This window comes from Lynx rufus, unplaced genomic scaffold (assembly GCF_022079265.1).
Source record: "Lynx rufus isolate CCGP_SWC_20201006 ecotype Redwood Valley unplaced genomic scaffold, mLynRuf1.p SCAF_3, whole genome shotgun sequence".
In the NCBI taxonomy this organism is placed as follows: Eukaryota; Metazoa; Chordata; class Mammalia; order Carnivora; family Felidae; genus Lynx; species Lynx rufus.
The window spans coordinates 4,812,430-4,884,095 of record NW_025814845.1 but is presented as its reverse complement, the minus strand read 5'-3'; the positions used below and the strand labels follow the sequence as shown (position 1 = coordinate 4,884,095).

The following is a 71,666-nucleotide window of genomic DNA, read 5'->3' as shown; positions in this document are numbered from 1 at the left end:
ATACTGTTTACAGCTTCCTTACTTGTAACTTCTTGGAGTGGTTTTCATACTGTCTGTTCTTTCCTTCCTTCCCAGTGATCTCTCTCCCTCTCCCTCTTCCTCCCTCCCTCTGTCTGTCCCTCTCCCTACCTCCTTCCCTCTCTCTCTCTCTCTCTCTGTCTCTGTCCCTCTTCCCCTCTCTCTCTCACCAAAACAATACCATTTTTCCACTGTTCAATCCCTGCAGAGAGCACCGATTTTATTTATCTTTAAAACAATAACAACAGTGAAATTACCCAGAACCATAAAAAAACGTTAAGAACTGAAATCTTGAAGTGTGGAGGCTCCGTGAAATTATCCTGATTTGATGGATTCCGGACTTGGGCACTGCCTTCCTCCGTCATGGGAATCAAATGTTATCTTTTCGTTTTGAAAGAAGGGATTATGTTGGTGTTTGGTGACGTCTATGGGTTGTTTCCTTTCTGTGAAGACAGAACGTTCGTTTTTGCAGTCACAGAGGAAATTAAGGAATGTGTACTCAACGTTGCAGCTCAGGGTATGTATTAATATTCCTAGTTTCTTTTCTGCCCTGACTGCCCAGTGGAGCAGAAAATAAACAAATCTTGTTGGTTGGTATACTGCAAGATGATAATATTGACCAAACAAACAAAATGGAATGACCCGTCCAACTTTCCACATGACCCAGCGAGTAGAGTTGACCCACATGTCTTACTTTTTTTTTTTTTTTCCAAATCACCCACTTTGGAATTCACCTGGGTTTGACTCTCCTCTCTTACACCTGCTGAATCTATAAACGTAAGCGTGTTGCCTTATACCTCTGAGCCTCACTTTCTGAACATGTAAAATGGAGCTAATCCTAGTACTCCCTAGGGTACCGGACCGAACAAGACACTATATACTTTAGTATGATACCTTGCGATACAAGCCTTACGTGATCCCTTACGAGCCCCTGATACATGTCATTCCTTTTAATTTCTCAGAGCTACTGCTAAAGTTTACCGTATGGGGGGCAGATTTGCAGCTCCTGAGCCACAGCATGGGTCCCTGACCTCGGACAAGTACAAAGAGCTCCTCAAGATCGTGTAAATGGTAGGCATCGGGCATAAAGTGCTGGCTCGCAATCAGGGCTAATTTTGCCTCCAGGGGACCTTTGGCAATGTGTGGCGATGGGGGGCAGTCACCACGGGGGAATTACACAATTGGCATCCAGTGGGCAGGAGGTAGGGATCCGCTGAACATCGTACAATGCACAAAACAGCCCGTACCGGAGAGGGTTCTGTGGACTAAAATGTTAACAGTGCCAAGATTGAGCAACCCTGGGTTAAATCTTTGTATTCTGACACCAAATCAAGAGTTATTTTCAATTCACCTTACGTGTCCCAGAGTACCTCAAAGCACCTTGTAAAACGAAAGCACTATTTTTGTTATTTGAAAGGCAGTGTAATATAATAGAAAACTTTAAGGCTTGACATATCTGGGTCTATTCTCAGCTCTCTACCACTTATTAACATTTAATCGGAGTGACCTCAGGCAAAAATTAACTCCTCTGAGCCCTGGTGTCTCTGTTTGTGAAATGTAACAGGATGTTCAAAAATGGGAAATAATATAAGTCCACGGCTGAGAGTGGTACCAGTCCACAGAAGGGGTGCCTTCGTGGCAACCATGACAAAATTATCCTTATCATTGACCTACCATTTATGGACGAGAGTACAGATACGTGGGATAAGTTTCATTTTTGTCAGCAAATATTTGAGCACCTACTATGTGATAAGCACCAGAGGTGCAAAAATGAACCAAATGGGAAGTTTCCTGCCATGGTGGCATTTACATTACAGATGAGGGGAAATGGAGGAGACGGAAGGATAACGGAAGAAATCTAAGATAATTCTAGATGGTGGTCAGGGAGGTTTTCTGGGAGGAGGAGAGATCAGAAGGGTGAGGAGACACAAGACTGAAGGGGAAGGAAGGGCACCCTACGGGGCAGGAATAACAAATGCAAATGCATCAGCCAAGTGGCCTTTGGGGTAAGAAAGTAAGGATGTGGGGGCATGAAGGAGCCAGAGGAAGACAGTAGAACGGGGGTCTCTTCACCCTGTAGAGGACCATGGGGAGGAGTGTAAGAGCGACAATGAATTATCGCTTAGCCCCCAGTAATGCCCCCTTGTAGGTTTCTACCTCCAAGAATGAACTGTGAGGTTCACCCCAGAATCCTGCCTTGAACAGAAACCATCAACTGACTTGAGTTCTAATGCCAACTCTCTAGTGTGGGGCTGTGTTACAAAGAAACATAACGTTCTGAGTTCCTGTATGTCTGGTGGAGAGTGAGAGCCAAGAGGGACCTGCTTTCCATGCGACTGAGGTAAAAAGAAGTCAGGATGCGATACAGTGAAGATTGAAATGTGCCTCTCCTGACCCCAGCAAAGTTTGGGGAACTGATCACTGGCAGAAGTAGACTGAGAAACTAAGCTGGTGTGGTCCTCGTTTGTCCTCAGCTTGGGGTTTGGCCAAGGCAAAAGCGGGGGCCTGAAACGCATTCAGAAAGATTTGGGGGAAGCCGATGGCATGGTTCTCCAGCCACCAGAAGAAACGCTCCACATGGCCACACTCCGCACGGGCAGGGGTGGAGGGAGAAGCCTAGACAGTTGGCCCCAAGGAGCCAGTGACAGTGTCCAGAAGTTCCCCATTGACATGAGAAAGGGATGGAACATCGCCGAGAGCCCGGATGGTGCCCCAGATGCTGGGGGTCATTCCCTGAAAGAGTCTGCGGTGTGAGAGGATGCTTGTCCCGCAGTGGAAAAGCCAGGGTCTGGAACTCCAATCGTGAGGTTCACATTGCTGACCCCTGGGCAGTCCTCAGATCCATCCAGTGCTTGGATCTATGAGCCCCTCCTCCTGTGCCCTGACACCATCTTGGTGAAAAATAGGGGTCTGGGACAATAATCGGAAAGACTGTTTCACACTGAAAACACGACACTAAGGAAATGTGTTCTTCCAAAAAGATCACTTCAACTATTGGATAGGACTTTGTTTTCCAGATTGGACTGAATTTAGACTCTCCTCCGCTACCCAGTGGACTAGAAAGACTAAATAAGAAATAGAAATAGCAAAGTAATTTTTTTGCATATTTTAGTGTACTATGAATACGTGTGACCCCACAGCAGATAAAAATAAGTAGTTGAGCTGATATCCAACTAGAAGCTTCCCAAATTTGAGTGGAGCACGAAAGCAAATTGTTTTTCTAAACAAAAGGAGAAAATCAAGTCAACATCAGATACAAAAAGAGACTATCCTTTTGCAAGAGGACCACCTTCTCGATGTACCTTGGGGAGGTTTAATCTTGCCCTTTGCACCCATCTTTTCCTTTTCTTTGTCTTTGAGGCTGATGCCCCCGGTGGGTTTCAGTGTATGTGGAAAATCAAATATATTACTTGCATTTTCTTTAATGTTCAAAAGTAATTACACTTATAAATATATTAAGTGAAATTTCTCTAAACATTTAAACTTACCCAACTAATAGGTCAAAATGTAAACTGTACTAATCCTCTTGCACACTTATTTTTTTAATTTTTTATTAAAAAAATTTTTTTAACATTTATTTATGAGAGAGAGAGAGACAGAAAGACAGACAGAGCATGAGCAGGGGAAGGGCCGAGAGAGAGGGAGACAAAGAATCTGAAGCAGGCTCCAGGTTCTGAGCTGTCAGCACAGAGCCCGACGCGGGGCTTGAACCCATGAACCGCGAGATCATGACCTGAGCCGAAGTCTGACACAACCGACTGAGCCACCCAGGCGCCCCTGCTCTTACACATTTAAAAGTTAATTACAAACCTTAGTCAAATTCCTGTCTCAATAAAAGTCTAAGCCTAATGTGTCACACTCCCTTAAGTGCTTCAAATACCATAAAATAGGCATGATATTCACAAAAATTATCACAACCACTGTAAAATGTATTCATATTTATATTCTTCCTTTGCGGAAATTAGTGATTCTGTAGATTTGGCTAATTCCTTCCTTATTTATGTACTTTAATATATATCTAATGCATCTTTCCAAGCTAACAGTTGCCTACCACACAAAAAGATTACACCAGACCTGCTGAGACTGCTGAGTTATCCCGGAATTGATGATTGATCAGGGATACAGTTCAGACTTTCAAAGTGACTCCAACCCAAGCAGCTGTTTCTTTGCCTAGGTTCCTTCCAGAATCATGATTGACTTCTTGTGTCAATAAGAATGTCTCCAGATGCGTCCTTTCCTCCAACTTGATGTGTCTGTACTCTTCCTTCATGACATCTGACATACGGGATATGTTAGAGGCTGAATTGGATCCTTCTCCAAATTCATAAGTGCAAGTTCTAACCCCCAACTACCTCACCACATAACTGTATTTGGAGATAGGATCTTTAAAGAGACAATGAAGTTAAAGCGAGGTCATTAAGGTGGACCCTAATCCAAATGACTGGTGTTCTTATAAGAGGAGGAAACTGATCTCGATGGGGCTCAGGGCAGGCTGCCCCAAAATATCTCAGAGTGGCATATTGACTATTTTGAATCAAAGTCACTTGAGAAATAACCAGTGTAAGAAGGACACTATCGCTCTCCACTCTGTCCTCATAAAAGCAAGAATAAATCTGCCATGTAAAAGGTACCTTCCCTGCACCAGGAGGTAGAGAGACATCCTTATCACTGCAAACAGGGAATTCAGGACCCAGATGCTGTGTAAATAAACTCAGCTTAGTCTCTTCTCTAATGAGTACTAATTAGTACCCAAGCCCAAGTGTCTTTGTCTTATCAGTTCTACAAATTTATTGCTTCTTTGTCTAAAAGATATAAAAACTGCCTGTTTTGGTCACTTCCTTGAGTCTTCTATTTTTATGACCTCCAGTAAGTATGAATTAAATTTGTTTTTAATCCTGTTAATCTGTCTCATCAATTTAATTATTACACCAGCCAAAAAAAGAACCAAAAAAGGTAAGGGGAAATTTTCCTCTCCCTGTTGGTCTCCGAGGAGTCTTGGTTCTCTTTAGCTCACGAACTACCTAGGACTGGGGCACCTGGGTGGCTCAGTCGGTTGAGCAATCAACTTCAGCTCAGGTCATGATCTCGCGGTTTAGGAGTTCGGGGCCCGCATCAGGCTCGCTGCTGGCAGCCTATCAGTGCGTAGCCCACTTCAGATCCTCTGTCCCCTTCTCTCTGCCCCTCCACTTCTCGTGCTCTCTCAAAAAGAAATAAACATTTAGGAAAAAAAAAAAGATGAAGAAGACGAGGAAGAAGAAGGAGAAGAAGAACTCCCTAGGACTGCAGAATGAGATGTAGCTTCTCAGTGTCCTTGCTAGTTCTTTCCACATGAGTTCCCGGGCACAGGAAGCCACCACTACTGGACCACTCTGGGGACAGAAGGGAAATAAACGATTTCTAGTCTGGGTCGCAAAGTTCGCAATTATACCTCTATTTTAGCTTTAGGATTAATAAGATCATTTATTTCTAGTTCAATATGCCTAACTTAGATTTTAACCTGCCACCCCAACTGAAATTGTGTCTCTTTTTATTTTTATTTTCTTGTTATGTTTCAGGGACCACCGTTTGTAATCACTCCATTGACTTTAAAGAATTCAAAGCACCTAGTGAATTTCCTCTATCCATCCTTTCTGAACTGTCAGTAGAGATACAAAGTAATTCAGCCTTTTATACAGATGTTATGAACACCATTGACACAGTATTCTGTATTGGGTCTCATACAGTGGTATTTCACCCAAGTCTATGGCTTAATTTTCTTTTTTTTTATTAAAAAATGTTTAATGTTTATTCATTTTTGATGGGGGGAGGGGCAAAGAGAGAAGGAGACACAGAGCAGGCTCCAGGCTCTGAGTGGTCAGCACAGAGCCCGACGTGGGGCTCAAACCCACAAGCCATGAGATCATGACCTGAGCCGAAGTCAGATGCTTAACCGACTGAGCCATCCAGGTGCCCCTGGCCTAATTTTCTAAGGATGCAATTTACAGGCTGAATGAACTTTATCCACTCTCTTCCCTCTCTGAACCTCACTTAACTCATCTATAATGTATTTTTTTTTAACGAGAAAAAAAAAAAGAAAGAAAGAAAGAAAAGAGAAGAAAAGGCCAGATATCAAGTTCTGTGATTTGGGCATGAATTAAGTCTGGAAGCAAATCTGCTTCATTAACTAAAAGATCTTGACAGAGCGAACGTGGAGCTGAGACACCCCCAGTCCTCTAAAACCAAACACGAATGTCACTCAGCCATTCTTTCCCCATCTGAACCTGAAGATTAAAAGGCTTAAACCGTGTGAAGGCGCTTTATAAACTTAAACCATGTGTAAATTGCCTGCATTTTTATTACGAATTACCAATCATTGAGTTATTTCAGGCATTAAGGTGTTAAGGTGCTCACCTAAGTATCAGCAGCAGGGTCCTCACAAAGTCTGCCTATCCTGGATTTCCAATTCAGCGCTCTATCCGCCACCCGATTATGCGGCAGTTCAAATAGGAAAATGAATTCCATGGATGAACAGCAATCATTCACCCATGGGCCAGGCTCTCATCTCTCCCTGCACACCTGTCAGCAAGACACCCAACCAGAAAGGCCCCACTCACCTGAGATAAAGGCCAGTCCACTAAGGACTGTGACGGCAGGTGCTCTGCCTTTAAGTCGTGCAGCACAGAGCTGCATTAAGGTTGGAAGGCACGCAGACCTTCCTGGCCTATTTTATTCATGCCAGTTCCCAGGGATGACACTCCAGACTCTGCATCAGAGGCACACCTTTGTTTCCATTCCAGTGTCGCCAAAGAAAGAAAGCTCGTGATACGGCGGTTTAATTAGGGCATGCAAATCACTATGCTCCCGTGTCCTCCGGTGCGTTCCAGGTCTTGCCTTATTTACAAGAGGGAAACACAGCTCGGCAAAGGGGGAGCATGAAAACAAACAAAGCAAGCAGCCTGCATTCCACGCGGTGTGGTGGAGGGCGGTGAGGGACGAAGGGCCCCCGGCCTTGCTGCGACGGGTGCCCTCACATGACATCATTCAACCTGTTTGGCTTGTGAGATGTCCCCTCGGCCTGGCTGAAAAACAAAGAGCATGCACTGTGAACAATGCATGCCTTTAAATCTATTTTTAACGAACACATGTTAAAGTATACTCTTCCACGTAGAGTTTCATGAGCCCTGACATAGGCCAGTATAGACACCACCGCCATCAGGATACACAACAGCTCCGTTAACGCACAGCGTCCGCTTTGTATGCAAACCCTTTGTATCCCAATACTCCGCCTACCCTGTAACCCTGATGACCACCGTCCATTCTTTCTCCCTATAGCTTCACCTTTTACTCAATGTCATATAAATGGAAATCTGGCTTTGTCCATTTGCATACTATAATAATGTATTTTATATTCGACCCTGTTGTTGAGTGTACCGGAAAGTTGTTCTTGTTTGTGGCCCCGGGACATTCTATTGTATGGATAGAGCAGTGTGTGCATATACGGTCATCAGTTGAAGGACATTTGGGTCGTTTCCAGGTGTTGGTGATAACCAGTGAAACGTCTATAAACGTCTCCACACTTGTTTCTGTGCGACCTAAGTTTTTACGTCCTTGGGTAAATACTTGGGGGTAGAGTTTCTGCATCGCGGGATGAGTGTGTGTTTAACCTTGTAAGAAATTGCCCAACTGTTTTCCAAAGTGACTGTGCCATTTTGCATCCCCATCCGCAATGGAGCCGAGTACTAGTCTACAACCTTACCAACGCTTCATACTGTCAGGTCTGATTATCGTTGTTGTTGTTTGCTACAGCAATGCTGGTGAGTGCATAGTGGCATCCTTTACTGGTTGTAATCTGCAGTCTCCTTATGACTAATGATATTGTGCATCTTTTCACGCACTGACTTACCATCATATATTTCCTTCAGTGAAATGGATGTTCAAACTTTTTGCCCAACTGTAAATGAGTTGTTCCCTTATTCCCAAGTTCCATAGATAATTTCTAAGCTTACCTTTTTTTATTGACTAATCTTTTTGTTAAGGAAAAGCGGAAGGGCCAGGAATATTATACCCAGAGTTGAAATCAGTGATGGCAAACGAAAGCTAGATTTTAAGAAGCCCACATATTTAGAGTGCTGGAACAACGCTTCTGAACGTGTAGTGTGCACGTGAATCACCTGGGGATCTTGTCAAACACGAAGATTCGGACTCAGTGGGTCAGGGGTGGAGCCTGAGAATCAGGTGACACTGAGGCCGCCGATGCTGGCATCACATTTTAACTAACAAGCCTCTAACTGATCTTGGTTCAAATCCCTTTTTATACCCCCCAAAGACCAACACTCATCATGTAATTAAATCTCCCTTTACTTTTGTGATGAGGGAGTAAAAGGCAGGCTGGGGGCCATGTACAAGCCTCCCAGGTGGGATGTGTGTGATATTCCTCAAGCTCTTCTGGATATTGAAGAACAAAGGAAAGGAAAGGAAACAAAAAAAAAAGATTGACTGATAGAGATCACCTTAGTGCAGGATAAGAGTCTCCTTCCGTTTAAGGATATCTTAGTAAACTACAAGAAAAGGGCAATCTTATCAATAGCTTAAGCTCCAGAAACTTCTAGACTCCATTTCCTGGGGCCTTCATATCCTGCCCTCCTGTTCTGTAGGGAACAGAGGCAAGAAGGAAATGGCAGGTAAAATCAAGCTTCCTTATAACCTGCAGCCCTTTGACAAAGACTTGAGGCAAATACAGAGTGTATCGCTTCTCCAGGAACCCCCTACCATCCAAATGTCACGCCTTACTAGAGGGAAAACAACCTCAGTTTGACGATCGCAAGGTCCCTGGTGTCTTCTGAGTCCACTCTATCATATGAAAGTCCTTCTGGAGGCCTCTCTTTTGCTTCCACCTCCCCAACTCCATAGTAGATAACCAGTCGTTCTTGATAACCCCAGTGCAGCTCTTTCTGCCCAGGAGTCCCGTCCCCAGTGCTTCAATAAAATCACCTTTTTTTGCACCAAAGATGTCTTTAAAAACCCTGTCTTGACCGTTAGCTCCGAACCCCCACCACTCCAAAACCTCATCATTTGGAAGAAAAAGGAACATGAAATTAATAAACCCAGGAAGATAATTACATCTCTAGATGTACTGCTAGAACTTGAATAGGTAGGTCACAGACTTCCTATACCAAAACTCTGTCCAAAATCATGATATCGTGTTGGATGATTTTGCTATTAAATAATAGAGGGATTTTCTCATTGAAGTCACTCCAACAAAGAAATAGCGATATATGTTCCTTATTAGGATCAATTATTTTTTCACCCCCCAAATACTTTGATGTCGTCACTGGTTAAAGTCAAAAGTTCCTGTATTTTTCTCCCCGTGATGTGGAAGTGAGTGAGCTGTGTCCAACCTAAGACCTGATTTTATTGCCCAAGTCGGTATGAGGCCTGGAATTTGTCTCATTTTCTAATTTTGAAAGAATCAGAATCCTACTAGGCCAAAGAAGAAAATCATTGATAATTTGGGGAAATGCAAACACTTTTTGTGAGAGGGATTATCTATACTTTAGTGGAGAATCAAGATGAGCCATTAAAATTCAGTAAGAAAATATTAAAACTTCTATTTCACTGATTTTTAAATTAAAAACATAGGAAGATCACATTTCACTAATGTCGAGGGTATCGATTGACACATGAGTCTTCATGTGTCTCTCTGACATAATGTGAAAGATAAGGAATTCCATTTTGGAAACAGGTGTTAAATATCTGCGGGATATTTTAATGGAGATGTTAACTAAAAGGAATGGCAGTCACAAAAGAAGGAGGGCTGGACCCATAAACCAACAAGGTGCCATAACAGAGAGGGAGTGGATAGGATTGCTTCAAGTAACAAAAGAAGGCATTCATGGGAGGGAATTTAATATTTAGAGTTTCAGTAGAGGAGAAAGAACAATGGAGGGAAACTGAGGAAGAGGCAAAGGAGTCAAGAATGGCAAGGGAAAGCAATCACGTTCCCTGGAGAAAATAGTATTTCAGAAAATAGTAGGGAGAGGGTCAAGAAAGACTGATTAGCCACTTGAGTTATTGCTGGAGGGCTTAGTCAAATGAAGACAGAACATGCCTGTTGGATTTGGTTATATGTTCTGATGCCATTGGTGACCTCAGCAAGACGGGATCTATCTCTAAAGATCCCACATGCAAAATGCAAGCACATTTATTACTGTTGTTAACAAAAGTTTGTTTTATTTGGGTGTAAGTTGATATACACATGCTCCAAGTATAATGTTTGGGAATTAAAGAAAGACAGAAGGTGACAAAAATGTGTTTTAAATTGATTACCAATAACCCTATCATCTAAAGGTAATTTCTATCCTAATGTTGTGTGTCTAACTCCTATGTCTTCTTACTTGGCAGGGTTTTCTTTTTTAATCTCTTCCATATAATTGTGATTATATTTTATGCACTGATTTTTCACTCGCTTTTTAACAAACACATTTTAAATGCTTTGTAAGCATAGCGTACCAGAAAGCATACCATATAGATATTCATCCCATTTAGCTTGTTTCCAATTTGAAGGCTGTTATAAATAAAGCTGAATGAGCATTTTTCTGTAGAAACCTTCCCCTCAATTATTTCGGATTGTTTTCTCACAGAGGAATAGCCATCAGGTAATTTCTAAATTATATGTTATGAGTACCTTCAAATTCTGAGGAAGGACCTATCTTATTTTTATTTTTTATTTATTTATTTTTTTTTTTTTTAGAGAAAGAGCACAAGTGGGAAAGGGGCAGAGGGAGAAGGAGAGAGAATCTTAAATATGCTCCACACACGGGGCTCAATCTCGCGACCTTGCGATCATGACCTGAGCCGAAATCAAGAGTCAGATGCTTACCCAGCTGAGCCACCCAGGCTGCCCAGAATGTCCTACTTTAAATGAACACTGGTGTGCTGTGGGTGAAGAGAAGGATCCCAAGTTGACCCCAAAACAAGATAAACTTTTGGCAGTTTTAATTCAGCAACTTCCATGAACAAAACTTCTAATTTCCTTGTTTATGATTTGGAATATTACTTTTCCATCTCTTCCTCCAAAGGTCTAGAACTTCCCTAACAGCTGAGCACTAGAACATCGCTTCCAGGGTAAGGAAAAGGGTAAGAGAGAAAGAGAAAAATGGGAAGGGAAGGGAGGAGAGAAGAGAAGAAGAGAAGAGAAGAGAAGAGAAGAGAAGAGAAGAGAAGAGAAGGCAAGACAAAAGGCAAGAGGAGAGAAGGCCATTAATTTCAAGAAAGTCTTTGAGTGTTGTGTAACTTAACTTTTTCTCCATATATTTGCATTGTCAAAAGCTGGGCCATTGGCATAGTGGACACATTATCAATTATAGCTTCTCTGATAACCGACCACCCCTGCCTGCTCTCTGCAGGCTCCCATTTGGAAAACCTCTATGTGCTAGAGTCCTGGGGAGTAGCTCTGGCCCTTCACTAGAAAAGGAAAAGCAACCACAGCTTTTCTAGTCCTGGCTTGGGTCAACAGGGGGCCGGCAGGTGGACTGGGCTTAGCAAGTTGACATTTAATGCTAAGGTTTGCATCTTGAGAGAGCAACGCAATCGTATGGGAGCACAGATCATTGTCATTGCCGTGGTGGTCTGAGCAGGCCAGCCCATGCCTGTGTTTGATCTCTGCTGCAGTCCTCGAAGGTCAGATCTTCCTGGTGATTACCCATCGCCCCGTCTTGTCCTCCCACCTGTCGCTGTTCAGTGATCCCTTGAAAACCCTTCAATAATCCCTCACCGATGTTAGTAGGAGTCAGTCTTCGTTGCTTGTGAGGAAGTCTCTGTTTGAGCCCAATATCGCCAGACCACAGGTAGGATTTTGGACTCTGTCTTTAGGATAATAGGAAATCACAAAGTGCCTGGGTGGCTCAGTCAGGTAAGCGTCAACTTCCACTCAGGTCATGATCTCACGCTTTGTGAGTTTGAGCCCTGTGTCAGGCTCTGTGCTGACAACTCAGAGCCTGGAACCTACTTCGGATCCTTCTCTTTCTGTCCCTCACCCCCCCCCCACCCATGCTCTGTCTCTCTCTCTCTCTCTCTCTCAAAAATAAATAAACATGAAAACAAATTCTTTTAAAAAGAACAATAGGAAATCGCTAATCAGGAAGAATTCTTTCAGCACAGGACTAATTATCTGGGTACAGGGGAGGAGGATAGAGTCTTAGGGAATGAAAAGAGCGTTAGGTAGGAAGCGGGGCCGTGGAATGAAAAGGCATCTCCAGGTGAATGCTCCAGGTCCGTGAGGAGCAGAAAGCGGGTTGCTCTCCGAGAGCACGGACGCTCTCACTTCTGCATCATACAGAGGCCCTGGACCCCAGGGAAGGAACATCAGGGAACCACATGCATCTCGACACAGTTACAAGGACGGATGAGGACGCCAGGGAATCCATTCTCTGCAGCTCCTGTTGTAGACTCACACAGCTGTGGCTTGTCCACTTCACGGGGCCAAAGATAATGAGTAATTTGATAATAATGTGTCCTTCTGCGGCTCTCAAGTCCTCAATGCCCGTGTCTGACATGCTACATAGAAAGAAGCCACCCCAGCACAGAGCCACTCTCCCACCTTCCAGAAGACTTTCCAAAGCTTTGCTGATAAGATTCAGCTGCGGGATGTCCGGATGGCTCAGTCGGTTAAGCATCCGACTTCGGCTCGGGTCATGATCTCATGGTTCGTGAGTTCAAGCCCCGTGTCAGGCTCTGACAGCTCAGAGTCTCGAGGCTGCTTCAGATTCTGTGTCCCCCTGGTTCCTCCTCCCCTCACACTCTGTCTGTCTCTCTCTGTCTCTCTCAAAAACAAATAAACATATATATTTTTTTAATTTTAAAAGATTCAGCTGCAACTCCAGTTAAAAAGTTAGCCCCGCATAGGCTCTGCACTGACAGCGTAGATCCTGCTTGGGATTCTCTCTCTCTCCGTCTCTCTCTGCCCCTAATCTGCTCACGCACACGCGCACTCTCTCTCTCCATAAATAAACTTGAAAAGACAATTAACTTTCCAGGCTCATCCTTCAGAAGTTCTGATTGAGGGGGACGGGGCGGGGGCGGGAACCTGAGAATGATTTTTAACAAGTTCTGTCACGTGATCCTGTCATCACAGAAGTTTAAGAAACATCCCTGTGAATGAAGTCTTTTGCCTGATGTAGGTAGGGAATAGACACCTAGCAGGGATTTTCCTGGTCATCTGCAGTTTCATCCACCAAAGGGGTGGTTTGAAGGTCCAGAGTGGGTGTTATTGATTTTGCACCTGCCAGTGTCTCCTGGAGGATTTGTGAAAATGCACATTGCTGGTTCCACCCCCAGAGTTTCTTTTCCTTGTTTTTTTAATGTTTGTTTATTTTTGAGAGAGAGAGAGTGAAACAGAGACAAAGACAGAGGAGTGAGCAGGGGAGGGGCAGAGAGAGGAGGTCAGGGGATCCGAAGCAGGCTCCAGGCTCTGTGCCGACAGCAGAGAGCCCGATGGGGGGCTCAAACTCACCAACTGTGAGATCGTGACCTGAGTCGAAGTTGGACGCTTAACCGACTGAGCCATCCAGATGCTCCCAGAGTTTCTTATTCAAAAGGTCTTGGCTGGGATCTGAGAATTTGTACTTCTGAAGAATTCTCAGGGGCTTCTGAGGCTGCTGGTCCTGGACCGCATTTTGAGAACCACTGACATAGAAGGAACACAATGTCCCCAGGTACTCCACATGTCACCAATTCCCCCAAAGCAAACCCCTCTTCCAATCAACGACCCCTCAGAACAGCATAGGGGATCCTCTGTACGGAATTACAAACCCTGAGGCACGAGACCACCTCCCCCACAACATATCAGAAAATCAAATCTGGAATTCTCAATGTGGTCCTCAAGGAGACCCAGAGATGCAGTCCCAATCCTAACCCTTTTTGGAGTAAAAGCAAAGTGGGAGATGGAAGGGAGGTGGTCACCTGTATAGAAGTGATGCTTCTAGAATTCATCTAGATGCTTCTAGAATCCCAGCCTTGGGACATCCATGGCACAGTTGCAGCAAGGAAACAGAGGCAAAACCCCCCGGGCCTTGCGACACTTCCCTGCATGTCAGGGAAAGGACGGCCGAGACACAGGGAAGGTCGTGCTAGACATGATTCCAGGGTCAGGGCTGCAGTGTGTAGACAGAGCCAGGCTGGAGCTTCTAGTGCCACTCTGCCACGTGTCATTCGCTGGTGGGTCACAGAGCGTCATGCACCGAGTTAGGACCACAGGACCCAAAGGATGGACCTTCAGGAGGGCTTTGGGTAAATGCCAGCTAATGCGATGTTCTGAGTATTTTTCATGAAATAATTCTCTTAATACACTAACCCAACAAGGAGATACAATGAACCTCACCTTCTACAGATTACGAAGCAGGGGCACAGAAAAGCCAAGTATCCTGGTGGAAGTCACAAGGTGAGCACTCAATGGGGCCGCATTTCAAATCTAGGTCATTTGACTTCCGAGACCACAGGCCCAAACATATCTCTGTTTCTTCCGAACAGAACACTTATTTCTTCATCGTCAGCAAACTTTAAGTCATTATTTTAGCCACTGGGGTGTGGGGGGGGGAGGTGAAGAGGAAGGTGACATAAAATAAATAGATACTGAGGTGCCTGGGTGGCTCATAGATTGGGCGTCCGACTTCGGCTCAGGTCATGATCTCACGGTCCGTGAGTTCCAGCCCCGCGTCAGTCTCTGTGCTGACAGCTCGGAGCCTGGGGCCTGCTTCAGATTCTGTGTCTCCCTCTCTCTCGGCCCTTCCCCTGCTTATGCTTGGTCTCCCTCTCTCTCAAAAATAAATAAACAGGGGCGCCTGGGTGGCGCAGTCGGTTAAGCGTCCGACTTCAGCCAGGTCACGATCTCGCGGTCCGGGAGTTCGAGCCCCGCGTCGGGCTCTGGGCTGATGGCTCAGAGCCTGGAGCCTGTTTCCGATTCTGTGTCTCCCTCTCTCTCTGCTCCTCCCCCGTTCATGCTCTGTCTCTCTCTGTCCCAAAAATAAATAAACGTTGAAAAAAAAAAATTAAAAAAAAAAAATAATAAATAAATAAATAAATAAACAGAAAAAAAAACTAAGTACATACTTCCCTTGCCTTGAGAAAGAGTAAAATCTGGTACGATGGACAGACCCACGCACAGCTAAGTCTGAGACAAGACAGATTAAAAGTGTAGGCATCTACGTTCCATCGATGTTCCATTATGTGCCATGGGGCCGCAGAGAGAGAGCTGTGAGGGTGGATGGTAAGTCTAGAGACCCGGTGATCCTTTCATCTAGGTCCTAAGTGGATTGTAAGCAAAAAATAATAATAATAACAACAACAACAACAATAATAATAATAATAAAGTAAAAACCAATCCCTCCCATGTTGACGCCTGAAAGAGGGTATCTTGGAGGAAGAAACAGCTGATTCTGAGGTGCTGACCTCATTTTGCAGATTCTCCTTTGCTTTGCATCCCTCTCTGGTTCCCGCTGTCACCATCCTGCTGGCTTCAGAGGGCAGTAATCTTTTTCAAACACTCTGGCCCAGACCAAAAAAGACCTTTCTATTAACTCCCCACTGTACGGCCGAGGCCAGGCTGGAATTAATAATAATGAAAATCAATAAGCCCTTCACTAAATGCTCAGGCACAGAAACAAGAAAATAAACTGTCCTATAATATCAAAACCCTGTCTAAGAGGGCTGCTCTGTCCACACAGAAACCCTGGGGGAAGGACATCATGCCTGTGACGCCTGCCCTTCTTAGACCCTGGTTTCCTTGGCTTCGCAAATGCTATTTTCATCCCTGTCTGTTGTCTGGACTCCTCAAAGTCTAGACAAGGAGGTGGAGAATGATCTTCCCTGGATCTGGTGCCCGCCCTCTTAGGTCCAGCCTTCTATGTTCTAACTCATCTTTTCTCCAAGTAATTGGAAGTAATTGACTCTCTCCTTTGGGCTTTTCTTTACGGCCTTTCAAAGAACACCATGGCTACCTTGTCTGAAATCAAGCTCGGATGCTGCCGTTAATTAACTGCATGACTCTGGCCCGGGTACCTAATCTTCCTGGGTGCCTATTTTTCTGTTAGTAAACCTAGGGGTGTGAATCAGTGGTTAGCTCAGTCCGATTTCTGATATCCGTGGGCCTGACACAGAGCCCGATGCAGGGCTCGTCATAATATGTTTTGCCTCAGCAGTAATACATTAAGGAAAATGGCCTGAACCTGAAAAGTCAAGTCTATGAGGAGCGCCCATGTCCCTAAACTCAAAGATTCATTGCTTTCAAAGAACTCGACTGAGTTGAGTAGGACCCGGGCTCCTGGATTCTCTAGACCTGCATAGATAGTATGAAAGATACATTAGGACCAAGGGAATCCAGGGGCCCTTTCAGCCTCTGGCAAGGTCAGCCCCACGTAAAAATAGTGTGGCCAGTACAAAGAAAGGCTGAGTCATCAGCTTCTCCCTCAGGTCCCAGGGTCCAGTCTGTGAGCCATCAGAAATGACAAGCACGATTGGACAAGTGCTTTCCCAGGATCTACAAACCATTGCCCTGGGTCATTTGCCAAAGGGCCATTAGCTCATGAAGGGAAGCGATAAAATTTGAATATAATGATGATGTTGATGATGATGATAAGGCTCAGGCTCAAAGAGGAAAAAGCCCCAGTGGAAAAACAAAACGGCTTGATGTGACCTTATCGACATCACCATCATCATATCTATTCTGTATTGAGGGCCACACTCTTGGCTAGAGGCTTGTCACCGATAAGGGGCCTAGACCATTGCATGCTTCTACTTTGGCAGAAGGTCTGGGAGATCCAGACCTGGAAGATACAATGGAACCAAGATGGAAATGGCTCCCAAGATTAAAGTCAGGATCAAGACTGGAACCGCTGCTCCAATAGTGAGTTCAAGTTAGGAGATCAGGAAGGCAGGAAGCAAAGAGTCAAACCTGGGTATAGGACCAAAGGACGCAAAAGGTAAAAGAGGGGAGCTGGGACCACTGAATGAGATGGGTGAGGCGAAGGTCATTCTGGGCAAATACTGTTAAAAAACTAATCTCTATTTCTGAGTTTGGATGTTAGGTGGCTTTTTATATCCCAGTGGAATAGGACACGGGAGTCATGAAAGTCTCTATAAGTCTATCCAACTCACCAAAAAGAGACAATGGGCATGTGTTTTCTGATGCATGGGCTCCCAACTGATTTTGGTTTCTACTACCTAATTGCATGATATACTAGTTACATGTTACTGAGTTATAACTACAAAACACTTAAACCACACACATTTATTGTATCTCAGTTTCTGTGGATTGGGAATCCAGTCTCAGCTTTTCTTGGTTCTCTGCTTCAGAGTCTTATCTGAAAGCTGTAATCAGGGTATTGGCCAGGGTTGCAGCCTCACCCCAAGGTTCAACTGGAGACAAATCCTCCTCTAGGCCCACGCGATCGTTGGAGGCATACTGTTTCTTGCAGGCTATAAGAGAGAGAGGCTCAGTTTCCCGCTATCAGTTAGAAGCTTCCTTGCCATGTCTTTCCCCGCAGGACAGTTCACAATCAGCATGGCTTCTTCATAGCCAGCAAGGGTCTCCTAGCAAGACAACGTTATCTTCTCATGTAATGGAATTGTGTGGATGCAATCACATATATTCCATCAGCTTTGCCGTATTCTGCTGGCTTGAAGCAAGTTAGAGGACACATCACCCTCAGGCAGAAGGAATTATGCAAAGGCATGCGTACAAGGAAGTGGAGATTATGGGAGCCATCTTGGCATCTGTCTCGCATAAATAAGCTGCTGGTTTGTGCTGGCTCTCAATGCTACTCTACCGTTCTCCTTGAAAAACTAAACAAAGACACCATAGTGTATGCTGTGGTAGTCAAGGACAGGCTCCTGAACCAGACAGCAGGGCTCACTAGGCATGCCAGAGGTGATGCCCCAACGTGGTTTCTCCTTCCTGTCGGCCAGTAGCTGAATTTCTATCCCTAGGAATAAAGCCTTCCATTCCCCAAACAGACAGGAACGATGGACCAAATGAAATGAGGCAGAGAACCGAACAAAGAAAGGTGTTAGGATCTATACTGGGGTCCCCAAAACGTACTGCACAAGTTGAGGCCAAGTTTGGCAATAAAGGCGTGTGAATAAGGCTTCAGGGATTTGGTCGACTCAGTGTGAGTCAGCAGTGTGACGCGGCTGCCAAGAACAGCAAAGGCTGTGTTAGACTCAGTGTAATTAGCCCAGATGAAGGATTAGTCCAGAGGAGATGACCCTTCCTCACTTTGCGCTCCTGTAGCCACACACGGAGTCTGGTGCTAATTCCAGATCCCACATTCTAGGAGGGACCTGGGTAAACTAGTGTCCCTGCAAAGGAGAGTCCCCAGAACGTTAAGGAGGTTGAAACCACCGAAGATAACAACAGGGCTGAGGACTGGGGACATTTCATCTGCAAAGGCCACCCCTGAAGGGGATAGGAGCGTTGTTGCAAAAGACATGACAAGGTATTAGGGGGTTTTCTATGAGCCCAAGGGATAGAACCAACGTCCACGGTGGACATCCTGGAGGATCGGACGTCTGCTCGGAATTAGAAACATCACCCAATAGGGCACAGCTGATATATCATTGGACGGATACTTATCATTGGAGGTCTCCATTGGGTCGTCCAGTTCTTCCACAGTCACTTATTACTTCCTACTGACTGCCAAGGACCAAACTATGCAGATGCCCCACAAAGAAAATGCATCCCCTGTCTTCAAGGACTATACCTTGAAGACCAGTAAACAAATAATAATTCCAGTGAAGTAATTTCAATGCAAGACTGAAAGTAACCAACAACCCCCGAGTCTCAGACATTTATTTCTTGGTCACGTCATACGTAGGAGACCCCAGCTCACTTCCCGTGGCTCCATGTGCCTTCTCATTCGGGAACTTGGGACAGAAGAACAAAAGTGCTAGTGGAAACTTGCGATGGCCTTGGAAGCTCCCCCTCAAGCGCGACTCATCGGCGCGCATTGCACCGGCGGCAGCATATCATTGCTAAGTCTTGCCACAAGGGGCGCTGTGAGTCACAGCAACAGGCAGGTGTGTATTAGGTCCTAGAAGAAAAGGGGAGCGAATAATCAGCAAAAACAGCCTAGTCTCTTGCAGTGTCCCCTGAGTCACCGTGTGGGCGTTGCGAGGACAAGATGTTGTGGAAGATGCAACTCTTTAGAAGGGGGCTTCAAGGAAGAGGGGGATCACTGTTGGCCACGTGGGACCAACCCCCCTGTCTTTCTAAAATCTCTCCTATGCTCACACTTCTATATGGCAAAATCCACCTTAGTGTGAATGTTCATAAATTACTCAGCTCTGGTCTGAGTGAGATGGCTTTCTTGCCCGGGGAGAGAAGTGAAAAAATAAACAAACTTTCCACTCGGGGAGCAACATCTACAGAAATTTAAATGAGCTAAATGAAATTTAACAGTTGAGAAATTACAACGATGGAGAATTAGGTTAATCCAGGGACGAAAGGGAGTGAATCGAGAAAAAAATATATATAAGAAGCTGAATTTAATTAAGGGACCTAGAAGGGAGATATTAGTAGCCATTCTCCACGAGGAATAATAATAAATGAAAGATTGCATGTCTTTTGGGGTTGTAAAGGCCTAAATTATGGTCCTCCTCCCACTTGCCTCCTGAAAAAAAGAATTTATTTAATCTATCTGTGAAAATTTCACAGATGGAGGGAGCAAAGCGGGCCGGTTACCGTGTGTGTATTTGTTTGTGTGTAAGAAATCCCTACCGCCTTGGCCACTGGAAGCAAACAATTCCCAGCGGGGTGGAAGAGAAAAATTGTCCCTTTTTTCCGAAGTGTGGTTGGCGAACCGAGGGAAGGTGGGTGAGGCGGGGCCTGGGCACTTGGCCTAAAATACTTCAGTGCTCACATTGCACATCCTTTAATTTTTAATACATTGTATTTCTGTGTTCGGAGACGTTTCGGGTTTTTTTTTTCAACTTCTGGTGCAAAATCATTCCGTTAAAACTTTGGGAATTAACATGTCAAATACCAACTGCAACGTGCAGGGGCTGTGAGATGCTTCTTGGGTAATTTTCAGTTTGAGAACTACCTTGTTCTCCTCAGAGGAAACGCACAATTTTAATGTTTTGGGGTTTGTTTGTTTTTGTTTTTTTTTTAAGTGTGGTGATGGTAATATAATGACAGCAGAATCTCCCTCTAAAGCTACTCTTGGGGCCCTGGGTGGGCACAGCGAAGGGTGAAGGTGGTGAGTTCCAGTCTTTCGGGACACACGAGACAAAGACGATAAATAAAAGTGTCCACCTGGGAAAGAGGCAGATCCGAAACAAAACAAAAGCATTTAGCTGGGGTCTCAGAATTGCAATTTGGGGAGCAGGGATTTGGGTAGCAACCCAGTTTGTGTCCCACCAGGGAACAAAAGTCAAGGGTTTTTAAAGGCAAAGAGGAACGCTGGTATACATGGTTGACAAAGAATTTTGATTGATGTTGGTGGCAGAAAACTAATCTTGGCTCCATGTAATTGGCCGTTAAGGCTCTCACTCACTAAGTAAAAGGCTATCACTGTGGCAACTCGCAGGGTTTTGTGAACAGTTCTTGGAATTGCATTTAGGCCCAGTTCAAAAGTTCATGGTTCTATCCAGTGAGAACATGTATAAGGCCCACACTCTGAATGACTTCCCGGCTCTATTTTAAACCGCTTGACATACGTAGCTCTATTTTATTTCAACTTTCACAGAAGGAGGAAGGCCTCTTTGGAGTTCTGTGTTCACAACCTTCTAGTAGGGAGCTTGGCTAATAACAACAGTAAACATTGATTCACTTGTCCTGTGCCACTTATGGCTCTACAAACTTTCATATGTCTTAACTCAGATAATCCTTATAACGCTATCATGGGAGGTAGGTATGATTATCCTTCCCATTTTATAGATAAGAAAACTGAGGTCCAATAACTTGCCCCAAATATATAAAGCTCTTTTGTAAGTCGATAACATAAAGACAAACAACCCAACAGAAAAATGGGCAAAACGCATGAACGGGCGCTTAATAAAAGGGGATATCCAAACAGTCATTAAACACAGGAAAATGTGATCGACCTCATTTACCCTCAGAAAAATCCAGATTGAAACCAGAATGACACATTACTACATACTCGATTGAGTGCCTAAAATTAAATAGACTGATGGTACAAAGTCCTGGAGAAGAAGCAGAGCGATGGAAACTCACTTACACCTTCCTGGTGGAGAAGGAGCCCACTCAGCCTCTTTGGAAAACAGTTTGACCTTCACCACTCAAGTCGGACATTTGCAAGCCCTGTGATACAGCAATTCTTTGCCCAAGCGGAGCAAATGTAAATATTTGCACCTGTGTGCCAAAACACACCCACCAGAGTGTTCACAGAAGCATGATCTGGGAAAGTCCTAAATTCAAAACAATCCAAATACCATCAATAGTAGGATGACTACGAACATTCAGTATACACATACAACATAATACTATTCAGCGGTAACAATGAACTTCAGCTCCATGAAACGGCATGGGTGAATCTCATAAACAACACTGACCAAAGGACTGAAGCACAGAGGAACGTTGGGTGATTGCATTTAAATAAAGTTCCAAAGACTGCAAAATTAATCTCTAGTTTTAAAAGTCAAGAGAGCAGTGGCCTTGGGGAAGGACAGAGGGAGGGATGATGAGGGAGAGGCACGGGGGTCTTTTGGAGTGACCTCAGTGTTCCTTGCCTTGACCTGAGTGGCAAAGGAAGACCCATCCATATGTTTTAAAGAACCACATCTTTACTTCTGGTTCAAGAGTTGGCTTAAAGTGTCACTTGCCCGTCTTCGTAATTCCATGCACAATCAGATGAGAGGGGTATTTTTGTTTTTTTCCTTTAACAGGTAAATACTAACGTATTACACGCTAATTGATTTTTTTAAAACCAAAGACCTTGCCCCTGCTTGCACCTGTTTCGAAGGAACTGGAAATCCCAATGTCCGAGAAATGCTATGCTTAATGTAGTTAAGCATAGAAACTCTAAGTAGGACAAACAGGCCATTTCAACTTCATGTTTTATTTCTCATTATTTACTCAGTATTAATGCAGGAATTGCCTTTGGGTGGCTGGTGGAATTATTTCTTTGTTTTTGTTTTTTTCCCTTCTTTTTAGTTTTCTGCGATTTTCCAAATTGGCTTTCATGAACAAGTATGACTTTTCATAAAATAAATACAAAAGTGTCCTTTAAAATGTAGCTTACGGGGCGCCTGGGTGGCGCAGTCGGCTAAGCGTCCGACTTCAGCCAGGTCACGATCTCGCGGTCTGTGAGTTCGAGCCCCGCGTCGGGCTCTGGGCTGATGGCTCAGAGCCTGGAGCCTGTTTCCGATTCTGTGTCTCCCTCTCTCTCTGCCCCTCCCCCGTTCATGCTCTGTCTCTCTCTGTCCCCAAAATAAATAAACGTTGAAAAAAAAAATTAAAAAAAAAATAAAATGTAGCTTACTTGGGGTACTTGGGTGGCTCAGTCGATTAAGCGTCTCACTCGTGATTTTGGCCCCTGTCGTGATATCACGATTGGTTCATGGGTTTGAGCCCTGTGTTGGGCACCACGCTGACAGTGCAGAACCTGCTTCTTGGAATTCTCTCTCTCTCTCTCTCTCTCTCTCTCTCTCTCTCTCTCGCTTTCCTAAAATAAACAAACAAACAAACTTAAAATCAATACGACGTAGCTGACTTAACTCCTGGGTCCTGAGAGGTGGAGGTTTAAAGTGACACAGTCTTCTGTCATGTATCACTCTGTCCCTGCAGCTGCTTCTCTCGCCTCCCTTTTGCAGTAAATCCAGTAGAGAACGTTGCCATTTCAAACTCCTCTCTTGAAACCAACCTCATGATCCTGGAACTCCGGCCCAGATCCCACCTCTTTGTGGGGGTTTCCTTCCCTGGTCAGCCAGTTGGAAGCAGACAGACCCTTAACGGTCGAGTTACAATGATTTTCTTCCTCTGAGTCCATCATACATTTCGATGGTTGGGATGCATCCCTAGGACCCAGCGGTGTCCGCCCCTTGACTGACGGATTGACTTACTAATCGATAAGTGCCTCGAAACCCGGTTCTGTATTTTGTACTTTCATGATTCTCTATTATAACATGTGATTCGAAAGGTCATGTGAAAGTTCTAGGGGGAAAAGAAATGTTATAAAAAACCACTTAAAGGTGATGTTCCCAAGACCTTAAGATGTAACACATTGCATTGCATTGACTTTAAGACTTTTTTTTTTTCCTTTTACATTTGATATTTATGAAATTGGGATTATCTCGTGATTGATGGCATCTTCCTGTTATTGTTGGTTGTGCTGTGGTCATGACCTTGATGTCCCTGCCTGCTCGTTGATGGACCGGCCTCCATGCTTCCAAACTGGCCTCCATGACCTCTGCCTCCTGGAGTCCATGCTTTCCCACGACCTTGACCCCTGGAGTGTGGGCTGGACCTACTGACCTGCATCGGCAAACAGAATGTGACACACGTGGCAGGGTGTCGCTTCTGAGGTTAGGTGACAGAAAGATGATGCCCTCCGTTCCGACGGCCTTCTTGTGCTCTCTCGCTTTTTCAGAATGAGGAGACCGACTGTCATGTTGCAAGCGTCCTGATGGAGAGGTCACGTGGCCAGGAGCTGAGGGAGGTCTCTGGAATAGCCAGTGAGGGCTGGCCCTCAGTCCACCCCCGCCTACAAGGAACCGAGTCCCGCCGACAGCTGAGAAAGTGAGCAGTCCTCCCTCGGGAGCCTCCACATGGACTCGAGCCCTGACACACACCTCGGCTAGAGCCTGAGCTACTCTGAGTGAGGGACAAGACCCAGCTGAGCCACGCCTGGGTCCCTGATCCACAGACACCAAGAGATAATGCACGTGTGTTGTTTTAAGGCATTAACGTTGGGGGTAATTTGTAACGTAGCGATATATAATTAACACACCCACTACTTGTGTGACCCTCAGGAAGTTATTCGCCATCCCTTTATTCATGGGAAAAACAGGGATAGACAGACTGCATTCAAATGGCTTAGCCCAAAGCTAATGAACAAACGCCGTGATTTTTATTTACCTCTACGTTCTCTTCCTCCATTACCCTGTTTGATCGATTTTCCTCCTTTCGTACCAGTTAGTCAATGCTACGTTACTTTACAATACACCCTGTTACAAATATATTGAGATACACTCGCCACCAGACCTGGGCACACTTACCCAGGGCAGAAGAGACAACCCCAGACCAGAGCAGGCCTCTCCCCCACAGGGAGGACCCCAGAACAGCAGCGGAGCCTCAGAGGTTGGGTGCTCCCTCCAAACAGCTTGCTCCCGAGACGAGGAAGGGCGGAGCCCATGAAGCATCTACCCTTATCCTTCCCAAGTTTGCCAGTAAATGGGTCCATCTGTCTCCGGAGGCAGGCAGTGTTCCTGCCAAACAGAGCCGCTTCCAGAAAGAGGTGAATCCATAAAGGCAGGCCGAGTGTACCCAAGGCACCAGAGCTGGGAAGGGCATTCTTACATCTACCACGGGATAGCCCGACGCCTTTCTGATTTTCCGCTGCACGAAGACCGTGTCCTGCTCCCTTCTCATGTCCTGTGCTGGCAGAGAGTCAGAGCTATAGAACTTGGTGGCGCTAGAATGATCGCCCGTGGACAGGAGAGCCGAGGTCTGAAGCACCACAAGGAATCGAGGGCCCCAAGGTGAGGAGCTGCAACTCCACACCGGCTCTTATTTTTAAGGGCTGATCTTACGTGGGAGGAGAAAACCAATTACGCTGAGAACTGAGCTTAAAGCTTGGCATTTTATTTTGTCAATTAGTTTACTAAATGCAATTATAACAATATCATGAATATTGGATTTAAATACCTTATGGCTGGTTAAATTCCTAGAATGTAAGTACATTCGGAAGGCATGAAGAGGAACCCTGGTCTCTGCTCCTTCACTGGGAGATAAAATATGAAATACACGGGAGTCCTGTTCCTAGTTCTATGAAGTGCACACATGCAGTGAAAAGAGGAAGGAGAGAATTATACCATGAGATGGAGAGAGAGCATAGAAGGACTTGACTGTGAACCAGTTCTAAATCTAGCATTGCTACTTGTGTGACCCTTGGGAAGTTATATAACATCCCTATATTCATGCGAAAAACAGGGATAGAAAGAATGCGCTCAAATCGCCTAGCCCAAAGCTAGTGAACAAATGCCGTGAGTTTTATTTACCTCTACGTAGCTCTTCCTCAATTATCCTGTTTGATGGATTTTCCTCATTTCGCACAAGTTAGCCAATTTTACATTAACGTGTTATTACAAATATATGGAGATATGCTGCCTTGATCATTGAAAATGTGAAGGGCTGTTTTGTTTTGTTTACTTAAGAGTTACGTTGTCTGAGCTTCAAAGCACGCAGTGAAATACTTACCACTATCATCAAGGAGAAAAAAATATTTACTATATATTTTATTATTATATATATAATATTAATATATAATATATAATATTTTTATTATATATATATACATACACATATATATGGCTAGGTCTTGTGTATTATATATTATACATATGTATATATACACATATATATGGCTAGGTCTTGTGAGTCCGTGGTCAACCTTTTCGTAAGAACACTGTGCCAAAAATCTGGGGGAAGGGAACTCTAGGATCTTTCAAGTGACGCTTATCTTTGCCTCTGTTTTAAATCTGGAATCGAAACAAGGCTTAGGGAAGAGAAGGCAACAGGGTCATTTTCAGGGACAATAGGGGCCACACTGGAGAGCGTCAGAGGGTGTTCCCAGAGGACAGAGCTGCTAGAAATACGGGCTGCTTCAAGCGGACGCCGTTAGGATGTGAGAGGATGATAGTCACAGTCCAAACTCTCCTCGGATCTTTCCGGTGTTCAGAGCACCAGGAGCTCATGAGAATGATCCGACCGAATTGTTATTTTTCTGCTCATGCGTGTCTGTGCGCACCTTCTCCACAAACATCCCTACCCCAGGGCTGCGATATGGGACGTACCCAGTACTCAGCAGTTGTTTCAACTCAACCGATGGGGCTGGAGAGAAAGGGAAAGAGCTTTATTTATTTATTTTTTTCCAAGAGTTGAACTCTCCAGTATCCTCGAACAAGGCCTAAAAAGGGAAAACCGGCAAAGACCTGCTCCTCAAAGCGTCGGTCAGCTTTGGTCCCAGCAAACCTAAAATCCAAGGGAGCGCCACAATTTCCCGCTGCCCCGAAGGCATCCCAGCGCTCAGCAGGGTCCGATAATCTGAACAAGGGGACCCCTTCAGGCCTGCAATATTGTAATTTCTGCAGCACTGATGTGTGTGATTTGGGGCAAAGTTGGACACGGGATCAGAAATAAACGCAATCTGTTGTCTGGAGTTGTTTATCCAACGGGAGTCATAGGAGCCCCAGGTACTTTCAGGGCCTCTCAAAAATGTTGTTTTTAAAATTTATTTTTAATGTTTATTTATTTTTGAGCCAGAGGAGACACAGCGTGAGCCGGGGAGGGGCAGAGAGAGAGGGAGACAAAGAATCCGAAGCAGCCTCCAGGCTCCGAGCCGTCAGCTTCGGTGTCGTCAGCTGCAAAATGAGAGGGTCTTGATAGGTGATCTGTAAGCTGCCAATATCCTAAGATACAAGAGGCTTTGTTGAGCACCTAGTATGTGTTCAACACCATGCCAGGTGCTCAGCAAGAAGTAGAGAGTCAAGACCCCACCTCTGTCCTAGGAGAGCAGAAAATCTTATCTCCAGGAGACACAGGACTGACCCCCGACTTCACCGAAACTCACTGGCATCAGTTAAGTTGTAAACTATGTTCTGCAGAAGCGAAGGAAGATAAATCACGTCCTGCAGAAGACAAAGGGAGGAAAATGGAGACAAAAGCAAACGTGCCACGGGTTCAACCAACAATCAGTAATAACACCGGCTGGGATTTTTTTCAAGGCTTTGGGGCCAGGTACCGTGCAACACGAATGACAGGACGTGTGCATTTTGTCCTTGTACCAACCGTCTCAAAAACTGTGATTTCCTCCTATGGCAAAAGCAAAGGGACACGGATTTACAGCCATGACATGAGTGGGAGTAATTAGGGTCCCAGAGGTAGAGGTGATTTCTCTGAGGCAGCTACCCTTCCAGTAAGGACTAGACTCCTCGCCCAGTGCTCTCTGTAATTAAATGGTTTGGTTATGTTTGCTTTTGTGAATTCTGTTTGTTTTCATGTGTCATGGAAAAGGGCGGTTGGGAGAAGAGGAGAAGAGGAGAGAGAAAAAGAGAGAGCTTGCTTCTCCTGAAGACGTTCAGGATCCATAGTCCCTCCACCTGCCTGGGCTCAATGTGATTTTATCTATAACTCCAGCCTGTGGGGCTACATACCCTGTATAGTCTTTCCTCCCATAATGACAGCTTGAATCTTTCAGGTTAATAGCATGAATATTAAGGAGTCCAATGGGATTCTTTATAAGCAGAGGAAATTGGGATCAGGTTAAAAATCCAATTTTAATAAACTTTCCAAGTCCTGATTTAGATGCTGCACTAATGGCTCTTACTGCTGAATCACCCGAAAAGTCAGATGTATTTTTAAAAGGTCCTTGTTGTATGGGAAGCTTGATGGATACTGTCTAATTGTACCTTGTGCGTTCCTGCCTTTATAGAAAAGATCGTGTGTAAAACTGATGAGGACAGATAGGCAAATGCACCATCCAGAAAGCTGGGCAGAGGGGAGGGCATTGGGTGTGAAAGATGATTTTCGCTCATTTGACCGAAACAAAGAGAACATGATTACACTGTGTGAAAATGGTATCCTCAAATAACTCCGCTAATTTGATTGTGCTTAGGTCTAGGATTGTTTCCATTTCTTTTGATTTGCTAATTAGCTGGCTCAGTTGGCTCTAGAGAGAGAAAATGAGGGTCATATCCAGAAAACATGTAGGATGGCAATTCCTCCCAACTCACCCCACCCATCATGTACCTCCCCCAACCACAGTGTCCAACTCCCAACTTGACGTGCGTCCCTACAAACAATCGACGCGTCCATGATTAACGGATTATTTTGTGCTTTTCTGAAAGCCAGACTTTTACCCCCTTATGACACCAAATTTATTCTTGGCATGTGTGGTTACAGGGTTGAATTATAACTTTGACCTTTGTGGGACCTAGCCTTCTAAATTAATTAACGAACAATTAAAAGTTAAATTTCACGGGGCGCCTGGGTGGCTCAGTCGGTTAAGCATCCCACTCTTGATTTCGGCTCAGGTCATGATCTCCGGAACCTGCTTGGGATTCTCTCTCTCTCCCTCTCTCTCCGCCACTCCCTGGCTCAGGCAAGCTTCTGGGGACCGAACACAGAGTTCTCTGTGGTTCCCTTAATGGTCCCCACAACTCAAAGCATTTCTAGTCTAGTGGGGAAGACAAATCTCTACGCAGATATTTTCAATACGATATTTGTGTTCTTAAAGCTGAGCTGAGTCCTGGTGATACATAAATGCCTGAATAGGAAACCTAACTCATGCCCAGAAGAGGTCAGACGAGGCTGCTTAAGAGAAATGACAAATGTCTTGGCAGAGACCTAAAGCTAACAAAGAACAAAAAGGCCAATAACACTTTCTTATTTATCTAAACATAAGAACGTGGATCATTTTTAATTCACATTGACTGATTTTTTGTTTAAATGAGAGAAGCTGAAAATTCAGTCCTCAAATTCTTTTTTTTTTTTTTAATGTTTTATTTATTTACGAGAGAGAGACAGAGTGCAAGTGGGGGAGGGACAGAGAGAGAGGGAGACACAGAATCGGAAGCGGGCTCCAGGCTCCGAGCTGTCAGCCCAGAGCCCGACGCGGGACTCGAGCCCACTTACCACGAGATCATGACCTGAGCCGAAGTCAGAGACACTTAATCCTCAGTCCTCAAATTCTTGTCACTTGCCAGATCTACTTGGAGTTGCTTCCTCCAAGAAGTGAAGTTTCTAGAAGAGACTCGGGGCTGGGGCCTAAGGTTCTTGTTCCTTTTCAGGACTTGTAGTGGGGAACTAAGGGGATCAGTGAACCTGCCCTCTGGCTCCCAGGGTGCTAAATGGAATGACTGGCAGCCTCCCTGGGCATCTTGCAAATGAGAGGTGAGATTCCCAAGTACGCACGCAAGCAATTTGAACTCTCAAGGAAAAAAAGTAATCATACCAACACAGAACATCAAAGCTGCCCCCTGTTTTGAAAGAACCCCTGATCTGCACTTGGCTTTAGCTGCTGGTAGGAGCTAAAGGATGTTGGCAAGGGGTTATCTCAGATGACCGTTTGACCTGTACTACCTCATATACTATTTCACACAGCTTCATAGAATGGGGGGGGGGGGGGCGGAAGCAGTTCTTTTAAAGCTAATGTAAATTTAAATGCTGAGGCTTTTCAAAGTAGGGCTTTAAAATGACATAAAAATTCATCTATACATGCATATATTACCCAAAATACCTATATCAGCATTAGTCTGGCTCAGAGAAATAGCCAGGGTCACAAAAACCCCTAAAAGCTTGTTTTCCAAAATAAGTCTCGGGTCTTGGCTCCCAGATGCTACTGGCTTTATCAGATAGAAAATGCTGGTGGTCATCGCCTCGCTTTCTAAGGGGGCAAATAGGTAACCTTCCTCGAGTAAAGGGGTCCATTTCCCCCCGGCAACCGTTCCTTCAATGGGCAAGTATTTCTAAACTAAGTAAAATTAAGGAAAGATTGTTTTTTCAAACTTGAATGACAAAGTCGAATTCTTCCACAGATTTATCTTCCAATATTTACGAGACGGAAGATGTGCTGAAATCTCACTGAGAATTAATTACCTGGAGGTGCATTTGGCGTGTTTCTTTGCGCCTCCCTTCCTGCTTACCAGCACGTTTGTCTGCCGACCTGTCTCTGAGGGCAGCTTACTTTGGCTCAGGTAGGCGGGGCAGGGAGGCGATCCAGCCTCCGCAAGGGGACCCCAGCCCCACACCCCTCGAAACCGTAACTCCGAAGTTGAACTACTGAGATGCTGGTGGAATTCTCACCCCAAACCTCCAGCTACTGGATCTGGGGAGGGGACAGAGAATCCCTGCTCGACTTCCGAGCAGACGTTTGCAACCCTGGGGTGCCAGCAAAAGCAGAGGTGAATTCTCCGCGCTCTCCCGGGAAATCCGCATCCACTCCCGGACGCGCAACCGAGCCGGCTCCGGGCGCGGATTCCCGCGCCGGCTGGGGCTCCCGGGTCGCTGGCGTCCCGGCCGGGAGGCGGTGCGAGCTCCCGGGGAGGGCCCCCTCCGCCTCCAGGGCGGCGCAAGCGGGGCCTAAGGTGGGTCACCTGCCAGGGAGGAAACTGGGGGTGCAGACGCACGTGGGAGGGGCGCCGACCCCGGGGCCGTGCCGAGCTGGAGGGTGCAGAAAAAGGGGGGAGGGAGGCTGGAGTTCGGACCTAGCCTTTCCCGGCGGGGGAGAGGGCGTGGACGGGACGTCCCAGGTTTGCGGCGCAGGCAGCGTCACCCAATCCACAGCCGACCCCACCCTCCGGGCCGCGCGGGTCCCCTCCCTCTGGACTGAAACCCGAGGAGCCGCCGCGCCGCGGGGCCTGATGCACTTGTCCGCTGCCGGTCGGCGGGAGGCGAGAACCCGGCGCGGCCGCTCGGAGCGGGCCCGACTCGGGGCAGCACCGGAGCGGGCCGGGCAGCAGTGGGCGCTCGCGATCCTCCTCTGCCCAACGCGCTCTCCCTCAGGGCCCGGCCTCCTCCGTCCCCTCCTCCTGCTCCTGCTCCTCCTCCCGCTCCTCCCCTCCGCGGGACTGATCGCCGAGCCTCCCGCCTGCAAAGTCCCCGGCGCGCCGGCAGCTACCAGCCGCCGTCTCTGCTGGATCTCCGTGGGTGCCTGCGCCCCAGCCTCGTCCGCCTGCCCCGAGGCGCCCCCCGCCCTCCCGGCTCGCTCCGCCGGCCGCCGGTGCTCCGCGGCGCTGCCCATGGCCCAGCCCGAGAGCCGACTTCGGGCGCCGGACCGGCTGGACCGCGGCGCAGCTCAGGTGAGTGCCGCGCGCCTGTGGCGGGGGCCTCCCAGGCTGGGGAGTGGCAAGACTTGGGGCCGTCGGGGTGCCCTCACCGGCGTCCCGGATTAAGGGCGAGCGCAGAGCCCAAGGTGAGTCGAGGCTGGAGCAAGTGGAGTGGATTTGGGGGAACAGGGAAGGAGAGATCCGGGGTTTTCTCATCCTTCTCACCTCCTGCCTTGCCCTCTCAGCTCTGCAAATCCCGAGGGACTTTTTTTTTTTTTTCCCTTATGGGCAGGTTTTCGGGTTTTTGACTTTGTGGATTGGATCCTCCCCCAGCAGAGCCAGGGGGCTAGTTCCTGCCCAGCGCATCTCCCTGGGACGGCTCCGGGCGGCCGGAGCGCAGCGCGCAGCAAAGCCCGGGTACCACTCTGGCCGGGAACTGGGGCAGGGATACAGTCAGCAAAAGTCAGTCGGTGGAGAGAGCACCCCGGGTGGGGAAACCTAGGTCTGCCTTGCCTTTGCATTTGGATGGAGTGGAGGAGACACGGGACATCTCCCAAGGGGCGGGGATGTTCCGGCGGAGAGAGATTAAGGCGATGGACCATAGGTAATCTCTTTCCCGAATGCCAGTTCTACACCGTCCTGCTTTTTCATAGTACTTTTCACCGATTTTTTTCTGCTTCTGTTTCTATTTCGAGCACCACCTTGGGTGGTGGCGGCAGATGAGGGTGGGGGGAGGCGGGGCGCCCACCCGCGATGGGAGCGCACAAGACCGCCTCTCGGAACCGGGGGCACAACTAGGCGAGCCTGACATCTCCAGGTGCGCTCTCTGAGCCAGCCGGCGGACTGCGCGCTGCTCCCCCTTCTGGCCCCAGCCTGTCCCGGGAGCCGGAGGGCCGGCTTCCAGAGCCGGGCATAGGATGGAGAAGCGGGCGGGAGCTGGAGCGGGGTTGCAAGGCTCGGGGTGGGGGGTGCGCTTGGCTGCGCGGTTGTTTGCCGGCGCTGTGCGTCTTCCATTTCACCCCCTTCGCTGGCGGGCGTCCCCGCTTCTTCGTGCACCCAGGCCCCTCTCTCGGGAGCTGGGTTGCATCTCTCCTCCGCCCTCCACTGTGCAGGACAAGACGTAGCCTTGCCTCGCTTCGCCTTGCCTTGCGCGCGTCTCGCTCCTCCCCCAGCGTTATCCGCCGGCTATTTTTAGCCACTACTTGCAGGAAGGTGCTTTTGGGGGGATTCTGGGGAGGCGACTCCAAATCCATTCTCTTCGCACTGCGCGCCCAGAAGCGGTACCCTGCTGGCAGGGAGCAGCCGCGAGGAACAGCCAAGTGAGGATGGAGAGTATCCGCTCCTCCTCCCGCAGCCAGAGCTCTCTCGGAACCCGGGCACCACCGGCTCGGCTGCGCCGCCCGCCGCCCGCCACGGGAGCCGGTCCCGGGAGGAGTCCCTGCGTCCGGGCGCCGTCGTTTGGCTGGCTTTCGTGGCTGCAGCCCGGGCGCACGCAGGATCCTTTGGGTCCTAACTCTTGCGTTCTCGCTTTGCAGCCACATCTCACCCGATTTCATTGAAAGGCAATTACCAACTTCCACTCAAGGGTTAATTCCAGGAATTCCGTCTTAAAAAGGGGTGGGGGAGGAAGGGACATAACCTAACTTCTGTCTCCCTGTGTTTAGAAAGCCCATCCTTTGGCGTTTGGAAATACTCTTGTTTTCAGCAAGATTGGGTGCAACTAGAAAAGCCTGACCTCGTGAAATTCCGGGAGATGGACGCTTCAACTGCAAATCCTCGCGTTATTCTTTGCATTTCCAGGGCTTACATTCTTTTACTTCCATAAGATTGCAGAAGTAACATGTTCAAATGGACCACTGTGTTACATAAGGTTTTCCCCAGAACTAGAAGAGAAAGATCAGCTTTTCAAGGAGCCTTTCTGGGCTCCAGTGGGTCCCTCTAACTCTCAGCCCGTGTTGATGGGGATCTGGGATTCACAACTTCGTGACTAAGCATTCCTAAGTCCTCGCAGTTAATTAGGACAGCAGCATTGAGTGAGGATTGGCCCAAGCTGCCTGGTGTATGGTGCACTGTAGCTTTAAAATGGGAGGTTTGGATTTTTGTTTTGTTTTGTTTGCTTGGGAAGCTGATGAGAAAGTGGTACCTTGAACTTGCAAATGGGATTGGGAAAATCCCAGGGCTCGAAGCTCTGTTGTTGGTACCCCTAGTATGAAGCCACAAGTCCTCCAGTCCAAAGCAGTGCTTTGCACTGTGTAGATGCTTAGGAACCCTTTGCTTGGACTCCCCAATACAGTTGAGGCGTGTGCTTTCGTTGTCAAAAGAAGAAAGTTCCTTACTGGAAAAGCCCCGAGAGAGCTCTTTGAAGGGAAAAGCAATGTGGAAGCTTTTCTTACCTTGAATTAGCATCTGATAGTGACCGGAAGGGGCTGGAAGTACCGGGCTGATGTAGAATTGCTTGATCCGTGCACACTGCCTTTCCCCTGCCAGGGCATCTACCCAGGGTAACACACACCCACCTTGAGTAATGAGTCGTGAGTCGTGTTCTCTCTGTTGAGCCTAGAGACTGGAGAGAAGAACACTACAACGTATTGATATCCTGTAGGTGAGCCTGTCCCAGGGTCAGGGCTCAGACAGCAGGCTCCGGGGCATGTCTCTAAGCCAGGATCCCTGTTCTGAGAGACAGTCTTGGAGGGGTGAAGACAAAGCTGGAGAGTTGTAATGCTCTAGCTGCTATGTAGCAAATGCAGTAACTTTTCAGTGGGCGTTGGAATAGACCAAGTTGTCCTCTGTGATTTTGGTGTATCTTCTTTGGACTCCACCAATGAACCAGTGCTTCCTACTGAAGCTGCCCTTTTCTAAGTGGGGAGAGTGGTGAGTGTGCTAGTGGGATTTGCAGGCCGCCTCTTGCCCCAGGCCCTAAGCAAATTAGCTTTCCCTCGGAGCCTTGAAGTCTTCCTCTGAAAAATAAGAGGCTGAAAGATTTTTTATGAGAAAGTGAGAAAACGTATGTGCAGAGCATTTGGCAATTGTGAAACAAGGGTGAAAAATGTTCAGGGCTACTTACCACGTATTTCCTGCAAATTTCATTTGGTCTGTTTTAATGTTAATTACAGATTGCTAATGCCTGTGTCAATTACATATGCTAAAGGTTAAATGGGGGAGAGGATTTCATATAATGGGCCGGTATCTCCTTGTGATCACCTAAAATTCGTCAGCACCAGGCCTCCCTGCTCCTCAGAACCGTTAGTTTCTTGTTTTCAGGGTCAGAGTTACATTTTTTAGAGTATTTTTTAAGAGTTAACTTAATGGATTTTGTATCTTAACCTATGTATGTATGTATGTATATTTCGAGGAAGGGAGCTGAAATTGATTAATCAGAAAAGGAGAAGAGTTGCAGATGAGTGCATCAGTTGGGGCAGAGTAATACATGATCAATTTCAGGACCGGAGCTGGGTCTCCCTTGTCTAAATCTGTCATCAGCATAAAGCACTGGGTCTCTGTTGCATTGTGGGTGTTCCAGATTTGTCCCCGGGACCTAGCTAAGTGCCTGGTCACTTAATAAATGGCTCGACAAGTAGTTTTGAATGAACGATTGGACGGAATCTCCACAGCAACCCTGTGTTGTGCACAGACAGATGGCATGATTTCTATTTTAGAGATTTGGAATGTGTAGATCAGAAGAAAAGTTAACTGGTTTTCTTGAAGGTACAGAAGATTCCAGATTGGAGTTCGGGTCTGTCTGTTCTCATTCTGTGCCGCTGCACTGATCGTATTGCCCCATCCCTCCCATCACCACCTAAGATCCTCCTACCCCACAGTGGACTTTTGCATTTTGGAAGGTGCCCCTGGAGGGACTTGTCAGTGGGAGGTGGGGCACTCTTTCTCCTTGTCCATCTCTCTGGGCCCTGAACGGAGGCTCGATTGGAGGATCCCACCTGGGACCTGGCATCTTGAGGGACTTGCTAAGGGACGTCAGGACAGCTAAGTGTTCATTTACCACCGTGAGTCATGAATCAAGTGGCGTCAGCAGCAGCGGGAGATTTCAGGATTTCCCAGAGGTGCTGTTCCCATGGCATGACCCTGACATGTTCCCTGGTACCCAGGTGCCTTCCTTCTCTTTTTCCAAGCCTGGCTTTTTAGCTTCTCAGCTTCTCATCAATTCCTGGAGGTAACCCTTAGTCTTCAAGGAAGCTCCTTTTTCTGAGCTAGCCGCAATCGTAACCAGCTCTTGTGCAGCCTCTCCCGATCCGTCTTCAGGCCTGCCTCCGGCATGAAGCGTTCTCAGCTTCCTCTCCCCACAGGGAATTAAGCTCATAGCTTTTTCAGGCCGTTAGAATAATATTTACTGGGCCATAGTTTGTCAATGGTTATGTGGTACCACCAGAGTTCTAGAAAAATGAATACATTATTCTTCCGAGGAATAGCTTGAACATAATGGAAATAGATCCCAGTTGGCATCTTTTCTTTACTTTTTTTTTTTTTCCTCCATGTTGCCTGCTTTTTGGTAGCTTTCCAGCAGGGGTCGTACATTCAAATGCCTTCCGAGGCCAGGCCAGTACCAGCCTGAGTGAAACAGGCCTTAGCCGGTGCCTGGTTGAGAAGTGTGGGGTTTGGGCACTGGAGCTCAGCCCCAACATCGGGGTGGCCAGGACCTGTGGCCCTGTCCAGCCACATCTGACTTTTTTTTTTTTTTTCCGAGAGCTGTAAGCTCACCATTTTGCAAGGAATCTACTGAGTTTTAAGTACCCGCAGTTGAGTCGATTTTTTAAAAAAATAATACCATGTGGGTCAAACAGAGCACTTCTGTAAGTAGACTTTCTGTCTGCCACACAGGCCTCCAGTGTATGGCCTCTGGTTTCTGGGCAGAGAGAAGAAATCGGTTGGATTATGAGACTATGTACAATCAGTTACCCAGAACGTTGAAGCAAAGGTGTTATCGGGCGTGCTGTGTAGACAGCATTCCAGTGAGTTACCCTTCTTGTTCATGGAGCGTTTGCTTGGCGGTTCCTGTTCCCTGTCCTAAGAGGCAGTTACAGCGATCACATTTAGACCTTTAACACACGTGTACTGACTTCCAGCCATGGACCGAGGATTGCACTACTCACTGGTGGCACAGGAGGGAATAACACAGGTGGAAATCCTTGACCTTGCACTTACCTTCCAGGGGACAGGACAGATTAAAGCAAGATGGATGATAATCTGTCCTCCTTTGGATAGTGATATGCTAAGGAGAAATCAGGAGAAGGCCATATGAAAAGCCAGAGTGCTAGGCTGATACCTTAGGCCAGTAGCCAGGGATCTCAAAGTTCAGTCTCTGACTCAATGTAATCAAAGTGAAATGTCATAATCTGACATAAAAGATTGTTGGTGTGGGAGTTTAGACCCTTGATCGTATTCTCGGAGTTGCTGTTGCAGGTAAACCCCTGATAACAGACTGTACTCTTTAAATAATAATAATGTTTATTTTTGAGAGAGAGAGAGAGAGAGAGAGAGAGCAGAGGAGGGGTCAGATAGAGATTGGGAGACACAGAATCCGAAGCAGGCTCCAGGGTCTGAGCTGTCAGCACAGAGCCTGACTTGGGGCCGGAACTTAAGATCGTGACCTGAGCAGAAGTCAGACGCTTAACCAACTGAGCCACCCAGGCGCCCCAGACTATACTGTTAATTTTAATGAAATCGACTATTGAGTCCATTTGTTGAGTGTCTATCGGGTGCCAGACACTGGAGTAAGTGCTGGAATCCATTAATGAACAAAACCCATCAAGGACTAGTCCTCAAAGAAATTGGAGACCAGCGTGGAAGACATTAATAAATGATCACAGAAGAGTAGGTAACTAAAGTGAGCAAGCATTGTGGGACGTCCGCCTTAACTATTGAGGTTTGGCACTTGGAACTCTGGCATTCAGTACCTTTGTAATCAAGCATCTGATCTGTGCTAGGAACCCTTTCTGTCTCTGCTTCTCTGCCTGGTTGAAGCCAGGACCCCACCATCAGTGAAGATTTTTTTGAACCTTTAATTTCTTTACCTGGCAATGACATTTTGTGTCCTTCTGAAAGTTCATTTTGTATCACAAAAACGAAGTATTTTAATTTTGTTTAATGTTTCTTTTTGAGCGAGAGAGCATGGGCAAGGGAGGGGCAGAGAGAGAAGGGAACAGAGGATGCAGAGAGAGAGCATGAGCCGGGAAGGGAGAGAGAGAAGGGAACAGAAGAAAAGAGGCAGGCTCTGCGCGCTGAACTGAGCCACTCAGGTGCCCGCAAAATGAGGTATTTTAAAAATTGTTTCTATGTGTGAAAGGTACTTGTGCCCTTTGAAACTCTGATACGTACTCTGCCAAATTTACCCTGGGCTTTGATGTTGACTGTAGTGTAGAAGATTAAAAAATAGATCTTACTCTTAAGGAACTTAGAGTGAGTGTGGCAGTCAGATCAATTAGCGTGTTTTTACACAGGAGGGGTAAATGCATAGTGCTTGGGGCTTTGCCTGGGTCCTTGACACACCTTTCCTGGAGAATACCTCCCTCCAATCAATGTGTTGATTTCTTTCATTGCAGCCCTTTTCTCTCATAGCATGATTTTGTAGCAATAATGTTTATCTGGAGTCATCGTGTTAACTTCTCAGGCTCTCTTGCTTTATTCTGTGACTCCCCATCAGAACATGTGCCCCAGGGGGGCAGACATCTGGCATGCAGGCATGTTTCTCCCACCAGCTCCTAGAACAGTGTTACTGGTTCCAAGTGGTTGCTCAGAAAAGAAACAAGAGGCAACATTTCTTTCCGGGGGAACTAGGCAAGGCTTCTTGGGCAAGAAATATTTAAGGAAAGAGAGAGCGGCATGGAGAGAAAAGCCAAAGAAGGATGATAAAACGGAGTCACCCTTTGTATAGACCCCCAAGCCCTCGTTGAGTCATTTGTCCAAGTTAGGGATTCCTAATGTGGTCAGCCCAGGTGAATAGCGGGTTAACAGGAACCCTTTGCTGAACAGATCTGGGCTGTTCCAAAGCGTTCTGGCATACAAAGAATGAAAAAAAGATTTAAAAAGAATAAAAAAAATGGGGAAAAAAAAAGAAAATCATGACACTGATAATTCCGTACTTCTATGTAGAGTGATAATACCCATATTCTCCTTTGTTTTTTGTTTTTTGGTTGTTGTTGTTTTTCCTGCACCCAGCCCTTCAAGGGAGCCGGAGAGCTCTTAGCATCTTCATTTTTTTTTTTTTTTTTATATTTAAGGAAACTGAGGTCTGGAATTGAGGCAACTTTTCTTAGATCCCCAGAACGAGGGAGGCAGATCCCAGATTTGCAGCCATGATTCCCCACCTGCAGTGAGCAGATGGCCCAAGGTGGAGACTCCTTAAATCCCTGGAGGACCGAGGAGCCCGCATTTTCTTTAAAGGAAGAAATATATTTAGATTTAAAACATTCGCATCTCCTTTTATTTGTCAAGAACTTCCATTTCAGCACTTTCCGAGATGCATTTTGTGTCTTGTTGAATTTCCCCTAGAATTCCTGCCGATTAGGTACACGCGCAGTAAGCTGTTTCATGTAAATGTCTCCACTCCTTAGTTTAGGAGAGTCAATCAGAGTCCTGTATCAGCAGTTAAATACAGCGGGAGAAAGGTGATTGCGGATGCAGCTGAAATGAAAAGCATGCTTGCCTTGCTGTGCTCAGAAAAATAAATACTTGAGTGGCGAGGAGTGAGCACGGACTGGGCGTCTCCTTCGGAAAACTTGCTGGCACTTTATTTAAATTATGTCTTACACCAGGTATTTTTTCCCCAGCGTCCAGGATCGGAAGGAGGGAGAAGGTGACGGTGACAGATTTCTGGGATTAGATTTTGGAGTTACTGTTGTGGTGGAGAGCACGTGGCTTTTGAAGTCACATCTGTTTGAATGGCTGATGTCCCCCTCACCGACCGTCATCCTGAGAAATACAGTTTTCTGGGCCTCTGTTTTGTTAACGTTCTAATGAGAATTACAGGAGATTGCCATTAGAAAATGCCTAGCAAAATCTCCAGAAAACCTATATTCTTCTTGTGTAGAGTTGCCAGATCTTACAAGTAAAAATATAGGACATCCAGTTAAATTTCAGTTTGAACAACCTGTCATGTTTTGGTACAGGTGTATCCCACATACTAAGTATTAAGAAATTATGCATTGTTTTATGAAATACAAATTTGACTGGGAGAACTGTATTTTATTAAACGTTCCTATTCTCGTGGGGACTGTTCTGAGAGATTATTTTGGTGAAAGTCCTAGAATCCTAAGAAGTTAGAGAGGGGAGAACAATAATATTGAAGGTGATGTAATCTTGACCTTGGACCGGGGTGTGGTCCAAGGAGAAAAGGAGGGGTTGTTTTCTCTGGTGAGCTAAGCAGGGGATCAATCCAAGGCAAGCTTGTTTGTTTGCTCACAGAAGCAAAAGAACCGTGGCTCTAACCAGATCTCTCAGTGCATTTAATAAGTGAGACAGATTCTCTCCCAAGTGGTGACAGCGTGCACCAGATTATTCCCAACAACTTCTGGAAGACGGGGTTTGAACCCCGCGAGGCCACCAGGATACAGTCAAATATTGCACCGAGCACATTCCCGTAGGGTTGGGGTTGCAAAGACAAGGCCCAGACAAGGGCTCCGCTGAGGCCACTGAAGGAAACTTTGGGCTTTGAAAACCCGCACCTGCCACTGCTCCCCCTTCCGCCGAATCCAAAGCTAATACAACTGTTACAGGGTCTTCCAGACTCGCTCCTCCCAGCAGATGACCTCAGGTGATAAATTGAGTCAGAAAGCTCCCTGAAGACTGCTGGAGTAGGTTGCTCTGAGGATGGCAGTGAAAATGCTGTGTTTCCATTTTAGGTAATAACCTGGTGGGGAGGGAAATTAACAAGGGTTCCGTTGCTCGTGGACTTTCCAAAGCAGTTTTATGGTTTCCTCAGTAGTGAGATACTGCCCATGGCCAGGTCATTAGTTTCTGTTTCATAGAACATTACCAAGTCTTCATTTAACCTGAGCTGCTCACTAGCAGTGTTTATTTACCTGCAGCGTGCGCCAGAAAATAGGCGAAACAGCACAGCAGTTAGCGCCCAGGCTTACCCAGCCAGGGATCTAGTTAGAATCCACTTTGCTGCTTCTCAGCCACAAAGCAACGGGTGCTTCTTCGCCGCAGAACAGCAGGAGAGGCCAGTTCCTTCTCATCGCTAAGCCTCCGTCTCTGCATCTGCAAAATGGGCATAATTACAATTATAGCACAGGATCGCTTAGTGCACATTAAACCAAACAAGCAAGGCAAGCATCCCACAGTGCCTGACTCACAGTTAACGTTACCAAAAAAGATACCATTATTAAGGTGACAGAAGGAAGCGATACAGGCTGTATCTAGAATGTCAGGGACCAGGACTGATCTCATGCGTCGTTTTCAGGGGAGGCTGTCTGAGTCTTTTGCTCTTTGTTTCTCGAGTGTTCATTTATAGAATTTAAACCAACCTTATTATTTCGTTTTCCGGGCCAAGGGATTGGAAGCAGCAATGCAGAGAAGGTAAGGAAGGAGATGTGAGGGCAGGAACCGAGTAGAGGAGGGGGACCTGGGCAAGAGGGAGGGGGAGAGAAAGGAACTAGAGAAGCAGCCTGGACGGAGAAACCATTAAAAGCAGACAGCAGAGTTTGAAGAACGTGGAAGGCCGTGACCTGTTGTAACGGGGCAGTCTTCGGAAGCCCCGGACTAAATCCCAGTGCTGTCATTTCAGTCAATGCCACCTCCACTCCCTTCCCCGAAGCTTCTCAGGACCCCAACTGAATGTCCATGGCCTTGAGGGAAAGACACACAGGTGTAATGGTGGTCCTGGAAAGAACGGAGAATGGGATATAAAAGGTGAAGCTGGGGCCTCTCTCCAGTTCAGTGACAGCACAAAATCACAGGTACAGACTGAAGACCGGGGGACCCAGTGCTCTCTGGTGGAGGGACCGGCCACGGTGCCCCTCGTCGTCTTCCTCTGGCTGCAAGGGAGTTTTTTGCTCTTGAGTTGGCTTTAAATCTCCTTTCATTAAACATCAGCCCTTAGTAAAGACGGTTTCAGGGGGCATCTCTTCTGCCTGATTATTCCCTATGAAATGGTTACACCTCCCCGGTCTCTAAGCCCCGTCTACACACATCATAGGAACCCACCATTTCCATGGGGGATGGACCCACCCTCCTCAGTCTTTCTCAAGGGGAGAGCATCCTTGGGGCCAGGCCAGTCTAGAGTTCATAGTGACTCTGGGCACAAAAGGATACCCTTTGCCCCAGAAAGGAGTATATTATTTGACTTGGGGGAAATGATTTTGTTTTTCCAAACCTTATATATAGTCGCCTTACCTGTTCACTGGGTTTATGCTTCTCATGGACTTTTGAGGTGAGAGTCGCGTTATATGATGCATGTAGAACACCTATTTGAGAGCCTGGTACAGACCAAATGTCTATAATGCAGTACTGAGTGGCCCCGGTTAGCTTTGCTTGCTGGTAAGGCTGATTTTGTTTGAAAAGCAGATCAGGAATGTCCGTAGGGATAGTATTTCACCTTCCGGTCTGCCTCCTCCTTCCGGCTGACCCCCCCCCCCCCCCAGCAGGTGAGAGGTCCATGATGTTGTCCCCGGGGTGGCCTCTCTCAGTGTTCTGCTCTTACAAAAAGAACAAGGTGGGGGGGACTCTCTTCTTTTCACTGGAGAAGGAAACCTTTCTCAAAAGCCTGTGCAGGATTCCCCTATAGGTCCCATTAGCCAAAAACTTGGTCACATGCCATGGGCCAGAATCACAGAAGAGGAAACGGAGGCACACAGACATTTGAAACAGTGGGAGGGGACAATTAATCAACTACGTAACCCTGAATTGGTCCCTGTTGCCTTTGAGCAACTATTACGCTCATGTTTGTACATCGTAGTCCGGGAATTGATCCTGTTCCGCGTCCTGTCTCTTTTATTGCTGTCTTCAGCTGAAACACACATCTTGTATTCTTCTGGTTTCACTTTTATTTGCCTCCCCAGCTCTGTCACTTTTCCAGCTATTTGCAGTCTGCAGTATTTCTCTATGTTAAGCTCTCCCCCTGACCCAAGCAGACTTCGCACAAACATAATCGGGTCCCTGCCCTGTCCCCCGATGCAGAACATCCCAAGGAGCCCCATTATTTACAGTATCAGCGTTTAAGTGCAGGACTCTGAAACACAGGGAGAGGTCCGTGCCCGGCCGCCTCGCTTCACGGCGGCATCCCCTTGGGCAAGGTAGTCTCTCCAGAAGTCACATATTGTTCGTGATTTTTAATTATGCGTGTTTATACACTTATTTACTTAATGTTTCATCTGTTTCAGTAGGTGAAACTGTAGGAGGACGGAGGTGTTGTCTAGAGCCCCCAAACCGGGAACCAGCCTGAACCAGTGCCTGGCAGGCAGGTGGCACCTAAGAAATAATGCAGGACCCCAGTACCCTCTGTTTCAGGGTTGTCGGGATTAAATGTGGTGATTCGTACGGGATGTTTCACGTGCATAGTGGGTGATCAGAGGCTAGCTTTCCTTTGGCCGTTTTGTTTTTTTTATATAGTAAAAGGAGTGAAATTCAAGTCCCCGCAGCATGGCGTCCCGTTCCCGTCTTTCAAGCCTCACGCTCACTGTTTGCTGTTCCGTCCAATGCCTCGTATTCAGACCATAGCACCAGCACCCCGCGTTCCCCCAGATAAATCAGGAATGTGGACAAGAATTCTGCCCTGTGCAGTCTTGTGCCCGGCTGCCCTCTCCCCATCCTCCCCAGTTATGGGCCGTGTCACAGGCTTGTCCTGGATGCCCTCGCCATCCGCTGCCCCCCCCGCGTGATGAATAAATGTGCGTGTGGTAGCCCCGTGGACACACACGAGGGTCGCACTTTTCCTATTGGAAGGTGGGCGTGGCCGTGTGACTTGCTGTGCACAAGGACAGTGAGGCCAAGTGACGCGTGTCACATCTGGCCCAGAGCTTTGAGAACCGCCCATGCATTGTGCATTTTCTCTTCCCCTCTCGCTTGTGATGTGCACTGCTTGAGACAGCAGGTGTTCTGTCGTTCTAGGTCTCTGGGAGACTTTCATGAACCGAGACCCGCCACCAGCCCACTTGGGACGAGCAGCCAAGGGAGGAGGGGCTGCCTGGGGAGGGGGTGTTCATCTCCCTTACCCTAGCGTGGCCCTGCCTTTGCAGTTGTCCTGGAGTGTGCCTTCCCACACAGGTGACATTACTGTCATCACTTGCTGGTTCGGCCGCATCCCTCAGGAAACAGCTTCCCTGGAGAGCGGGGCAAACCCCCGCTTCTAGAGCTGTGCACCCCCCGCGCCTGGTCCAGGAGATCGATGCAGGACTGCTGAAGAACGTGGGGACCTGCATGGTGAGAAGGGGTGTGGGAGGGTTTCCAGTGGAGTTGAGAAGTGAAAGTGTCATTATTATAAACACATATTTTTTTTAAGCTCACTTATTTTTGAGAGAGAGCGTGAGCGGGAGAGGGGCAGAGAGAAAGGCGGCCAGAGGATCGGAAGCGGGCTCTGCGATGACAGCACAGAGCCCCATGCGGGGCTCCAGCTCACGAACCGTGAAATCACGACCTGAGCTGCAGTCGGACGCTTAAGCGTCAGAGCCACCCAGGTGCCCCGAAAGTGCCATTACCATAAATAGAGATATTTCTGTTTTCTTGGAGAGGAGGCTGATGTTTGCGTTCAGATTTCTCGAGCTTAGATGGGCAGCTCTCCTTTGTCCCAAGAAGATGTTCCCCGGGTAGAGTCACCTCCACCCAGTGGCCTGTCCTTTGTAGAGCTCCGGTAACAGCTGTGTGCACACGAGCCTCCCCGGCCTCGCCCAGCCTTGGTCCAGGGACCTCTTTACACTTTCAGCCTTGAGGGGTGGGGCCTGCCTTGCTGGCTGCTGATTGCCAGCGACCCCTTCTCCGCGGCCGATCCCCAGCTACTCCTTCTCCGCGGCCGATCCCCAGCTACTCCTTCTCCGTTGCTGCTCCCCAGCTACCCCTCCTTCACCGTCAATTTCAGCAAAAGTGGCAGAAGGGCTCTGGGTTGGCAGGGAGCCATTCGTGAGGATGCTGGTGACACAGGCCACCGGGCCCCGCTGATTTCCACGACCCCATGTGTTGAGAATTGGCTTCACCTGCTGCCTTTTCTTACTCGAATGGTGCTTTATGGTCCTTCGCTAAAGATGGCACAAAGGCTAATTATCTCATAATGGCTGTCCTTTAAAAACATTAGATTAAGAGCCACTTTATGCTTTTAATTCTCCTTTTTTCTTGTCATCTGTATCTCTCTGCCTGGCTATCAACACAGCAGAATTTCCTGTTTGCACCCAAGAGTGCTTTTTTCTTATTGCCAACTTTGGGAAGGGTGCGGTTCTCTCATTACTAGTGACAGTTATGTAAGCAGACCCGTTGTTATAAAACCTAAATTGTTGTGATTATTGTTCCTTCGTGCTTCTCTTCAGGCCGATGTCATCAAGCACCGTTGACTGAGCAAATATTATCGTGTAGGAAGGATCCACCTGTCCTGTACAGGTGGGCCAGGGTTGCTTTGTTGTTGTTGTTGTCCCCTGCAATACCTCATTTAATTCTTCAAAAAAAAATTTTTTTTTGTTGTTCATGTTTATTGGTTTTCGAGAGAGTGAGAGAGACAGAGTGCAAGCAGGGGAGGGGCAGAGAGAGAAGGAGACACAGAATCGGAAGTAGGCTCCAGGCTCCGGGCTGTCAGCACAGAGCCCGACCCGGGGCTGGAACCCACGAACCATGAGATCATGACCTGACCCAGAGTCGGACCCTTAACCGCCTGAGCCGTCCAGGCGCCCCTCTCATTTATAATTCTTGTAGCCACTCAAGATGATAAGAAAAGATTTCTGTCTTTGGGTGGGGAAACTGAGGCCCAGAGAGGAAAGTGACTTTTCCACGGGCAAATACCTAAGGCAGGGTCTAAATCCTGGTAGATCTGAACTCCCTTGCTTTGATCTTCCCTTTGATCTTCCCTCACCCCTGCATTCATTTCTCTATTTCCTTGTTACTGCTTTACACTGAACCTCAGTTAAAAGCATTGAACTTGAGGGTGTCTGGGTGGCTCAGTCGGTTAAGCATCTGACTCTTGAGTCTGGCTCAGGTCTTGGTCCCAGGGTGGTGAGATCAAGAGACCAAGACCTGTCTCACACTCCGTACTCAGCATGAAACCTGCTTGAGATTCTCTCTCCCTCTCCCTCTGCCCCTCCCCTGTTTGCACTCTCTCTCCCTCTCAACAAAAGAAAAAAGAAAAAAAAAGCATTGAACTTGGTTTTTGTCCTCACCAGACCTCGGAATATTTCTCAGGGGTGTTTTCCATGAAGCATGTCCCAAACTGCCCTCTTCTTGGATGGTTTTTAAGTTGCTAAAATAGTGTCCCTCCCATAGCCTCCTACATCTCATCGGGCTGGAAGTGCTTGTCTCCTTGTCTTGCCCCCTACACAGTGAGCCCCCTTGGGGCCGAGAGGACACATCTTCCCGTGTCCCTGGGCAATGCCAGCGAGAGGACCAGCACGCAGGAGGCCTGGCATCCGTGTCCTGAGTGGACGACCTAGGCTCCTGGGTTGTGTCTGAGGGAAGAAGGAAGATAGTAATGGTGAGAGGCAATCCTCTTGGAATCCGGTTTAGTGACTCAACATTATTCAATGTCTTAGTCTTTATGACTCTCAGCATTTGAAGACAGATGATGGAAAGCCAAACCAGAAATCTCAGCACGATCTTCAAGCCTCATTTAATTTGAACTATTGTTCCTTGTCAAACCTATTCCTTCTCCGGGGTACATTGGATGCTAATGAGCCTGCTGGTTTAAGTTGGGTGCCAATCTGGAGTCCAAAGCCCGGTCTGCATGTTCAGACCAGTTGGTGGGGGAAGTGAAGGTGGTTGTCAAAGTCGAAAGGCAGCGTGGGGTCCGTCAGTTTTGTTGTTTCGATGCCTGTCGAGACTCCCGTTGCGGAAGCATCCTATGGGCTAGCGGGTTGCAGGGCCTCAAGGTGTGGGTTGCCTTCATTAATGCGTTAATGGCCTTGAAGGCGTGTGAGAGTAGCAGGAAGTCTTGAAAGTTCAGATCCTCATTGGAGCTGTCACACAGGTGCGCACACACACGAACACACAAGCTACACCTCGTGTAGTAACGTGCCCTTTCGTCCTCATGGCAATCTGCAGAGTGGGCGCTCTCACCACCCCAACATTTCAGGGGAGGACATGAGGCACACAGAGCCACATCACTCGCTGTTGGTCACCCGGTGGGAGTCAGGGATGAGCCAGGACTCCAACCCGCTCTCTGAACCACCAGCCTCCCCCGTCGCGATGATCTCTGAATGTCCTCCCCTTGTTGATGCCCGCTTGTTTCAAATACTTTAAGACCTAACAAGTAAATACTGTGTTAAGAGTATAAAATAGAAATCATTTTGGCATCAGCGTTCAGAGAGAATCATCAGGGTGGTGATAGATTTAACTTCACGTGTAGTCGGATGCTTCATCTGAAGGTACTGAAACAAGAGATAACAAGAGATCACAGAGACGGTTGGGTCAAGGGCAGAGTCCAGGTGTTCTGGCTACATTCAGGGGCACTCCGGGAGAGAGAAAATGAGACAGGAACTCCCAGTTTAAGTAAACTCCTTATACAGAACGTAATGCTTCCGTCAGAGGCAGATGAAATACTGGCTCGTTTCGTAGAACCCAAAGCTTCAGAGTAGAGGATTAGTCAACTTGAATAGTGTTTTTCAAGTTGTTTCAAGCGAGGGGTAGAAGGAAATCACGGTCACGTGTGGGAATGTGTGTGGTGGGGGAAAACACTACAAGCTGTTGCTTTAGTCGGTGCCATCACGTGAAGAGCAACGCTTTAATTCAGGACAGGAGGAAATACGGCCGGTATAAAATCCAAACCAGCCATGGCCTCCCGGCTTTAATGGTCCACATGCCTGCTTCCCCTCAGCTCCTCTCAGGCAGGACCGGCTTCCTCATTGACCCGCTGGTGAGTTTCACGGTGCCTGTCAATGCCAAGTGCTCACTTCAATGTCTGGTTTTAAACGATCGTGTGAAACCAAGAACAGGCACGTTCAAAAGGAAAGACGGACTCTTGGGCCAAACGTGCGCGGTAGTTTCCAAGATTTTCCGTTAACCCGCCCCCACTTGGAGCGTGTGAATGGTGCTGCTGGGATTCAGGCTCAGGACCTGATGCTGCCTTCCATTGCCAAGGCTCTTCTCCCCCTCCCCGTCTTAATAAATCCCTGAGCCTGCCGCCTCTCCGGACCCCACGCCTGCCGGCTGGGGCAGCCTTACCACCGTGTCCCACAGGCTGCACCCCCGAAGCAGCCCCAGTGCAGAAACGGACCCCAGGTCTCCTCCCAGATGGTGCCTGGACATGGGCTGCCTTTTCCGAGGGCTTCTACCGGGCCGTCCCTGCCCTCGTTCCAGCTCAGCGTTGCCTCTGGGCTGTCGTGTAACTGTGGCTGCATCTACGCTCACACTGAATGTGGTGATCACTTCCCTTCCATGCTTGTCTTCTCCTCTGCGGGGTGCTTTGAGGACAGCGGCTAGATTCTTTCTATATCCCCAGTAACTCAGGACAGTTTTAGAAACACTGTGGGTGCCTTGCCCAAGTGATCACCTCTGGGCAGAGTCTGGACCTCAGGCATCAGTCTCCGCAGCCTCGCCCATCAGCCTCCCCACCTCCCGACCTTCACCACACTTGACAACTAATATCTGTTTGTGACGTTCATGAAAATCAGGAGCCTTCACGGAAATATTCACAGTTGAATCTTGGAAACCTCAAAGATCAGGTCACACGGGTCCTTCCTCTCCAGCATCCGGGGATTTGGCAGCTGCTGCCTCTTTAAGACAGATCACATCCACGGGTGCTGGCTGCGGTCCGCACTGTCCAGCCAGCTTTGTCCCTTGATGTCACCTGTTACCCCAGGAAATACACAGCGGTCCCAGGAAGCCCACTTGTCTTTGCTTTTACCGGTAAGGGCTGTGTGTCGGTGGGCTTGGGCAGCTGTAACTAGGTACCATACACGACCCGCTAAAACACCAACAAACGTTTCCACAGTTCTGGCATCTGCCAAGTTCAAGACCAGGATGTCCCCAGGCTCAGCCCCTGCGGAGAGCTCTCTTCCTGGCTTGCAGGCTGTGTCCTCACTTGGCAGAGAGATCGCTCCGGTCTCCCTTCTTACCCCGTCACTATCCCCATCTTGGGTCCTTTTCCTTATGACCTCATCGAAACCTCATTCTCTCCCAGAATCCCCACCTCCAAATGCCATCCCATCGTGGCTGGAGGCTTCAACATGGGGATTTTGAGGGAAGACAGAGACGCCGTCCGTACAAGCTGGCTCAAGAAATGAGATAAATCCTCCCTCCGCCTTGCTCGTCTAGGGGAAGGATGTCCTTTGCTGTGCCTGTGTGTATTTCGGCAGCAAATTATTCTAACGTTCGCTGCCCCAGCACGAGACAAGCCTCGATTTCCATGTCTCTGGGATCCAGTGGGGTAGGAGTCGGGAGACCTGGATTTCCAATTCAGTTTAGCCCCCTGCGTGCTTGACCTTGGGGTCTGCATGCTCCCCCTACCCACCGACCCCTTCTGCCGGGATAAGGGTGAGACAGGATGATGGCAGATGGCCCTTTGGCTGCGGACGCCCTGTGTGTCTTTTCTGGGGACATGTTAGGGATTCATGGCGGTCCCCACCTATGGGGCCCAGCCATGCCCGCCCCCCCCCAATCAGATGGCCCCTGTCGGGAGGTTGGGTCCCCCCTGGCCTGACGCTGCGCACACCCAGGTACGCCGAGGAGGCCTGTCTCCCGTCTTCTGTCTGCTAGCACGGCCCCTTTTCCACTCAGCTGCACCGAGTAATAAGAGAGGCCCCGTCCGCCCTCCTGTCACAGAGCTCTGCCGAGCACTGCCTGTGCCAGTGTGTCTCTGCCTCTAATGAAGGATTTATTTAGGTCACTGCTGCCTTCTGTGCACAGCCACGCAGATTAAACGTGTTGAGTGTCTCTTCCTCCCTCTTCCCTCCCCGGGGCCTCACCGCTGCACTCACCTGGCTGTTCGGGATCCACCAAGGGGGGCATTTGCACCGCACACCCCTTCAGTCACAGAGAGCTGGAGCCTTCCTACCTGCCATTGTCCTTTCTTCCTTGAGCCCCTGCCTGGTTGAGTCACCGCAGTACTTTGGATCATGAACAAATGTGTTTGACTAATTATCATCTCCAGATCCCATTTATACCACACAGCCGCCTTTTTTTTTTTTTTTTTTTTTTTTTTTTTAGGGACCAGAATAGCTACCATGATTTGAGGGCTTGCCATGGGCCAGGCAATATGGGAACATCCTCGGCATCCACGTAGGGTGTTTGATTTAATCCTTGCAATCAGTATATGGAGCCGGTGCCTTCTATCTGAGGCTCCCAGGCTTCAGGGCTGTCTTGGGGGTTTGGAATCACAGAGCAGAGATGTGAGCCGGGGTTCTTGGCTCTGAATCCTCTGTTAATTCCAGCGTGGCCCCTCCACCCTGCTCTACAGATAATTCTACCTCTGTGGCCGGACCGATCCCTCTCTAGTTCGTCTGCCACAGTTGTTAAAATCCCGGTGTTAAAAACAAACTGCCCCAACAATGGTAAGAAACAAACACCAGAGGAAAATTGCCCCCCCCCCACCCAAAGCCAGCGCAATCGGGATCTGAACCTGAATGGGCATGAGCATTTGGAGCTCACAGAGTCCTTGCCATTCTAAAGGGCTGAGGGTGGGCAGGCCGGTTTCCCTGGGAGCTGGTTAGAAACACAGACTCTTGGGCCTGTCTTCAGACCCCTTCCATTCGAGTCTGCATTTTGAACTAGATCTCCGGGGGACCGGTGGGCACGTCTGCCTTTGGAAAGCCCTGTGCTAGGCAATTGCAGTGGGGCCCCCAGGGCTCCTGGGAAAGATGCGCTCCTCACCCCACACCGGCCGCTCCTCACGAAGGTCCTTCCACCCCGATACCTCGTCTCGTTTGGAGAAGAACGTTGTGTGGGTTGGCTTCAGACTTCCTATGGGACAGGTTGCGTTTGTCAGCCTCATGATACCGTGGTGTTCTCAGAGGCTCAGAAACAACACTATCGTTGAAATCTTCTGGCCCCAAACCCCTTCCCCACCACGTTGCCCTCCCTGGCTTGCCCAGATAGCTTCTTCCTTGACTCCTGCAGAATTTTGTGCATTATCCTGGTAGCCTTTAGTAAATATGGAAACTCCCAGCGCTGCTGTGGATGCTAGGAGGCGTAGAAAGGCCGGAGGAGGCAGTGTTCGAAAAGTCCTCTTGTGTTTCGGGGGGGGGGAGAATGGGGCCAGTGACCCTTCCTTTCCCCAGACAGTAAATGTGACCCACGGAAACTTATTTACATTATGTGGACTGACCTTGGGTCTTTTCTGACTTGAACCCTTTCCACCCCACGTGAGGTAGGCTTCTCAGCAATTACCATAAGTAAATCCGAACAAAAGTGAGTGTCAACATTTGTTGAAGAGTGTCATGTGCAGGCAATTTCAAGAAAATAAATATTTATGGAAGTCTTGAGATATCACTGTCCTTTCATAGACTGACAGGCGCAAGCCGAATCTCCTTCCTCTTTCTTGCTTTCCAAGATGATCTGCCAAGGATGGAAATTCGACACCATCGCGACGTGCCCTTAAGAAGTTGCTTAAAGGTGAAAGTGAAGACGTTGTTGACTCCTAAAGATGAACGAAAAACCTTCACTGTTGATTGCCCGGAACTTTGGTTGAATGCGGAAATGACAGTTCTGTTGTTCAAACTGTCTTACTGAGGTTTCAGTACATTCCAGAAGATTTTTTTTTAATTTTTGATGTTTTTATTTATTTTTGAGACAGAGAGAGACAGAGCATGAGCAGGGGAGGGGCAGAGAGAGAGGGAGACACAGAATCTAAAACAGGACCAGGCTCTGAGCTGTCAGCACAGAGCCCGATGCGGGGCTCGAACTCACAGACTGTGAGATCATGACCCGAGCTGAAGTCGGACGCTTAACCGACTGAGCCACCCAGGCGCCCCAACATTCCAGAAGATTAAATCACTCAACACTCTTGGATGCTTGTTCTTGTCTGGTAGTAGCATAGATCCCATCCTGTCTACTCTTCTTATGCTCTCGTGTAAGCTCTCCCCTCTGCCCCAAATGCACTCCCCACTGCCCATGGGGAGACCTCCCAAGTCAAAGGAAAAGAAGGACAACCGGCTTTAGAGACGGCCCACGGAGTGTTAGTTCCCACACCCCCGGCGTCTGTGACCTTGAGAAGGTCTTCTAACCTGAATAGCGTGTTTCCATACGTGTCCTAGGGAGAAAGGCAGGCCACTCCCATTTGTTGAACACCTCCCCCGTGCTGTATATTTGGCCCGGGTGATTTGATTTCATCATATGGAAGTAGATGGCACCCACTTTGCAGAATGGCATTTTGAGCCCCAGACAGGTAAGGACACTTGAGTTCAGAGAGCTGTAGGCAAACCAGCCCGGATCTGCCCCATTGCAACAGCGCCTTTGCTTTCCCACTACCGCACGTTACCTTTTCGTTGCTTCAGAGAAGTCACATAAAATTAGCATAACCACTGCTCATTTTTGCTGCGAGTATCAGAAGAGATGATTTATACACTGGTGCTCACCACCTGGCACCCAGTGGGCACCAAGTAAGAAATGTCTTCCTTTCCAACCCTTTTGCTACATCCCTGAAAACACTTGTGGTTGACTGTTTCGAGAATCCCTGTTATCCTAGAGAAGCTTCTGGTCTGTGCCAGCTGCACCACTAGTTTCTTTTGAGGGGTTGGGAAGATACAGGGCAGACAGAGGGCTTACGGGCAGCACTATTTCCGACGCGTTGAACTTCCCTCTCGTGGAATATTCTCGTTATTCCACTTTATCCACACATACGTTGCAGTGGTGGGAGTCGGGGAATATACTGTAGTTAATTACATTTGAAATCTAGGTCATGATGTGAATTATGTAATAAGAAGACTTAAGGAGAAAATTAAAATATTTCGAAGGGTTATTTCACTGCATCCCCCCCCCTTTTTTAATTAAAATATTTTCTAGATTCTCAGGTGATCTCGTCCAGTCACCATGAGAAATCTTGAGTCCCCCTTTCAATACCTGGCTCCTGCCTGACTCTCTCAGGTTGAAAACCTCACTACCGTTTGACACAGTCTTTTTCACGGACAAACTGTTCAGTCTGTCTTTCTAGTGAATTAAAAGCCTTTCTCAGTACCTCGGGCCATTCGCTTAACCTTGCACTGCCGTCGATATGTTCATTTAGCAAATAAGGTCTGTAGCACCTACCGTGCACAGAAATCGTGCCAGGCCCTGGGGGGATGGCAGCGGAGAGAAAGCAGCAGGACACCGATGGGGGGCTCTGAAATTGGTATTCTCGGGTGGAGGGGCAGACCAGACCATAAACAAGCATATCCGGGTTGGGCTAGTGCATGAGGAATACGAAACCGGGTGATGGGAGAGAATATGGTTACAAGAGAGCAGGCGGGCCCGTGTTGCAGGGAAAGCCGGTGTTTGAAATAAAAGCTAATTGGCAGGAAAGAGCCAGCCCCAGAAAGCCTTGGGACCCAGCATCCTGGAAAGAGGGAGCGGCAAATGCCAGCGCCCAGAGCTGGCGGGAGCTCAGAGTGTTCACAGGAACCGAAAGGTCAGCGAGGTGGGAGTGTGGCCTGAAGGAGCAGATTGAGGCCAGAGGGACAGACCGGCAGCTCCCATCCTGGGGGAATCCCCAGGCCTGGAAAGGAATTTGGATTTAATTTCAGGTACCAGGAGACCTCCCTCTGAGAAATCCCGTGGGCTCTCCCTGTGCCTCCCGTCCCTGGCAGGTGGTCAGCACCTTCACGGCGGGGGGCCCAAGGAAGCTTCGTGCTGCTGATGGGAAGGACTCGTCTTTTGAATTTTCGTAGCTCAGGGCTTGATTGATCACTGTGTCCTTGATAAAGGGGAGTGAACAGAGAGGGGGCTGGATCTCTCTTTGGGAACTTCTAACCCATCTACAAAAGGAAAGAGAGGGTTTGTTTTGTTCATCCTTCCATGAAATCCTGTCCCTCATCAAAGGGTCGTTACCTGGCACGAATGTTCAACAGGACCAGGGAAGCATTCCGTCAGGGCCAGGAACTACTCGTACCCTCACTCCAGGCATCGCCGGGGAGTGACAGGGACAGCGACATCCCTGGCTTTGCCTGCTCACACTGAGTTTGGATCCTCATTCAGCCTCGACCGTTCTGGACAAACCACCGAACTTCTCTGATCCTCTTTCTTGTAGTGAGATCAGTTCTGGTGAAGATTTGCAGTGAACATCGCGGGGGCCCAGTGTGGGACGATGCCAGCCCAGGGTCTGTTCAGTAGCAGGTACCGCAAACGGGAGCTGCCGTCATTGCTTTTGGCAAGGCAGGTGGCCTGGGTTCCAGGTGCCGTGGAGCATTCTTGTCCCTGCCCATGCCAGCTCAGGGCTCCACATTTCTAGAAGGTTCCATTTGCTCAATATTCGTTAGTTCGCTTCTGGAGGGAGGATGATCAGTTCATCTCTGTGCTGCCTAAATGTTCCAACTTGCCTTCCTCCTACTTCGTGAGTGGGGCATTGGGGGGGGGGCGGGATCTGACTTTCAGAGAGCACTTTCTTCGCTTAAATTGCAGCCCTACTCAGCGCTGTGGACCTCTGAGCGGCCACCTCGGCTGCTACCAGTCACGTGTGGCCTTGCGACGTGCTGTAGGAGTAAATAAATGGACACACACTAGATTCTGAAGACTTCATACAAAAGAGGTGGAAAGTATCCCCTTAATATTATATAGGAATTATGTGTTGAAGTGATAGTGTTTTGGAGAACATAAAAATATTTCTGTTTTTGAATGTGGCTCTTGAAAGTTTAAAATTTTAATGTGGCTCCTGGGTCATTTGAACACTTACAATAAAAGCTCTAATAATAGATGCTTTGTCCTAGGGCAAGATGGGACTGTCAGGGATGTCTAAATAAATGGTCTCTGCCACCTTTAGGAGGGGTGACTGTTACCTTCATAAGCGCCACTTGATTGCCTATAAATAATGGAATTTTTCTGGAAATGTAGTAAACCTGTGTGTTCTACATTTATTTCTATGATCTATATGCTGCACAGCTACTAGGGGGAGGTGCTGTTTCGCATTACGGAGGGGAGAAGGTATTGGTAAAAACGGAAAGTTAATCTCGTAACTTCACTAAAATATCAGATAGGTAGCATACGTTCAATAAATTTAGATATTTGTTTGATAAATGAACGAGGGCATACATGGCTCACGTTCATATTTCTAATGGACGGGGCTTGTTAATACAGATCACCTCATTTCAGTCTCAAGGAAATCATTTCAGGTGGGTACAGTTATTACCATTTTACATATGGGGAAACTGAGGCTAAGACAGGTTACGTCACTTTGAACAAATCCAACCTAGAGACAGGGTTCCTGACCCTACAGTCTGGCTGGTTCCTTTCGACTCCTCTACTGAAGGGAACAAATGAGTTTGACCTCATGCTGTCCTGTTCCTACCCTGTGTGTCAGCTGATTCTGGAGGAGGTGGCCTGGGATTTTGTCACTGTTGACTAGATTTTTGAGGGCCTTTCCTCTTTAGGATGCCCAAAACTTTACCATTATTACCTGTTAAGGCCACATGCTAGGGAGACAGCAACAATAGCGGAAAGAGAACAGGACTGGAATGCTGGAACCATGAGGTCTAGGCCTGATTTTCTCTGTGACCTTAGACAAGCCATCTTGGACCTCCTCACTGTGGCCCTCGTGTGCTCTGATGTGCACAGTCCCGTTGTCAGGATCAGTGTGGCTCCGATGTCCTCGCTTACAGGTTCACCTGACCTGGAAGGTCTTCTCTTTTCCAACAGTGTTACTTAAAGGCCCAGAAATTCTGGCTGTGCCACTGAGTTCAAATTACCAAACTATTACACGAGAAAGTTGTCTCACAGTGGCCACTGTGTGTGTGTAATATATTATATATGTATTTAGATGTCATATATGTGTGTGTGTGTGTGTATCTACACACTTAGCTAAAGTTCCATACATATACATGCTATACATATGTATATAGCTGATACATATACATGCTTTTCTCCCTCTATATATATAGCATACATGTATGAGACTTTAGCTAATTTTTTTCCTATATACCTCAAATATTTTTGGAATGTACAAGACTTTAGACATAAGTAAATACATTTTTAGAAAGTATTAAAGTAGAAGTGAGGAGTTTTTAGACTACTAACTGCCCAGGTTATTTATATATATATATATATATATATATATACACACACACACACACACACACACATATATTTAGCTTCTCCTCTGCTGTTGGTAATTCCCCCTTTAGGAAAAAAAAAAAAAAAACTCAGATGTGCACTGTACTAAGCAGGATGCCTCATAATAGCGAAAGAAAAGCGTGAATACTTAGAAAATCTGAATTTCAGATCTTGCCCGATTCTGTCCCTTAGGTGTGGAAGGATTGGGGTGTGTGGTTGCTTCCTGAGTCCGAATCCAGAGGTATGGGATGGGGTCAGCAGCACTCATCACTAAGAGTGGAACGATCTAGTGTGGAGTAGTTACTCTCTCCTGCGTTTCACCTACCTCACCCCCTGCACATGGGCTCACACGGGCTCACACGCATGTGAGTGCGTGCATATATGTACAAACATATACAAGTATGCATATGCGTGGGCATACACGTATACCCCAGGCACGTAAAAGGCAAGCACAGCGGGATCCATCCATATATGGGTCAGTCCCACATTGAGAAGGAAATGAAATTTGACTGAAACGTACTAAAGCATTTACTGAGTAAGCAAAATTTCCATTCGCTTGATATCATTCAATCAGTAGAACATTCTGCACCAACATCTTGCCTGGTCATCTCTCCTTAAACGTTTTTTTGTCTCTCGCTTTTTCCCCCCTAAATAATTAGGTCAACTGATCTTGAAGGTTCCCTCTCAAGTGCTCTGTGATTCTCTAAACATTTCCAGTTTTTTTTTTTTTTTTAATTTTTTTTTTAATGTTTATTTATCTTTGACAGAGAGACAGAGCATGAGCAGGGGAGGGGCAGAGAGAGAGGGAGACACAGAATCTGAAACAGGCTCCAGGCTCTGAGCTGTCAACACAGAGCCCGACGCGGGGCTCGAACTCACACTCACAGACTGCGAGATCATGACCTGAGCTGAAGTCGGATGCTCAACCGACTGAGCCACCCAGGCGCCCCTAAACATTTCCAGTTTTTAATGTTTGTTTATTTTTGAGAGAGAGAGAGGCAGACAGAGCCATGAGAGGGGAAGAGAGAGAGGGAGACACAGAATCTGAAACAGGCTTCTGGCTCTGAGCAGTTACACAGAGCCTGATGCGGGGCTCGAACTCACAGACCGTGAGATCTTGACCTGAGCCGAAGTCAGATGCTTAACCGACTGAGCCACCAGGCGCCCCTAAACGTTTCCAGTTTTTAATTGCTTTTTTAAGTTAATACATTTTAATATACATTTTTCAAAGCAGTTAATAGAGTTGATCTCTGAGGCAGGGAATTCGATAGGTTTGATTATAAAAATAGAAGACCATAAAAATTCTTCATTTATCCATTCCGGACACAGTGTTAAACTATTAAAGTGGATTTTAAAGCTGGCATAAAGAAGATGATGGACCCTTTCGGTGGAGAACACTTGTACTGGCTCTATAATCCCCATAGTCCCCAAGGCAGGCCTGTCACTAACCCTTCCTTAACTGTGTTCAGACAAGAGCTTCCAATGCCCCCTTTCTGGAAGATGGCCAAACGCCTCTTGATGATTGTTGTTTATCAGCTCCCTGAGACATGGACATGAGTCCTCTTGTTTTGGGGAACCCCTTGCCATTTCGCCCAGCAGTGGCTGTGTACTTGTGGGACTTCAGTGCCTCGGTGTCATAAATCTCAGGTGAAGAGAAGGCAGGCAGTTTGTGCAAAGAGGGCCCTGCGTTCAGAGTTTTGAATGGGGGCTATGAATTTTGCAGCGGACTAAATTCTTGTGTCCTTGGCTAAGACTCCTCTCGGTACCTGCCGTTCCTTCCCACCTTGTAACTGTCGGGTCAAGGTGCCAATCAACTGAGCAGACCGTAAAACCACTTGATGAGCAGAACGGCCTTGCACACAGGAAGGAGTTTTGCTCTTTCCAGCCGGCCTACCTGTCTGTCCCTCTGGGCTCGCTTCAAACACTTCCTCTCCCGGGAAGCCGTCCCCAGTCGTTTCAGGCAAAATGAGCGGACCTGTGTCCACACGCTGCCTTGCGCAAACTATAATCGGAGCACATCCAGCACTGACGCCTGCAGCCAGGTCATGCCAATGAGCCTCTGCCAAATTTATGCTGCGGTACCAACCACCCCACAAGTCAGTGGCTTACGGCCACGGTGATGCATTGTCACTCGAGCCAGGATGGCTGTGCTGTGCACGGTGCACTGGTGTGGGGGCTCTGCTACACGTGTCTCCCATCATCCTCTGGGGCCCAGCGGCTGGCCGGGGCGCATTCTTCTCGTGGTCATGGCCGAAGTAGCAAGAGGGCAAGTGCCAACACGCAAAGCTTCTCAAGGCCTAGGCCGGCCACCGGCACGTTGTCATTTCCGCTCACGGGCCGTTGGCCAAACCCAAATCAAATCGTCGGGCAGCACACCCCACCACATGGTAAGGCTGGATGCAGAGAGAGGAGGCGTAAAAGAATCGGGACTAGTCGGGGCACCCGGGTGGCTCAGTCGGTTGAGCGTCCGGCTCAGGTCATGATATTGGAGTTTGGGAGTTCGAGCTCTGTACCAGGCCTACTGCTGTCGGCACAGAGCCTGGTTGGGATTCTCTCCCTCTCTCGTTCTGCCCTCGCCCTGCTCTCTCTCTTTCTCAAAAATAAACCTTAAAAAAAAAAAAATAGATCTAATCATTCAGTCTTCCATACAGGTTCACCTGCCCTATTAGATCAGGAGCCCCTGGGGGTGGCAAGGGTCAGGAACAGCGTCTGCTTTTAGATCACCAGCTCCACTGCCTGGGGCTGGCAGGTAGGAGGTATTTCACTGATGTTTGCTGAGGTCCAAAAGACCTTTCCGGCCCTTTCCTTTACAGCAGAGGCTGGGCAAGCTCTGACCGCAGGGCCAAATCTGTCCCCGTGTCTGTGCAGAGAGCTGAGCATACAGACTGTGGAAAACAGTTGTTGAGAAACTCAAAAGTGATGCATGAAAATGATAACGACGTTCAGATTCCAGCATCCGTGAATGAAGTTTCATTGGGGCACAGCCACACCCATTCCCCTGCAAATTGTCTGTGGCCCCTGGAGCCAAACGGGCATACCTGGGGCCGTCGTCCAGCCTGTGTCCCGCAAAGCCGAAAACCTTTCCCATCCGGCCCCTTAGACAGGAAGTGTTTGCCACCGGCCCTGCCTGACGGGGTAAAGAAACAGGGGGGTGGGGGGGAGCCCCAGGGAGGTGACCGCCTTGCCCGGGATCACACGGCATTGGCAGCTCCACGAAGGCCTGTGTGCGTTTGGGGTTAACATCTCCCCCCTTTGTTTCCTAGTAACCGGCGGCCCGCGACACCCATGTGTCACTGATCGGGAGGCTCTCCCCGCGGCAGCGCTTCATGACCCAGCGGCGCCCGGCCCAGTGAAGCCACCATGGTGTCCAGCACAGCGGCGCTGCTCCTGGGCGCCGTGCTCCTGGTGGCCCAGCTGCAGCCCGTGCCTTCCCGCCCTGCCGCCGCCGCCGCCGCCGCCGCCGCGCCCGGGGCCGAGCCGGGCCCGCCGGAGCTGTCGCGCAGAGCGGCCACCGTCCAGGGCGACGGCCGGGACGGCGCGCCCCCCAACGGCTCGGCGCAGCAGCTGCCGCAGACCATCATCATCGGCGTGCGCAAGGGCGGCACGCGCGCGCTGCTGGAGATGCTCAGCCTGCACCCCGACGTGGCGGCCGCCGAGAACGAGGTCCACTTCTTCGACTGGGAGGAGCACTACAGCCAAGGCCTGGGCTGGTACCGGGGCCAGATGCCCTTCTCGTCCCCGCAGCAGCTCACGGTGGAGAAGACCCCCGCGTACTTCACGTCGCCCAAAGTGCCTGAGCGCGTCCACAGCATGAACCCGGGCGTCCGTCTGCTGCTCATCCTGCGCGACCCGTCCGAGCGCGTGCTGTCCGACTACACCCAAGTGTTCTACAACCACGTGCAGAAGCGCAAGCCCTACCCGTCCATCGAGGAGTTCCTGGTGCGCGACGGCCGGCTCAACGTGGGCTACAAGGCGCTCAACCGCAGCCTCTACCACGTGCACCTGCACAACTGGCTGCGCTTCTTCCCGCTGCGCCGCATCCACATCGTCGACGGCGACCGCCTCATCAGGGACCCCTTCCCCGAGATCCAGAAGGTCGAGCGGTTCCTGAAGCTGTCGCCGCAGATCAACGCCTCGAACTTCTACTTTAACAAAACCAAGGGCTTTTACTGCCTGCGGGACAGCGGCCGGGACCGCTGCTTGCACGAGTCCAAAGGCCGGGCGCACCCCCGAGTGGACCCCAGACTCCTCAGTCAACTGCACGAATACTTTCACGAGCCAAATAAGAAATTCTTCGAGCTTGTCGGCCGGACATTTGACTGGCACTGATTAGCAATAAAGTGAGGCGCGGGACCTTTCCCGTTGTAAGTTCTGGTGTACGTCTGGGGGAGAGAGAGAGAAAGAAGAATTTTAAAAGGGCATTTAAGCTATAATTTATTTGTAAAGTCCATAAATTACTTCTGTACAGTATTAGATTCACAATTGCCATATATACTAGTTATATTTTTCTACTTGGTAAATTGAGGGCATTTTGTATTGTTTTTCATGGTTGTTAACATTGTGTAATATGTCTCTATATGAAGGAACTAAACTATTTCACTGCAAAAAAAAAAAAAAAGCAACAACAACAACAAAAAAAAAAAAAAACACAGAAATCTGGAGACCCTGTCTTTTTTGAATATGATTAACTTGCCCCGACTCAAAATTAGCTGTCTGTGTTATATTCGTTGCGAGATCTATATATTCCTTTGTTACTTTAAAAAGAAATGTTTTTCATGGCAATTATGCTTCTCTCTTGCCCTCTCTTTTCTTCGTTGTTCTTTTTAATTTTTAATGTCTCGCTGTGGCCATCAGATTTATTTTTTACTTGCATTGTGAGATCTGCCTTCACTGAGATACCCCCTGTTATTTTCTGGAGGTTTCGGGTTCGCCCATTCTTGACGGCAGGTTCCGGAGTGTGGATTTTTTTTTTTTTTAACCCCCGTAGACTCCGCGTGGACAAAGCAATATTAAGACTGGAAGAGTCGTTAATACCCGCAAGAGGCTCCCCGTTACACATCTCTGCCTCAAAGAGTGCTTGCATCCGTTTCTGAGTTCAGCAATGGGCAAAACGACACAATAAAGGGGATTAAACCGTTGGCCTTCAGCATGGTCTTGGGGCTGTGTGCTTGGCCCCACGTGCCAAGGGGTCTCCGGAAACTCAGAAAAGAGAAGTTGCAAAGTGTGCGTGTTCCCATCTTGTAGGTGCTGTGAAAAAGCCGCCTAATGGTGTAGACGTTTGCTTAGGTTGAAAGCGTCGTCTATTTCCTGAATGATCAATATCCATTTATAGATGCCTATTCCGTACGCACAGAGACAGAAATACGTGTGTGTTTTAAAACTCAAGTCTGAGTGTGTAATCCTTAAATGGCAGGGAGATTTAAACCCCGAGGGTCACGACTGCAGAAAGAAACGCCCAGTGCGGGTGGCGATGTGTAAGGAAGAAGTCCTTGTACCTGTCCCTACAGGAGAGAGGCCTGATTTCACTTTCACTTCTGCTTCTGAACAGCTGGCCTGTTGGATGTGATCACACAAGCTCCCCCCCCGCCCCGCCCCCCCGCCCCCCAGGCCCGGTTTTCTCACGAGCTCTTTATTCGGTCAGCCTTTTACAGGATTAAATACGCGGGTTGTTTTTTCTTACTAGGAAAAGAAAACATAATCATTATGCAAAACAAAAACTACAAACAAGCAAAATACACCCGTTTTCTGACAAAGTTTATATTTAAGGCAGCAGAGTGAAATGGACGTTCTATATCAGCGCTCCTTGAAAGTTCTCCCCCGAACAGCCCCAGGAAGTAGGAATTATTATGGCGAGGAGTTCAAGGCGGAAGAAATAGGCCCAGGGAAGATAAGGAACTTGCCAAGGTCACGTTGACTCCAAGCCCAGGCTTGGAGTCCACTGAGAGCCAAAGCACAGATTTCGGGCGTTTTGGTTTCTTCCTACTCTAGTCTTTCTGAACTGCAAAGGAAAGGCCCAGACTCAGAGACCTCTCTTCCTGACTTGACCTGACACATTCCTTCCCTGGTGCCAAACGTCTTCCGCCTCAAGAGGTGTGCCTGAGCCAAAGGAAAGGGACAAGAGATAGCCTGCACTTTTCTCAGCCACGTTATCAGGGAAGTGAGTCACCTTATTAGCTGTGGCAGCTGCAGCCTGGCCCGACCTTAGCGTGGCCCTTGCCCCACCCCTGGCCCTGCAGGGACAGTGGAGAGACCGCCTTCCTCTCAGAACCCATTAAGATTGCCATTAAACAACCAACTCCCAGAGGGGGTGGCCAAAATATTCATAGCCGACTTCACTTTGACAGGGTACTTTGAAGGAGAGAGGGCTTCCTTCTGTAACACATTGCTGGATCTTGCTGTTTTCACACCTATTAAAAACTGAAGAGTACAGAGGCTGAGCATCCGACTTCAGCTTAGGTCATGATCTTGTGGTTCGTGAGTTCGAGCCCCACATCAGGCTCTGTGCGGGTGGCCTGGAGTCGGCTTCAGATTCTGTGTCTCCCTCTCTGCCCCTCCCCGGCTTATTCTCTCTCTCTCTCTCTCTCTCAGACATAAATAAAGACTTTTTTTTTTTATTTTATTTTAAATAAAGAACTAAAGAGTAGAGACATCCAGAGAGGTTGTGAGTTTTCAAGATTGCCCAGGAATTTGATGTGGAGACTCCAGTGTGAGTTTTGTTTTTTTCTTGCAAAATAGCTATGGAAGCCTGTACCCTAATGGGGATGGTATGCTTGAAGCCATGCAGTGTTGGGGCCAGAGGTGACGGGTAGAAGGGAGGGACTGAGTGTTGGTGACATGATCTAGGGGCTCAGGCCAGCACAGTTCCTGGTAGGGGGTGGATATGTGGGTACAAATTCAGGAATTGTTGATTTGGGTGTGGGGTCCTGACTGAGCATGGAGGTCTACCATGGGCAAGGGGCCAGGGGTCCTGGTGGTTTTCTGCCATTTATGGCAGAACCCCAGCCAGTTGTTTGGAAAGTACGAGGAGGAAGGAACCATCGCTCCAGTAGCCTGGGCCCTTCCATCTCACCTGAGCCTTCCCAGAGTCAGAGGAGGCCCCACCCTGCACCTGGGCCCGCCTTCCTAGGGGCACAAATGCAATGTTCCAGGAGCCAGATGAGCCCCTGATCCCAGGAAGCCTCTAGGTGGGGCCGTCCAGAGGCAGCTGGGAACAGCTGAGCAGGGCCCCAGCCATTGTATTTGGAAAATTCGCTGCACTTGAGTCAGGACAGCCCCTGCCCCCTCCCTTCCTCCAGGAATCAGCGCCAGAATCCCGCGGACAGTATTTAGCTACCAGCTCACAGCCTAAAAATGCGCTAATCTAGCAAAAATGGTGATGTGCCTCTGAATACAGGGTGGCTTGCCCTTTGAATCCTGGGAGACTAGTACTCACCTAAAGGGAGATGTCGCAGAGTCCATAGCGCCGGGTGACTGCCGTATAGAGGCGTGGGATCCAAGATCACCACCAAGAATTCAGGTGTTCGCTAAAATTCGATTTTTCTTTTGAGACCTACTCTGTGCTTCGCATGGGATTAAGCCTCAGGAGCGTAACAGACAGTGCAACAGGAACTAATTGTCATTAACTGTTGTGGGTTTAAATAAAAAGCATGGAGGGCCTAGGAAGGAAGAAGGACACCTAGCTGTGTGGGGACTGGCCAATGCAGTGTGTTCCGCCCTTTTTCCTATCATTCGGGAACATCCCTGGGAAGAGTCAGCAGGCCCCGTTATGGAGAGAAAGAAACAGGTGTAAGAAACGGACCTGCCCTCGTTCTCTCTCTCTGGGGGTATCGTGGTCCCGGAGATGGGAAGCGTGGCGTTGACGGTCCTCAACAGAAGGCGAGAGACAGATGGCAGAGGCGTGTCTCCAAATGCCACTACTCGGGAGGAGGAAGAGAAAAAGGAGCATCCCCAAAGGGCATAATCACTTAACTTCTGGGCCACAGGACCCTGGTCTTTGCGAGGAAAAGCTTCTGTGAAGGATTGTTGTGGAGCCGGAGCATGGAAGGCAATGGACGTAACCAAAGCAAGGCATTTTGGACAAGGGCAGCTTGAGGAATCCAGGCAGCAGTGATGGGGAGGGGAAAAGAGGAAGGGGAGGTGAGCAACAGACTTTAAACACATTGACAGCTCACTATGCATCACGCACTTATGGCCTCGACATCTGCTTTCCGAGCGGCAGAAGCTTTCTCTGCAGCCACCCGTGTAGCTCAGTCTCCTGCACGGGTGTGTCTGTCCCAGAAAAATAACTCTCATTTATTGCACACCCACTCTGTGCTTGGTATTTTCTTTATTTTTAAAATTTTTTAAGGATGTTTCTTTTTGAGACAATGAGAGAGACAGCGTGCGAGCAGGGGAGGGGCAGAGAGAGAGGGAGACACAGAATGCGAAGCGGGCTCCAGGCTCCGAGCTGTCAGCCCAGAGCCCGACGCGGGGCTCAAACTCACGAACCGTGAGATCATGACCGGAGCCGAAGTCGGACGCTCAACCGACTGAGCCACTCAGGCGCCCCTGTGCTTGGTATTTTAAATGCGTTGCTTCTAATCCACAGAACAGTTCCAAGAAGTAGGAAATACCATTGTGCTATTTTTACAGAGGAGGAAAACTCAAATTCAGACCTTGAAGGGCTTGCCCAGGATGTCAGAGCCTGAAACTGATTGTTACAACTGGAACTTAGTCTCCGATGACCTCGCTGTACTACTTTGTGGCCCGTGAAATCTTGGGCGAAGGGAGGAAGAAGTAAGGCACAAACATCCGTCTATTACGCAGAGCAGAACATGTAAGAGAAATCACGGGCCCTCAGGATGTGACGATGCACAGATAGGGTGATACCGGGAGGTCCTCAAACAAAAGAGTGGCTGGCTGGGGCCCCTGGGTGGCTCTGTCGGTTAAGCGTCTGACTCTCGATTTCGGCTCAGGGCAGGATCCCATGGTTCGTGAGTTCGCGCATCAGGCTCCCCGTTTCTCTCTGCCGCACCCCCGCTCCCTTGCTCTGGGGCTCTCTCTCTCTCTCAAAATAAATAAAATTTAAAAAAAAAAAAAAGAGTGGCTGGGGAGTTGATACAAGGGGCCCATGCTAAAGCAGGCTCCTTCCCGCTAACACAGAGCAACCCCAGCAGAGCTCTCCAAATGGCAAACAAGGAGTGAGAACCACAGGTACAAACGCTCACCGGAACTTTGAGTTGCTTGGCTGAAATATTTAGATGTAGGAAATGGCCTCGGTCCTTCCGTTCGTGCTCATATCGAGATCTTCACTCCTTGTTCTCCAAGTCCCCGTTAGGTCACCCGAGAGAAAAAGCATTTAGAGCCAGGAGCGCTGTGCCCGTGGGTGTCCCGACCTCGCCGCCGAGTATCGGACATGTGATGTGGCCTTGGGTTCAAATTCTCAGAACCTCAACTTCCTTCTCGATATAAGTGGGCTGATATTTCCTTGATTCTGTTTTGGGGTGGGGGGTAGTATTCAATGGGCTAAAGTAGGGAAAAACTATAAACTCTGTGGGGATGTGGCTCAGTGGTGAAAAGCATTTAGGATTTTAGGAGAGACACCAAAACGGGTTTTGAGCCGGTCCACAGACACCCACTGCTGCTGTCTCCCTGTCCACTTCTGGCTGTGGGACTGTTTCCACTGCTGCTCGTACCCCATTCAGATCCCACTAGGGGGGGAAGTATCCCCACCTCCACCTACCAAAAGGATTGGCTGCTCAGGGCTCACCCTGTACCACTTTCTGGAGGCTTCCCCTGAGTTGAAGGAGCTGCCTTACCTGGAGGTGCCTGGGGAGTTGAGCTCAGCCAGCTTCCCTGCCTTCTTGGTGGTTGCTTATGACTAATGACTGATGGATGTGGGGAGGGGGTGGGGTTGGGGGACGGCAGCCCAGCCTCCTACCTTCGGGGCAGGACAACCCTTGTGGTACAACGCAAGTTCCAGAACTCCTTGTGGTATCAGGCCCAGGCCAGGCTTCTCCTGACTCCACACTTTGTTTTCTTAAATATTTATTTATTGGGAGAGCGCAAGCAGAGGGGGGCAGAGAGAGGGGGACAGAGGATCCGAAGCAGGCTCTGTGCCGACAGCAGTGAGCCAGATGCGGGGCTCGAACTCATGAACCGTGAGATCATGACCTGAGCCGAAGTCGGACACTCAACCAACTGAGCCACCCAGATACCCCCCGAAACCACACTTTTGCTGAAGCTTCTTTCCCTCCCTTGTCCTGTGCCCTTCATTGCCTTACCCATTTCTTCCACAATCCTCTTCTCAACAGGTGACTCGCCCAAGGATACAAGAATCCCCATCCTAAGGCTTTGCTTCTACGGCGCCCGACCTAAGATAGTCAGTTGGCAGAAATGTTTTATTCTCTCTGTACTTCGTGTGCATAATATGACCAACCCACAGGCTTATTATAGTTCTTCCAATTAAACAACAGACAAGAGGGAATGAGTCCATTTTCTTGGCTGATACATAAAAATGCTGAATTTAATAGATATAACTGTTACCAAGTGATAGTCTCTTATTTTTTTTTTGGCTTCTCCGATTATGAAAATAGTGTTAATGCATCAATATCAAACTTAAGCAGCACCTTCCTGAAAACCTCCTTGTTCTCACAAATATGAAGGCATCACTCCGTCTTATAGGGCATCGTATTTCTCTTGTTTGTCAAATATTTCATTGGGACCTGGCGCATGAATGTCTCTTCCTCTTGACTGTGACACCCTCCTGCCAAGCACAGTGCCTGGCGCAGGGTAGATAGGAAGGACTTGTTTGTGGATTGAATCGTAACTCGAGTCGAGGAGTCAGTTGGATGGGAAAACCCCCTCCACCACGTCCCAGATTTGGGGTCTGACTTGCCTCCCCGGAACACCGTTTCACAAGATACCATCTCATTTAACCCTTAGAAACCTCTGGGCAAATAATCCAAGCTCCGTGCTTTGGCTGACCATCGTATCCCCAGCAAATAAGACCCATGCTCGACACAGGAGTTACAGATAGGTACTCACTGAATGGCTCACTGTAGTGCCCAGGCTCTTTCCACTATGCCGTACTTGTGTTGCACTAACGGAGATTCTAGTGTGCTCCAAGGCAACCCAGGACATCTCCAACCTGGCTCTTAAAATGCACGCTTCCTGTACCTAAACCTCTGCTCCCTAGATTCTTCCCGTGGATGTGAACTCTACTACCGGGTGTCAGGAAGAACAAGTCTCATGTCGGTACACTGGAAAGAATGCCAGCCTAGGATGCTGAAGACCTGAACTTACGGGTTTGGCTCAGCCTTTTCCATAGCTGTGTGTGTGTGTGATGCTGGGCGATTTCCTTAACTTCTCTTCATGTGTGGTGCCTATCTGTAAAACAGGATAAGCGATGCCTGCTTTACAGAGATTCTTGGAGTATTACCTGGTTAGCGGACGATGTGCAAATAAAAGAGATCATAATTCTGTAAGCACTCTTCTGATATTAAAAAGCAACTCAACTCTCATGATCGGTGTCATCCACTGTAGAGGTTAACGCGATAATAGCTGAGTGTTTACTCAAAAGCTAGGTAGGTATTATCTCATTTAATCTTCACATCAGCCTATGAGATGGGTACTACTATCAGCCTTTTATTGATGGGGAACCCAAGGCACAGAAATGTTGAACGTCGCATGGCTAGTAAATGGTAGAGCCAGATTTGTCCCCTGGATAGTCCGTCTTCAGGGCTACGATCCTTACCCTCCAGGCTGCATTCTCTTTCAATGCAAAATAGACTTTCTTCTCCAACTTATCTGCCCATGGAAACAGCTAGAACCCAAAAGGCAAAAACAGAGATCAGGAACTTAAGACAAATCTCAGCAATAAGACTATATTCACGAAGGGCAGAATTCACAAATGGCTCCCCAATGCTCCCAGCCCTTGCTGGACCCATCCTGTATAGTCCTGTCCCTTTGAAAGTCTGTAGGACTTGAGATAAGATGAGATATTTACTCTCTTAATTGGGTTACTCTAGATGGCAAAGATGGTGACATTGGACCATATATGGTATATGAGACTAACTCAGTGGACTGGAGAGAGAGTCTCCTACTGGCTTTGGAAATGTCACCTACCATGTTGTGAGAGGCCTAGGAGGGGGCAGCGTAGCAAGGGACGCTGGTGGCCAGTAATCCTGAGAGGGCTCCACCCCACCGCCCATGCCCTCCACCCCTGCCAGCCAACATCCAGCGAGAAAACAAAGCCCGCAGCTCCACCTCTGTAAAGAACTGGGTTTTCCAACAGACTGTGAGCTTGGAGGAGGGCCCCAAGCTCCACATGACAAAGCAGCCTGGCTGAAGCATTGAGCGTTGCCTGTGAGACCGAAGCGACGTTAGGGCTTGTTCAAACTCTGCCCCATGGAAACCGAGGCGCTACATGTAGGTTGGTTTAAGCTGCTGAGTTTGTAGTCATCTGTTACGTGTGGATAACTAAGGCAAAGACAAGTCTATGTTCTTGCCATTCATCTTGGCTCACGCTCACTTTTTTATAATCTCTCTCGAAAACAAACACAATACAGGGCTTTTTTTTGTCACCCGAGGGATACGTGTCTGTTGTATGACAACCAGATCCTTCAAGCGAGACTATTCCGGGATAACCATTGCCAACATTTTGGTTTGCATGGTTCCAGATTTTTCCAGCTCATGAATGTGTTTGCATCTGTGCGTATATATTAAGATTAAATTACATCTTTTTGATAACTTACCCAAAACTGGAGTTAAAAAAAGAAAAAAACAACAGTTGATATCTGTCGATACAGTTCAAAGGGATCTTAGAGGTCATTTAAGCCAATCTTCCTGTTTTATGGACGAAGAAGGTGAGGGTGTGGAGAGGTTGTCACTGGTCACACTCACGTAGTTAATAGCAGAAACCAGATGAGAACTCAGAACGACTTCCTGGTGCCTTCCACACTGTATACTTGTTGTCCAATCACCCATCGAGCTCCCCACCTACACAGTTTGCTCCCCAGGCGGACCACAGTGCCTCCCACAGTCATTTGCGTCACACAGATATCTAGTTGATAGTGGTCCGTGCAAGTTACCCACCTCACGTAGTCATGTTTCTGGTGCAGTGGGACAAGCAATCAAAGCTAAACAGACCAAGTGTTCCAGTTCCCGTGGCCATGTAAGAAACCACCCCAAAATGTAGTGGTTTAATGCCACCATCTGTTCTCTCCCCTAGCTCTGTGGGTGGTCTGGGAACAGCTGTGCAGGTCCCGCTTGAACGCTCACCTGTGGTCAGGCGGTGGCTAGGACTGACACTGTCTGAAGGCTGGACTGGGTTGGATGTCCAAGGGATTTCTTTCGCTGCACGTTCGATGTCTCAGTTGGGATAACTACATCCCCTGGGGCTGCCGAGGCATCATTGTCGCTCCGTGTGGCCAGCTTGGGCTTCCTTGCAGGGTGGCAGCCTTAGGGTCATGGGTGGGACTTCTGACACGGCAGCTGGCTGTCCCGAAGAGTGCGTGCTCCAGAAGCCCAAAGCCCAAGTTGCAAGGGTTACGTTCCACACTATTACCACATCCCATTGTTTCAATAGGGCCAGCCCAGATTTGGTGTGGGAAAGGACTACAAAAGGAGCTAAATAATAAGGGGTGTGGTCCTCGGGGGTGGGTCCTCTTTGGAGGCCCATTACCATACTTGGTTGCTCCTTGACAATAAAATGGACAGAACACCCACCTAATGGATCTTTGGTCATACTTAAAAGGGAGATTAATATAGGTGTAAGCTTTCATGAACCTTAGAGTCCATTATACTAATGTAAGCTATCATTACTGTAAGTCCTTGGGCCTGCTATGTAATTTCAACTATTTTGACCTAAAGCATTTGACTATTTTCAGTTCACTCTTTTGATCGTGGGTGATGGTGATGAAGTGATTGTGCATGAATCATTTGTTCCAGAAGTAGGGTGCGGGCATGCACACTGAGCTTCTTTCTCTGTATTTTGATAAAGCCCAGCCAACCATCTGAGAAAAAAAAAAAAATATGCTCAGAGCAAACTGTGGACTGGGATCAACGTGGAAAACTTTGTCTTATGTAGGTCAGAACCCTGGCAAACCTACAAGACCTCTTAGATCATTTGTCCAGCGCGAGAGGATGCTGCTGGGACCTTGAACTCTGCATGTAAAAAGCTTTATACAGAATTTAAAAAAGAATGCATGGCAGACTCCATTTCCACTTGCCTTAATTTGGAAGTTCTATCTTTAGTAGCAATTTACATTTTCCACACAATTAAAGACTGTACCTAGGTCTGATTTGCACTTCAAGTATCCAATTCAGCTGTGATTTACATTTTTTCCCCCTCTATTTATCTGCTTATCTGCTTCCCAGTAAGAACACTGGGTTTCTAAATCTTGACATAATCACTTAAAATGTGGCTAACTCTGGGCAAATTTGATTAACCGTCTCAGAGGGTCAGTTTGCTCACGTATTAAATGGGAATAAGATTTTGTTTCCTGAATTATTGTGCATCTTAAAAGCTGTGATCCCATCCAGGGACCGAGTAAGCATTCAGTACATGTACATTCATTGCTCCTTTTTTTTCCCCTCGAGTTTATTTATTTTGAGAGAGAGAGAGAGAAAAAACACGCGTGCGCGCCCACGAGCGGGGGCTGGGCAGAGAGAGAGGGGAAGAGAGAATCCCAAGCAGGCCCCACATGTCAGCACAGAGCCTGACACGGGGCTAGAACTCAAAAACTGCGAGATTATGACCTGAGTGGAAAAGAGTCAGAGGCTTAACCAACAGAGTCACCCAGGCGCCCCCAATGTTGTTTTAATATACCCTTTGTGGACCCATCCAAAGGGTCTGTGAATAAGAACCCACTCTTGGTAATAGAATAGAGCTTCAGCATTACCTTTCATCATGAACCTCAAAACCAACACATCCAAAGTCAGCGAGTTTGTCTGTGCCTCTAAACATAAACGTGCATATAAATCCAAACCATAGACAAACACAATCTTTGAGACAGTTACCCAGATCATAAAGCTCCTTTTATTTTCCTGAAATATTCAAATAATGAAGAAGAAAATGGTCTCTTTGTTTCTTTGTTCTCTATACATGACAGATGCAGATTCAAGGGAATTTAAAAAATAAAATAGTTTGGAAATGTACCTGTTTTGGTAGAGAAGGCTCCTGTTTTCCAAGGATCCAAAATGACTAGTTTTCAATGAGCTTCCATTTCTCTCATTTTTACCAAAATTTCTCCTTTAAAATTTGGTTTTTCCCACTTCCCAATGTACAATGTCCTATTTATTTTTAGTATTAGTATTTTTTTACCTTGCTGGGGAGGGGGGGTTATGGTAACTTTGGAAAAGAAACGTGAAGAGTTTTGAGGTTCAGGGGATAGTTTAGCCATGCCAATCTATTTATTAAACTCCAATCTTACAATCACCAAAAGGCAGAAGCAACTCAAGTGTTCATCAGAAGATGACTGGATAAAGAAACGTGGTCTCACCACACAGTGAAACACTATTCAGCCATGAAAAGGAAGGAAGTTCTGACCCGTGCTACCACGTGGACAAACTTGGAAAACATTGTGCTAATTGGAATAAACCAGACCCAAAACGACACATAGTGTATGGTTCCACTTACATGGAATATCTTGAATGGGCAAATTCATAGAAACAAGACGTAAAGTAGAGGTTCTCAGGAGCTGGAGAGAGAAGAAGGAGTGAAGAGTCATTGCTTAGTAAGTGCCAAGTCCCTGCCAAGGTAATGACAAAGTTTTGGAAATAGACAGGGCGACGGGTATATATTTTGAATGTAATTAATGTTCTCAAATTGTACACTTAAAAAAGGTTAACGTCAAATTTTATGCTGTATTTTTATCATACACACACACACACGCACGCACGCACGCACATACACACACGTAAATACATACACCCAAATAAGAAGGCAAAAATGCACCCTTAGGCTCTATACTACCTGTATTTAATTGCAACCAGCCCAACCACATTCTCGGTTCATTTGCAATATATGCAGAGGGACTTCCAGGAAAGTGCTAACTCTGTGCCTAATCATTGACTGACGGTTGCACTTTCTAATTGCTACATTATTTATCAGTTTATAGATGGGAAATAAACATGATACTTGACGTGAAGCAGACCTAATTACACCCACTTTCTGTGTTCCTAACTCGTGGCTGGCTTAGCTTCAAACCAAATAAATCATTCATCCTTATCATTTCGGCGACTGTACGGAGTTTTCACATTCTCTCCATCCTGCAAAGGACGTTACTGCCTCTCCAGATGAGGCTGTTCCCAATCTGTGTGGGAAGTGGTCAGCGTCACAACTGCAGGGCACGTGCATCATCCGTCTGATCTATCCCAGG

At 47.8% G+C, this 71,666-nt stretch overlaps 1 protein-coding gene across 1 annotated transcript; it reads left to right on the top strand.

The window, feature by feature from the left end:
- The first annotated feature begins 30,834 nt into the window (after positions 1 to 30,834).
- On the top strand, positions 30,835 to 60,102 carry HS3ST1 (heparan sulfate-glucosamine 3-sulfotransferase 1). Its single transcript, XM_047091605.1, has 2 exons — positions 30,835 to 31,026; positions 58,569 to 60,102. The coding sequence occupies exon 2, from the start codon at positions 58,666 to 58,668 to the stop codon at positions 59,632 to 59,634; it is 969 nt and encodes a 322-aa protein (XP_046947561.1). The 5' UTR covers positions 30,835 to 31,026; positions 58,569 to 58,665; the 3' UTR covers positions 59,635 to 60,102.
- The last annotated feature ends 11,564 nt before the right edge of the window (positions 60,103 to 71,666 follow it).

Excerpts from the sequence above, each read along its gene's own strand:
- HS3ST1 (XM_047091605.1), top strand. The coding sequence starts at position 58,666 with ATGGTGTCCAGCACAGCGGCGCTGCTCCTGGGCGCCGTGCTCCTGGTG.